Source organism: Colossoma macropomum, unplaced genomic scaffold, assembly GCF_904425465.1.
Source record: "Colossoma macropomum unplaced genomic scaffold, Colossoma_macropomum, whole genome shotgun sequence".
NCBI lineage: Eukaryota > Metazoa > Chordata > Actinopteri > Characiformes > Serrasalmidae > Colossoma > Colossoma macropomum.
This window is the reverse complement of record NW_023494808.1, coordinates 13,124,984-13,197,072: the sequence shown is the minus strand read 5'-3', so window position 1 is coordinate 13,197,072 and position 72,089 is coordinate 13,124,984. Positions and strand designations below refer to the sequence as shown.

The 72,089-nt window shown below is 38.2% G+C and overlaps 4 protein-coding genes across 4 annotated transcripts in view; all 4 read right to left on the bottom strand.

Annotated features, from left to right (window-relative positions):
* LOC118797989 (interferon-induced protein 44-like) overlaps nt 1-10,000 on the bottom strand; it is a 13,899-nt gene extending 3,899 nt beyond the window's left edge. The window contains exons 1-5 of the mRNA XM_036557284.1: nt 9,942-10,000; nt 8,616-8,754; nt 6,668-6,780; nt 4,906-5,110; nt 4,269-4,421 (exon numbers count right to left, since the gene is read on the bottom strand). Of these exons, the coding sequence (XP_036413177.1) occupies nt 4,269-4,421; nt 4,906-5,110; nt 6,668-6,780; nt 8,616-8,754; nt 9,942-10,000 (669 nt within the window). The remainder of the gene's footprint in view (nt 1-4,268; nt 4,422-4,905; nt 5,111-6,667; nt 6,781-8,615; nt 8,755-9,941) is intronic.
* A 2,629-nt stretch (nt 10,001-12,629) lies between these two features.
* On the bottom strand, nt 12,630-33,883 carry LOC118797988 (interferon-induced protein 44-like). The gene is made up of 9 exons (XM_036557283.1): nt 33,852-33,883; nt 29,194-29,255; nt 28,781-28,892; nt 25,324-25,451; nt 23,709-23,821; nt 20,111-20,263; nt 19,418-19,589; nt 19,231-19,331; nt 12,630-12,809 (listed from the first exon to the last, which is right to left on the bottom strand). The coding sequence occupies exons 1-9, from the start codon at nt 33,881-33,883 to the stop codon at nt 12,630-12,632; spliced, it is 1,053 nt and encodes a 350-aa protein (XP_036413176.1).
* A 6,654-nt stretch (nt 33,884-40,537) lies between these two features.
* On the bottom strand, nt 40,538-50,282 carry LOC118797987 (interferon-induced protein 44-like). The gene is made up of 8 exons (XM_036557282.1): nt 50,154-50,282; nt 46,979-47,102; nt 46,567-46,600; nt 46,238-46,442; nt 44,216-44,368; nt 42,502-42,673; nt 42,308-42,408; nt 40,538-40,717 (listed from the first exon to the last, which is right to left on the bottom strand). The coding sequence occupies exons 2-8, from the start codon at nt 47,094-47,096 to the stop codon at nt 40,538-40,540; spliced, it is 963 nt and encodes a 320-aa protein (XP_036413175.1). The 5' UTR covers nt 47,097-47,102; nt 50,154-50,282.
* A 20,808-nt stretch (nt 50,283-71,090) lies between these two features.
* LOC118797985 (interferon-induced protein 44-like) overlaps nt 71,091-72,089 on the bottom strand; it is a 3,974-nt gene continuing 2,975 nt past the window's right edge. The window contains exons 5-6 of the mRNA XM_036557281.1: nt 71,980-72,080; nt 71,091-71,264 (exon numbers count right to left, since the gene is read on the bottom strand). Coding sequence (XP_036413174.1) covers nt 71,091-71,264; nt 71,980-72,080 — 275 coding nt within the window. The remainder of the gene's footprint in view (nt 71,265-71,979; nt 72,081-72,089) is intronic.

Sequence of the window (72,089 nt, the reverse complement as noted above, 5' to 3'; positions counted from 1 at the left end):
AAGCCTTATTTAAGCTATAACCAAACAGGGTTGCAGACTGCAGCCATGTGAACCAGGTTCTAAAGGAATATATAGTTTCACAAAGTGAAATACATTACACGAACATTCAAAAATGGATATTATTAATTTTGTGCAAACAACTGAGTTGACTGAAATAAAATAAATGGACTGAGTGTAAGTCAAATTTGTACATTTTCCCAACAAATGAATTTATTTTATTATCTTATATACATGGGAAATATGACTACTACAGCACCACCCTGCTTTATCTCCCTCGAATATTGAGCAATTACTACTTTCAAAATGAGCTATATATATATATATATATAGGATGAAAATGTATTCATTTTGATTCAACTAATACTAAGTGTGACAATAAGCACAGAGTCTGTGAGACAATAATCACAGAGTCCTGAGACCCCGCCTATTCATTTGTGTCCTTTGTAGTGGACACTTTGTTTCTGCCGCTATCATTTTACTCGTTTGAGTTACCCTAATAAGTCTTGCTGTATCTTAAAGAGGACATCCTGGGCTTCCCAGTGATACCACATGTGTTGGGGTAGGATGCTGAAAAATTCCACTTCCTGTTTAAACAAAATGGCCTCCATATCAACAAGCACATTTTATGGAATGAGAAAAGGTAAGCCAAATATTCTTTATTTATTGCTTTTTTTACTACAACATTCATATATTTTATTGCTTTTGAGGTTGTTAGGAACTGTTTAATGAGGCCTGAGAGCAGTTTATTTATTTTCAAAATTAAATAATAACCATTTTATAAGTGTCCACTATAGTGGACACTAAGATGATCTTCATGTCTTTTGCGGGCACTAAAGGTTTTAACATATTGTTTTAGGAGACAGAACAGAGGCAGAGAAGATTTTGTACAAAATAATTGAGGGAGATTCAGACTTAGATTTATCAGATGAGGAAAATGCTGAGGACGAGTTTAAGCCTGATGAAGAAGAGGTAGAGAGTTCTAATGAAGAGGCAGGTAGCTCATCAGATCAGATCACAGACACAGACCAACAGGAGAGCCGTCGTCCTTTGTGGGCCAGGACTAGCACGTATGTTTTATTTCATTTTAGGATTACCATAAATAATGTTTATAACCAGTAAAAATATATATATAAATACTGCATTGTTGAACTAATGGCAGCACAAAATACACTTGGCAACAGAAAGTACAGTAAATGAAATAACTATTAACTACATTACATTGTGATCAGATTGGTTGGAGTTTTAAAGTGAATAAAAATAATTACATTTCAGATGTATCAGATCAAAGTGTTTGGAGGTTAAATTAATAATAATGGTATTAATGAAATTTCATTAAACTGTTTATTCTGCTTTTCCACCAACACAGATTCACACCTGTGCTACCTAGGCCTCCTGATTATCAAGATGACCCTACACTTCGTGCAGATTGGAGTCCAATTCAGTACTTTTCCCAATACATTGACAGCAAGGTTTTTGAAGACTTGGCAACTTTCACAAATCAAAGGGAGCTACAGACTAGAGGAGTTTCTCTGAACACCACTCCACAGGAAATGAAAGTCTTCTTTGGCATATCAGTTCACATGGCCTGCCTTGGTTATCCCAGAATCAAGATGTTTTGGGCCAAAAAAACAAAAGTGCCAATTATAAGTAACAAAATGACAAGAGATAGGTTCTTCAAGCTGAGAAACTCACTGAAAATTGTAAATGACCTTGATGTGAATGAGGAAACAAAGAATACAGACATTCTTTGGAAAGCCAGGCCACTCCTTGACAGAGTGAAGCAAAGCTGCCTTAGGCTTTCAAAACCAGGAAAGCTCTGCATTGATGAGTAAATCATTCCTTTCACAGGCCGCTGTCCAATCAGGCAGTTTGTTCCAGGCAAGCCATACCTGACGGGCTTGAAGGTATTTGTCCTCGCCTCTCCAGATGGTCTGGTGCTGGACTTTGAAGTATACCAAGGAAAGAATACATTTAATGACAAAAGATTGGGCATTGGGGCAGCAGCAGTCCTACGTATGGTTGAATCTGTTCCCACAGGAAGTCAGCTGTTCTTTGACCAGTACTTCACATCAGTCAGTCTCATGGATGCTTTGCTGGAAAAGGGCTTTCCAGCAACTGGAACCATAATGAAGAACAGAGTGCCAAAGCCATGTCTGCTTACTGGTGACAAACAATTGCAACAAGAAGGGAGAGAAGCATCAGTGATGGTGGTCAGAAATAGTCCTGAGCTGGCTATCACAAAGTGGTATGACAACAAGCCAGTGCTAATGGCCTCTACCATACTTGGGAAAGATCCTGAAGATGTCTGTACAAGATGGTCCAACAAAGACAAAGCACACATCCAAGTGAGAAGATCAGCAGTTATCAGAGAGTACAATGACAACATGGGCGGGGTGGATTTATGTGACCGAATGTTGAGCTTTTACAGAATGTCAAGCAGGACCAAAAAATGGACTACACGAGTGATAGGTCACTTTTTTGATGTTGCCATCACAAACTCCTGGATCCAGTACAAGTCAGACAGCAAAGTCCTGAATCGACCTGCAAAGGAAACTGAACAGTACTTGGACTTTAAATTGCACCTGGCTGAAGAGCTGTTGGATCTTCCAGAACTTGACAACAGTGCAAGTGAAGGGAGTGAAGAAGAGTATGAGCCACCAATGAAAATGAGGATTCCACATCCAGAGCCATCTGTGCGTAAATATGGAGCCATGCACATGCCAGAGATGGTGGATTGCAAAGATGCAGAAAGATGCAGAAATAAGGGCTGCAGAAACAAGACATACATGAGATGCACCAAGTGCAAGATGTTTCTCTGCATTACCAAAAGAAGAAATTGCTTCCTGGACTATCATTGTTGAAAAAAAAAATCCTCAAGATATAACACGCAAACAAACGAAAAACTAACCAAGTTTTTAGTTCTGAAGAAGTTCAGTATTTCTGTAGATGAAATTAACAAAAATGTTCAAAAAGAATTCAAAAGCAGTGAAAGATTTTAGGTCAGCTGTTCTATACTTGAGAGTGCAAAAGACATGAGAAAGCAAGTCACAACATATGCAAAAGAAATAAAAGAGAATAAAAAAAAAACTTTAAGTTAATAAGAACATCTACTTTACCAACCTGAAAATCAACAAACAAAATGAATTCAGAATAAAAGTCAAATATGTCCTTGTTTTATTGTTATTGCTTAACTTGTTATATTTCACTGTTCTGAAGATTAAAACCGTCCTGCCGTCCACTATAGTGGACATGCTATAAAAAAAAAAAAATAATAATTTTTAAAAAGTCTAAATGGTAATATGTTTTATTTATGCCAAAAGATAGGAAATCACAAAAAATCTAAATTGCAACACACTTTTTTTCATTGGTTCTCAGGAGGATATATATATATATATATATATATATATATATAAATATATATATATATATATATATATATAAATATATATATATATATATATATATATAGGATGAAAATGTATTCATTTTGATTCAACTAATACTAAGTGTGACAATAAGCAGCCAATTAATTACATTAGCAGTTTCGTCAACTGCAAATGATTTCAAAATCCAGGACAGGAAGCAGGATTAAAGATGGAATTTGAAGACTTCTGGTCTAAGCCTGGTCATTGAATCACAGAGCCACTCTTGATTAGATATCTTTGGGTGGTGGACAACCCTTAACCTAACAGTGACAATATGTAAAACCCTAACAACACACTGACACACTCATACTACCCTCCAACACACTGAACTCTTAAAAATAAAGGTGTGGAACAATAACATAGAAGAGCCACTTTTGGCCACTTAAAGATCCTTTTTATGGAGTTCTTTTTGAAACCATTTTTGTAAATGCGTGTGCATGAAGAACATTTGTAGAGTGTAAATAACCATCAAGTAACATAAAGTTAGAACCTAGGATACCTGTGAGGATGGGAACTGGTGGGGTAGAAGATAGATTGTGTAGAATTCCAGTGGGTCTGTAATTGTATGCCTATAGAGTAGAACTAGAAAAATGGAGGCAATTCTTTTTGTATTAGGTGTACAATTACTAGTAAGGTAGGTTAACCACACAAAATGGCCAGTGAGTGAATGTACAATGTATTTATTGAAGTGGACAGGGAGCGTGAATGACTACTATAAACTGTAAGCATTTCATATGGTACACTCTACTCTATTTCATACAGTATGTTTCATATGTATTTTATATATCTCTATGCTGACAATACTCAGAATATAATTTAAAAATGGTATGTTCATCAACTTACTGTGTAACCATTTCTCACATGGCCCTCTAATATGTTGATAATATCATTTGTGTGGACCCCCTCTGAAGTCCCTGGTTCAAGACCCATGATGTCAGAGAAGACAAATGGATAGTAAGCTCCAGGTCCACCTTTCTTCAGCCTGTGGGTTTTGAACTGGACACAAAATAATAGAAGCAAATTTTATGAAAAGTAAACAATTGTTGAGATATTTTAATTACAGGGTAATATATATTGTCACTATTAGAACAAAACCTTTATTCTCCAAAAAAGTAACTTTTGGATCTATTTCTATTGGTCCATTTAACATGATATTTTGACACGTTGTTAATGGACCTTTCAATTTATGTAATAAAAATGAAAAATGACAAATATGGAGACATGGTTTGTTCAGACTGTGACCATATACCGTAATAGTCTCCTCTGAAAGTACTGGAACAGCAAGTACAGTTCTTTTGTTTTTGCTATATACTGAATACATTTGGGTTTGACATCAAGAACTGGGACCACACACCAGTTCAGTTAAATGGAGTATTACACTCTTTGTTTTGTGCTATTGACCTTCAGAATGCCTTGAAGGGGGGAAAAGCTATTAAAAGTCTCAGAGTGTGAACTAAATATTTAGCAGCCTTGTTTCTACCTTGATAGTGAAGCTTTTTCCAGCAGCAGAATCCGCCAAAGCAGCTATTGTGATGTGGCCTTGAAGGACGGTGTTGACAGAGTTGATAAAGCTGGACTTTCCTGCTCCAATAGGTCCATGAAGCAGAATCCTCAGCTGACTGACTTCTTCAATTCTAAGCTGGAATTCCTTCAGTTTTCTCAACATCTGTTCTTTGTTGGCTTCACTAATTAGGAAGCATATAAGAAAATTAGCTGATGCACTGATATAATTGGATAATTAATTATCTATTTTGAAAAAAGTAATGTCTGGTCAGTCAGTGGTCATACCTCCATGTTACTGGCCTCCATGGATTATCAAATTCTGTGAAAATTAAACTTATTTTTAATAGTGTGTATGTGCATAAATGCAATACCAAAAATTTCCAAAAAAGCCTGTGCAAAATGTAAATAAAAACAGAATGCAATTATGTGTAAATAGTACAAAAAAAACATATCAGATGTTGAAACTGAGAATTTTATTGTTTTGCTTTTCTTCCAAAAATATATGCCCATTTTTACTTGCTGTGCATTTTGTTTGATAATTGGTCATACAGCCTTCTGACTCCATACAGGTAAAAGGTACAACTATCTATCATTTCAGTTGGAAACTTTGGAAACCAGTTTGTGCACTTTAAAAGCCAAACATTCTTGATGAGATGCACTGGTGATTCACCTTAAGTGCCTTGGAAGAAATAGCTTTAGATCAAAATGAGGCAAGAGGTGGATAAAGGAGAAACGAGACAGTTGCAGATAAACATGAGTGTTATTATCAGCAAATCGGAGCATGATGGTCCTTATTCATCACAACAACATAACATAGAGCATTGATCTGACCACCTAACGTAAGAAGTACTCTGCATCTGAGTCATGAAACTTTTGTACAACATGGAAACAAGCAGAGATTGGAGTGCAAATGATGAATCAAGAGCATGAAATCAAGCATACTGCACTTACTGACAATATATATGATACAAACTTATGTATCAAACTTACAAACTTATGTATATAAACTGTTATATTTATGATGACTGGAAAGAATAGTATGTGAAATAAACAAAATGTCTGTTTTTTAAGATGGTAGAAGGATGTTATTGTGTAGTGTGATTATTTTCAGAAAATATCTTATTTAAATGCTTTATTATTGCAGTGATGCTTCTGCAATAGCTGTGTTTTGTATTGTTATTTTGTGGGTGGAGTCAGCAGTATAAAACAAAACACAGTGTAATATGTCTCTAAATGGAATGTGGAATAGTTGTGTATTTGTATTGCCATGAGCAAAAATATTACTATTGTTGCTGTTCACAAATCAACCACAAATCAAGCATTTTTTCAGGCTCTTAAATTTACACTCACTCCTGCCCAAAGTGAGTTTGATCGTACAGACACCCCAAAGATGAAACTGAAACTGAAAAAGGGCCGGTGTGTGACATTCTTGAGATCTCTACTAAACATCAAGATAAAACACATGAGGTTACTAGAATCTTTTTCTCAAGAGAAATGTCTGAGCAGCAGGAGACTTAAACTAAAGTCTCCTTCGTCTTTCCTTCTGATGGTTGTCTTGGAGAAACTACAAATGCATTAGAGCTCTTTTTTATTTTTCTCTCTTATGGCTTTAAGATTGATATTAGCACGTGTTTGTTAGTGTTATCATTAAACTTCAAATTCATAACTTTTTAACACCTCTTTTTTTCAAAAAATGTGTAGTGGTGATCGATCCATATGAACTGCCTTCAGCAACTTACCTGGGAGTGCAGGGGGAGGTGCAGGTGCTGGGGGAGCCTGGGGAGCTTGGAGAGCCTGGCGGGCCTGGAGAGCCTGGCGAAGCTGGAGACCCAGGCGACGCATTCGTAATGCCCTTGAATGGAAGGGGAATAAATAATAGGTATAAAGCAACGTTTGATAAAAAGGGGATTATTTACATTTGATTTACATAGACATTCAAAGTCTAGTGTCAAGTTTGTAACAATAGAAGAGCTCTTTTTGGTGCTCTATAGAACCATTTTCAAAAAGGTTCTGTAAAAACCTATGTACAACACATTTTCCATCAATCTGAAGAACCATTTCATCATGCTAAGAACCATTTAAGCATAAAATGACTATATATATATAGAACTCATGTTTCTAAACAGAACCATTTCTTTTTCCAAAGAACACTTAAAGAACCATCTTTTTTAAGAGTGTACTTTTACATCTACTAGAGTTAATATTAGTTGAAAGGAATGATACTTGTACTTGAGAAAAAAACACCACCCACTTCTCCACACATCTGTTTGGGCAAGTTGTGAACATATGGTGGAACCTGTATAAACTGCAGTTTTCAGACATTGTCCTCCTGTTTTAAAAACAATACAAACAAAACATTTGACATGTTATTATCTTGAAGCTGTACTGTTGATACATTACTTACATTAAGTAGATGTATTGTTAATATGTTACTTCCATTATGCAAAACATAACCTCACCCAACCTTACCCTAAACCTAACCCAAATCATGGCCCTAAACCTAATTTTAACCTCAATCCAAAACCTAATCCTAACCCTCACATGTTTTTGACATGAAGTCCTGAAGTCCAGGACAGACAATGGGCCTGGCAGCATCTTTTAGCAGAGGAACTGAAGTTTGTTAGGTGTTTTTCTTTTGTATTGAGGATTACTGGTCTAAATTAAAAGCTTGAAAATGACAGCTGAGCAACAGTAAAGCATTCTAGGTGCAAAACCAAAAGAACATTATGAAATTAAACCCCAAAAAGTAACTAACAACTCCATGGCTTTTCAATGGGTAAACTAAGTAAAAGGTAGATACTCACAAATACACTTTACAAGTAAAAGTATTATAATTTGAAAAAATGCCTTCAAACACACTAAAAACCATTGTTAAAGATCAGTGCACATGAGCAATCATTTTTGACTGCCAGTGTACAACTTACAGATCTCCCTTCTTGATTTTTTTCCACACAACCATGAAACAGTACCTCTGTAAATGACTAAATTCAGTTATTTAAATAACTGACACTCTCTGTATTTTTATTCCTTCTGACTCTGATACTTAGAAACATTTAAACTGTAGAAACTGATGCTAAACTTTAGCTTATAACCTTTACTTACCTTTTAGAATGCTGAGAAATGCAGCCTCTCAGTGGGGAGAAGTGTGGGTAATGTGAGATGTTGCTTCACCTCTGTAAGAATGCATGAAACTTGAGAGTCAAGATATTTGTATATCGCTCAGGCTCTCATGTTTTTCTTTTTTCTTTCACTTACAAAAACACAGACCAGAAGAAGCACATGTATGAGAGTAGTGATAAAAACTTGCTCACTAGAAGAGCCACAAATTAGAAGCTAAAAGATACAGTAAAATATGGGCAGTTTAAATAGCAATAACAGTAACGTAACCTATTTTACATCCAAACCACAAACACAACTTGGTTTGATGTCATATCTAGCTAAGAAATTGGGGCGGGGGTGGGTGGGGGGGGGGTTACCCAAGTTCAGTGATTATTCAGAGAGACAATATTAGTTAACATGTGCACTGTTAACTGTTACCTTGTTTATTAAGTGATAGAAATGAACAGAATAACAAGAAATAAGTCAGGCAATGGTAAGTCAAATCACAAGGTTGGCATATATGGATAAAATACCTGAAATTAGTCACAGAATATTCTAGGTTTAGGACTAATCTTTGGCAGAGGTGACCTGGGCCTCAGACATGCATGTGCTGGTGCATGATAGGTTGGTGTCATTCCGCTTATACGGGGTGTAGGTGTGGTCATTTGGTTTTAGAGGGGGCTTCTCATCAAGTTTCTCCGAGCGAGAGAATTGGTCATACAGCCTTCTGACTCCATACAGGTAAAAGGTACAACAACTATCTATCATTTCAGTTGGAAACTTTGGAAACCAGTTTGTGCACTTTAAAAGCCAAACATTCTTGATGAGATGCACTGGTGATTCACCTTAAGTGCCTTGGAAGAAATAGCTTTAGATCAAAATGAGGCAAGAGGTGGATAAAGGAGAAACGAGACAGTTGCAGATAAACATGAGTGTTATTATCAGCAAATCGGAGCATGATGGTCCTTATTCATCACAACAACATAACATAGAGCATTGATCTGACCACCTAACGTAAGAAGTACTCTGCATCTGAGTCATGAAACTTTTGTACAACATGGAAACAAGCAGAGATTGGAGTGCAAATGATGAATCAAGAGCATGAAATCAAGCATACTGCACTTACTGGCAATATATATGATACAAACTTATGTATCAAACTTACAAACTTATGTATATAAACTGTTATATTTATGATGACTGGAAAGAATAGTATGTGAAATAAACAAAATGTCTGTTTTTTAAGATGGTAGAAGGATGTTATTGTGTAGTGTGATTATTTTCAGAAAATATCTTATTTAAATGCTTTATTATTGCAGTGATGCTTCTGCAATAGCTGTGTTTTGTATTGTTATTTTGTGGGTGGAGTCAGCAGTATAAAACAAAACACAGTGTAATATGTCTCTAAATGGAATGTGGAATAGTTGTGTATTTGTATTGCCATGAGCAAAAATATTACTATTGTTGCTGTTCACAAATCAACCACAAATCAAGCATTTTTTCAGGCTCTTAAATTTACACTCACTCCTGCCCAAAGTGAGTTTGATCGTACAGACACCCCAAAGATGAAACTGAAACTGAAAAAGGGCCGGTGTGTGACATTCTTGAGATCTCTACTAAACATCAAGATAAAACACATGAGGTTACTAGAATCTTTTTCTCAAGAGAAATGTCTGAGCAGCAGGAGACTTAAACTAAAGTCTCCTTCGTCTTTCCTTCTGATGGTTGTCTTGGAGAAACTACAAATGCATTAGAGCTCTTTTTTATTTTTCTCTCTTATGGCTTTAAGATTGATATTAGCACGTGTTTGTTAGTGTTATCATTAAACTTCAAATTCATAACTTTTTAACACCTCTTTTTTTCAAAAAATGTGTAGTGGTGATCGATCCATATGAACTGCCTTCAGCAACTTACCTGGGAGTGCAGGGGGAGGTGCAGGTGCTGGGGGAGCCTGGGGAGCTTGGAGAGCTCATGTTATTGCTTTAACACAGACATAACATTTTGGGTTACACTTTATTTGGAGTTGTCCTTTGTAGATGAGTAATAACAGATTACCAGTAACACATCAACAACATATCAGTGAAGTAGCAGTAGTGAAGCATCTGAATACATTGAAGTAAATATCTTGTAGATGTACTGTTTATACATAACAGTACATCTACTTAAAGTAAGTAAATATGTTAATTCCATTATGCAAAACATAACCTTACCCAACCTTACCCAAAACCTAACATGGTGATAAGACTTGCTCACTAAAAGAGCAACAAGTGAACCAACAAATTAAAAGCTAAAAGATGTAGCAAAATATGGGCAGTTTAAGTATCAATAACAGTAATTTAACCTATTTTTTACTCCTGCACCACAAACACAACTTGGTGATTAGCACCTTTTGTCGGACCCGGAGAGGCCGCTGCATGTGTTACCATGCCGCCATTTTGGCCTATTCCTCCAGTTTCTGGTACAATGTATTATTTAGCCATAGTACTGTATTTAACCCAGGGAACTGACTTCTCTGCTCTTCATATGCTTTCCTTCAACCTGCTTTTTGTGGCACATGTATTTTGTCATGGTCTTGGAATGAAATTCGTAGAGCTAACCTTACATCAATTTCATTTGTATTCTGACTTAGTTACTGGTATTGTTAAAGTTTGAGTTTATCTAAAGTTATATGCAGATGGAATAACTTTTATTGTGGGTAATTTTTGTTTGTGTTCTGTAGGCTCCCCTGTCAAATCGTGCATCAATTGTCATGTAGGTTTTACAGAATGAATAATTTGCAGGACAAATCATTTCTAGTTATCACATTAAAGCAAAAATTGAAATCGAAATCCTCTATCAGAAGTCAGTTTATCATAATAATTTGGCTTTATTTAAATGATCTATGACAAAAAAACAGTCAAGACAAAGTTTATTTATATAGCACTTTTTACAACAGGTGTTATCACAAAGCAGCTTCACAGAGAATATGGATCCAGACCCAAATGTGCAAGCAAAGGGCAACAGTGACAAGGAAAAACTCTCTAATAGCAAAAAGGAAGAAACCTTAAGGGGAGTCAAATCGGAATCCATATCACATAATCCGTATCACAGTGAAACCATGAGCAGTAATGACTACTGTGAGTATGAATACGAGATGAGCGTATTATAACGAATATAATTAACCTAACGAGTATTATTAGGCAGGTGTTACAATGTCTATGATTAAGAGTCTGTGCAGGCAGCAGTAGCATTAGGAGGGTAGGTAGCATGCAGGTGAGACTTTCTGCACCGCACTGGACAGCAGGAAGCTGCCCATGGTGGTCAAGCTGGTCTAGAAGGCAGACAAGCAGGGGCACTTGAGCAAGGCAGATGAAGCAACAGCATCAGACCACAGAGAACGGACAGTTGTTCAACTCAGCAAAGAAGTACAGAGACAATTCTGTTAGGAGGGACTGAGAACAGTATATATTATTAACAGAGTACAAGCAGCAGTGACTCTGAGCTATTACAGCCTACAACTACAAAGACATGAGGGCTCCCTAAGATGTCAGCGTCCCTCCACTCCATCATCGACTAACTTTAGTGAACACATGAGAGCAGTGGGATGGTAGCATCGACATTCTCTGTTTACCATAATACTCTACATCAATGAAACCCCCAGATTTGCACCTTTTATCTGACAGGAATAAATAATTACCAAAGGCTTGACTAAACAAATAGTTTTTTGGCCAAGACTTAAAAACTGAGTCTGAATCCTGGACACTGGAAGGTTATTCCACAGCTCGGTAGCTTTGTACATCAGGCCCTCACGCAATTTTATAAATTCTATGTACTAATAGTAAGCCAGCACCTTGTGATCTAAGTAGGTGTGATGGTTCGTAATTAAAAAAATAATTGTTCATAATAAGAGATAAATTCACTCATTAACTAAGGGACAAGGCCGTTTAAAACTCTTTATGTCAATAAAAGAATTCTATACTCAATGTGGAATTTAACTGGCAACCAGTGTAGGGTTGATAAAACGGGGCTGACATGGTCAAACTTTCTGGCGCAGCGTTCCTTTTTGTGACATATTTACTGATGACAGTACCCAGTAGTAGCATATATAATGTAGTAGCATATATATAATTCAAATAATAGAGGTCGTAAAACAGAACCTTGTGGAACACCATACTTTACTACAAATAGATGATTCATTGTTTATATTTACAAACGGATAACAGTCAGGTAAGATCTGAATCACGAAAGATCTATACCTGTTACTTAGGTTGTCCAGTAGGATAGGCCGTAAGAGACCACTGAACCACAAGCTCATTATCAGTAAACATGCCAATGGTCATCTCCGTGGCATGTCATAGATTTTTTTTGTCTGCTTGAAATTTAGACTGAAATTTCATTCCAGATTTTGTCTGTTCTTGTATATCCTAAAGTTTTAAACATTATTCTTACATTTTCAAGATTAAATTCCAGAAAAAGCCTCATGCACCATAAAGACTATAAACTGAGAGAATAAACAAAAATAAAAGAAAATGATATGCGACTTCTGGTGCTTTCTGGCACACTTTTGTACATGTTATTGCTGAAACTGGTTTCATTGTGCCATTGCACTTGAACTTGTTATCCTTATTCATTGTCTGCAAAAATCTGCTCCTCTACATAGTCATTGGCAAACATAATGATGTTTGTCAAAGCCATCAGAATCAAAACATCCAGATGCAGGTCATTTGTAACTTCCTCATTGTAATTCTTCACAGGGAAGATGCAGTTCATTGGGACCCCCAGTCTGTTACTGCACTCCTGCATCTGTAGGACAAACATGACAGAAATCTGTTCTGTACACTTGTTTCATTATGCAATTAAGAACCACATTCTAATTTCTGCTGTTTCTCTACAGTTTATGGAGTTAATTTTGTTAATAATTGAGTTAATAATGTTTAAATAACATTAAGATCCACAATATTCCAAAAATTACATTTCAAAAGAAAAAAAATCAAATAGTAATGTTTTTTGCTTCTGAAATGATGCTTTTGCTTCTGGATCTTTCTTTTGCTTCTAACTTTTGGAACATGTTTACAGGAATTAGATCTTGGAAGAAAATGTTCACCTTTAATGTCTAGTGATCAACTGAATTGGAGTGACAGGTCTTTGCCACACCCCCTTTACAAACTGTGAACCCTATAATGCCAGGTGTAGTCAATCTGTTGTGTTGCACTGGCATATCAGACATTTTAAACATTCCATTTTTCATTTAAATTAATCAGACGGTCCAGGAATTCAAGTGAATTCATGCAAATTCAACCAATACAAACACAATATATGCCAGAACCCTTTTTAACTAAGTGTGGGCTGCGAGCACCTGAATTCTATCTGATCCTGACAGAATACTTCGCCATCATGCAAATCGCAGACCTCAATGTTGTCCAGATGGCTGTTAACACTCAGAGCCAGCTTCTACGATTTCACTCAGTCTATTGGTGAGTTAAAATCACAACAGGGAGAGCAACAGTCTCAATTGGCTCAACTTATCACCGGGGTTAAGGATCTGTCTACCCAGATTCAATGTATGTCTGGTAGTGCTCCCCAGTCTCCTAGTTCCCATGATGGTCTGAGCTCTTTTCCACTTTTCCAGTGAGTAAGCCTGATGAATTTGATAGAAACCCCGAGAAATGTAGTGGATTTTTGCTACAATGCTCAATGTTCTTTAGCATATCAACCCCTAGCTCTGTTCAGGCTAAAATAGCATTTTTGGTTTCACGTCTTTGCAATAAAGCTTTGGAGTGGGCTACAGACTCTTGCACTGTTTTTGATCACCCTTGTGAGGGCTGCTCTAGTGGTAAACTCCTATTCCAGCTTTGTCAAGGTAATCAGTCAGTATGCCTTGGAGTTCTGTACCCTATCAGCTAGTAGTGGTTTTAGCCGGCTTTGCTGAATGCTTTTCGTTATGGACTGAATTTTGATGTGTTAACAGAATTAGCATGTAGAGATGATGAACTGACCTTAGATCAACTAATTGCTATGTCAATCAGTCTGGAGAAACGTCCGGCGCTAAGAGAAGTTCCACCACCTAGCAGTCTACCCATCTCCAGTTCCGGCTTCAGCTCCAACTCAAGCTCCAGTTCCAGTCCCAGTTCAAGCAAATCTCCTGAACCTATGCAAAGCAAAATCTCAAGGCTGTCAAAAGAGGAGAGATGTCTCCATGGGGGTTTGCGTCTCTACTGCAGTGCTACGGGTCATGTGTTACGTGACTGTCGGCTTGCACACACAAGCATAAGGCGCCAACCCCGGGAAAGCATGTGGAGAATGCTAATGGGGTTGGTTTCGAAATCTTTTATCTATTTACTGCCAAGATTCTTTTCTTGTTTTACCAGCCTTTATCAACTCAGGAGCCGAAGGCAACTTTATCCAGGTGGTATCCCAGCTCAAGATCCCTGTTGAACCTCTACAGACCCCTCTTCATGTGTCAGTGCTGGATGGGGACCCGATCACCCAAGTCACTCACCGTGTCGACCTGCAAACTAGCTCCATGCACCTCGATCCACCTTTTTAGTTTGAAAATCATCCAAGTTTTCCATAGTGCTAGGTCTCTCTGGCTAGAGAAACATGATCCACAAATTTCCTGGTCCAAGAAAGAAAGCACTGACTGGTCCGACTACTGTAAAGAGAACTGTTTAGCTCTTCCTGCCATTTCTTTTACCTCTACTTCTATAGAAAGTCCAAATATAGCATGTGACACTCAGATCCCAGATGTTTACTCAGATCCCAGATGTCTACTCAGACCTGTCAAAAGTTTTTAGCAAGGTCAATGCTACTGAACTGCCACCACACCGCACCTATGACTGGTGCCATTGATCTGATTGAGTCTGCTACTCCTCCCAAATCCAGAGTTTACCCCCTTACATTAGAGGAAGAGAAGGCCATGGAAGAGTATGTTAATGAAGCATTAGCTCAGGGCTTCATCAATCCTTCTATGCCCCCCTCAGCTTCAGGCTTTATCTTTGTTAAAAAGAAGGACGGTGGACTAAGACCCTGTATAGATTATAGAGCACTCAACGATGTCACAAAGAAATTTACATATCCGCTTCTGCTAATTCCTGTCGCCCTTGACAGGGGAGCCAAATTCTTTACTAGCTAGACCTCCGCAGTGCTTATAATCTAATTCGAGTAAGAGACAGAAATGAGTGGAAAACCACTTTTGTGACCTCTAGAGCTCTCCAATGCCCCATCTGTGTTCCAATAGTTAATTAATGACGTCATGCGGGACATGAATGAGAACTTCGACATTGCATACATAGACGATATCCTAGTTTATTCCCCTAATTTGGAAACCCACATTAAGCACGTTCATCAGGTACTTCACAGGCTGTTGGATAATTAACTATTTGTGAAAGGATCAGAAATGTGAATTCCACCTGCAAACTGCCTCTGGGGTTGTCATGGATGACCACAAGGTAGAGGCTGTGGTTGACTGGCCCATTCCTGCATCAGTGAGAGAACTGCAGAGATTTTTAGGATTTGCCAATTTTTATTGTAGGTTTATTTGAAACTTCAGTTTTATCGCCGCTCCACTTACTGCTCTTCTTAAAGGAGTCCCAAAGAGGTTAGTTTGGGGCAGAAAGTCCTTTTCAGAACTCAAAAGAGCTTTCACCACTGTTCCCATACTTAAACACCCAGAGCCATCTTTGCCATTTGTAGTAGCAGTAGATGCATCAGAATCTGGATTCGGTGCCGTTCTGTCCCAGCATAGTGAGGATTCCCCAAAACTTCATCCCATCTTCTGAAAGCAACATTACTATTGTAACCATAGTTTACAGATTTTCTTGCAGTGTTCAGTTTGTTTCATTTCCTTCGATCCTCAATGCATTTCAGACTGCTCAGGCTATTTACCAACACATATTCAACAATTATGGTATTCCTGAGGATATTCTGTCGTGGCCCCACCTACTCCTTTGGAGGTGGATGGCTCCCCGGTCTGCGCCGTTCATGAGGTGCTGGACTCCAGGAGACATGGAGGTAAACTGCAATACCTCATAGTTTAGGAGGGATACAGTTCCGAGGAGTGATGTTGGGTGGCAGCCAAGGACGTGCTAGATCCGGCCTTGGTGGCTGATTTCCACAGTCACCATCCTTGAGCTGGGTGATATGGCCAAAAATGTTATCATGATAAACAAAATTTATATTGTTCGATATCGATACATATTGCGATAAAAGTCAAATCATTGTTTCTTTCAAATTTGAAGGCTGATTTTTGTTCCTGGGTGGTTAATTGCTGTTTTAAACCAGAACATGACAAACACTTGCCAAACAGTGGAACATTTCACAAATCTGTCATGGGAGAGTGGGAGAAAGTGTCTAGTGAGCTGTTTTTATCAGCTGGAAAAGCACGGCCGCAGTTTTTGTAATAGTCAAAATTTAAGAAAAAAACAGAGTCTTCCTTTAAGTGTGTTTAAACTGAAAGCAGTGTTTTTGATCTACAGTATCATCAATTCTCTTCACAACAATTGTTGTGCGAGCAACGGAGCGCTGCTTCAAGTTAGCCAGCTGCTAAAAACAACTAGCCTGGAAAGATAGCGCTCTCCTGCTTTCCAATGCCTCACAGCTTCCTCAGTTTACTTTCGTTTAAATCAGGGCTGTAAATTGCATAAACCCACTTCTTTCTTTCACTTTCGTTGCTTGGGAATGCACTAATACTTAAATATGACTTTTTGGGCACTGTAACAGCGCTTTAGTTGTGAAGGGCAGATGTGATTTAACGCTGCTAAAGCTTGTCCACTTTAGGACAGTACAGTACAGACAGTCTCGTCACTCACACTTGGTCACAGGAGAGCAGATCGCCGGTCGCTCCACTCAAACAGGGAATGTATAACTTCACGTTTCAGCCGTTGCTAAAGACTCATTTTACTCATCGCCCCCTCGCTCTCTAATCATGTCTAAAAACTTGGAAGTGCGCCCTCTCCTGGCAACAGCAGAGTAGTGTCGCTTTCCTTGCAGTAGAAAACACGACCAGGGCTTTCGCTATAACGTGGAAGTGTGAGAATGGTGTATTATATCCAAAATTTATCAAACATTTCTTATAGTTCTATCGAGAAAAGTTAAATCACTAATAATTATTGTTAGCATTTTATCGCCCAGCCCTACGAAATCCCGATAAGGCAGCGCCACGTCCCAGATGCCGTCCTAGGAAGTCGCTCTCCAGAAGACAGCTCCGGGGTTCCCCAATCCGGTACCTTTGGTCGCATGGGTGGTGGTTGTCGCGGGCGCCCTCATTCCAGAACCATGCCCGACTCCTCGTTCCCACTGTCTCTGCCTCTCAGACTCCATTTCCCAGAACTCCACTCCCGATCACACATCACTACCAACCTCCCTCACATGACTCTTCAAAGTTCTGCTTCACCTGACTACTGATCACTCTAAACTTGTTATGGTTACCCATTAGTTTAGTATATAAGCCCATGCTTTAGGTTAGTTGTGAAGTATTGCTTTTGTTATCAGAGCCTTACCAAGCTTTCCATTTTGTCTATTTGCCATTTCGTGTATGAACATTGCTTTGTTTTTCTTCGACCTTGCCTTTTTGCCTTGCCCTCTCAGTATTGTTGTGATTTCCGGTTTCCATTTTTTAGACATTGCTCTTTGGACTCTCCTCATGGTTACTCTTTCAGTGTATTGGTTTTAGACATTGGACTGGCTTTTGACTTTGCTTACGTTTACTCCCTTTGTTGATAAACCCTTTTTACCTAAGTGCGGCCTGCGAGCGTGTGAACTCTGTCCGAGTCTGACATAACCAAGTGACAGTCTCCTTTGCAGTATGTTACATATCATTGTCCTGCTGGATGGCTCACCCACATCTCATCATGTGCTGTGGATGGCAACAGACTGGTGCATGGTTAAATTTATCTTCCAATTATTAATTTGGTTTCAGCTGGTACTGTGAGAAAAAAAAAAAAACAGCCACATACCATGTACCAGGAACTTCATAGTATATATGCTATTTTTAGGATCATATGCAGAGCCATTTCTCCTTCAAACATGCCTCATCATATCATTGCCAAAAAGTTTGATTTGCACATTACATTCTCCCAGTAATCTACAAGCTTCTCCCAGTGTTCTGTAGCAAACTTCAAACAAGCTTCAACATGTGTTTTGTTCAGAAATAGAGTTATCACAAATGGACACTGGTGGTAAAGTATATTGCCTATTCTTTTCTCTGTGAAGACTGTACTCACTCGTTCAAAGCCATTCTGCTAGGGACCTGCAGACATTAGTTAGGTCTTGGGGTCAGAATGTCTCCCAAACTACAATCAGATACCACCTACATAACCACAAGTTGTTTAAGAGGGCTGTGAGAAGAAAGCCTCTGCTATCAAGGACCAACATCTCCTGCACCTACAGTTATTTTTGTATTGGTTGTTTTTGGAACATTTTGTAAAATAAACATACTTCTAATTGTGGATTTTATCATTTTATCGAAAATTGTTAGAACAAAATTAACTCCATCGTATTTCACCTTGCACACCAAACTTTCTACAAAGTTGATAATTCAGAAAACTTTGTGTTGCAGCATCTCAAAATGACAGCATTCATTACTTCTACAAACAGCCAGAGTTGGGATGTTATGGAATGCAAGAATTTGAAATACATATTCGAAATACAGACATTATGAATCTGTATTCAGTGAAAGTTAGATTTTGTAGATTGTGTGCTCTTTACATTTTAAACAGAATGTGTTCAGAATACTTAAATAACCCATTCAATGAAAAATAAACAATCTTTAAAAGAAACACAATAAATGCTCATAGCAAACATGCTAATCAGAAAAAAAAACTTAATTACCAGTTTCTTTACAAACACTGAAGTTCCTTCTTAGGCCTGAGTAGACTGATAAATGAATTTGATCGCCAGTTTTGAGCCTGTTATTTATCTCAGCATTGCTGACCTCTTTTTAGGGATGATTAAACTAATCTCCACAGTAGTAAACATGTTTACGAGTGATAATTCAATAACAGTTACAGCACAGTTTTCCTCAAGTGCCACATCAATATATATTCTAAATATATTCTTAATATGTTACTTATGTTTTTTATGTAAATTGTATACTAAAATAGTGTATTCAGTATTCAAGCCATCATTACTTTTTCAAAGGAGCCCAACTCTGCTCTTGTAGCTATTGTTAGAGCTAGAGGGGCTTGAGTTACAAAAAGGAAAAAAACAATACGGTTACTTCACTCACCTTCTCCTTGATTTTCTTGCTGGTGTAGATCTTTTTCAGGTCCTCATGGACTAGTGGACATGCTGTATCCACCATGGGCATTATGACCACTTGGGGTATGTCTGTTAAAGAGAAGACTAACTGTTTGTGTATTTCAAAGATGAATTCTCATTTTTATTCTTCACCACACAGAAACATGAAGACTCACCCAAGTTACGAGCTCTTTCCCGAACAGTTTTCATCTTCACGATCACTTCATCAGAGATGATGGAGATTTTGTCTGCTGGTAGGACGCTCACCAGACAGTGAACTTTGTCCTTCAGGCCGGGGTTGCTGTTGTAATATTGTTTTTTTTTGTCAAGTGGACAAACAGGATTGAACTGAAAGAACAAAAAGTGTCTTCATATAACATCATGTTCAGTACTACACTGACTACATTTAAACACTTTTGAATTTATTAACTTTATTACGTTCAGCAAAGCAGACAGCAGGCTTTTCTAAACGCTATGTACTACTGTACTTGTGATGTCTGTTCTGCTATAATGTGTCTGCCTATATGTTTGTGAAGCCTTACTAAAACTATAACCAAACAGGGTTGCAGACTGCAGCCATGTGAACCAGGTTCTAAAGGAATAGTTTCACAAAGTGAACTGCACCACACAGAGTACACAGAATAGACATTCAATAATGAAATATAATCATAAATTGGTTATGTGGTTAAATTCTGCTAAACACAAACCTTTAGTATTGCTGTTTTTTGTGTTTGAGCATTGTTCAACAGACTCAATAACTAGTTTGGGTTTTGGTCAAAAACAATTAACTGTTTATAATTAATTGATTATATCTCTATGCTGTAATTTCTGAGAATATGGTAAATAATTTGGAATGTTTAACAACTCACTGTGTAACCATTTCTCACATGGCCCTCTAATATGCTGATTATATCATCTGTGTGGACCCCTTCTGAAGTGCCTGGTTCCAGACCCATAATGTCAGAAAAGACAAATGGATAATAAGATCCTGGTCCATCTTTCTTCAGCCTGTGGATTTTGAACTGGACACAAAACATAGAAGCAAATTCTATGAAAAAAAGGAAACTATTTTTAAAAAAGAGTAACATATAGGCTAATATGAATCACTAGATGCCACTAATATACACATTTGTGCAAATGCAGAATTGTGGTCTCTTATTCTTAACTTATTTTCACTTAGAAAATCATTAATAAATGTATTGGTTATTTGTCCAAGATACCTAAATTAAAATTAATCAATAGAGTCATGAATTCTTTAATAAAAGAGGTCATTACAAAAAGAAAAAAAGAATTTAATCTCAGAGTTTTTAGACAGTGGCACATGACCTCTAGAATACCTTGTGAGTCTGACAGGAATAAATTGCACACTTTCGTGTGCATGAAGAATATCTAGCAGGCTTTTTACTACCTTGGTCGTGAAGCTTTTGCCAGTTGCTGCATCTACCAGTGCACCTGATGTGTTGTACCCTTGGAGGACGGTGTTTGCTGAGTTGATAAAGCTGGACTTTCCTGCTCCAATAGGTCCATGAAGCAGAATCCTCAGCTGACTGATTTCTTGAGTTTGAAGATGGAATTCCTTCAGCTTTTTCAGCATCTGCTCTTTCTGGGCTTCACTAAGTAGGAAGGATACCAGAAAATTAGCAGATGGACTGGCATATCAGATAATTAGTTGATCTACTTTGAAAAAATAAATTTCTGCTAAGTCACTGGTCATACCTCCATATCACTGGCCTCCATGGTTTGTCAAATTCTGTGAAAATTAAAATGATTTTGAAAGTTTATTTGTGCATAAATACACATTGTGTCTTTTGTCTGATTTATCATTCCAGCTGATTTTTTGAAAAATATTTTGTGAATTTTAGATGCCCATCATTCATGGATAAAATGTAAAAAATTTTATTGCTCAATTTTATAGCTGTTTGATGATGAGACATAATGATAAAAAAAAATCAGTGTGCTTTAGTCTGACCATGTTGGTTTTTAAGTTTGCTGTTGTTGTTTTTTTTTTATCTTTGTTCTGTATATTTTCACTGTGTGATTTTAATTTATGTTGTGTTAAACATTGTGCTTGTCAAAAGTGGATCGATACCTTATATTGTTGCTTGGGTTGTTGGGTTTATGTTAACATCTGCTCTTGTTAATTTGTGCCTAATCTTGCTATTGCGATGCTAAACAGAATCCACTGACTGCAATGTCTTCAGTCTGGGGTCCATGTGCAGTATTAAAGTGGTCCAGCTGTGAAGCTCAGTGTGAGTGTGGGACACAGGGCACAAGTCCACTGTAAATACTTTCTTTGAGCCATGTCATTCCATTCACTCAGTTTCAAGAGGGATAAAGATAGCTTAATTCATGGAACTAAAATTAACTGTCACACGTCCACCAGCTAGTGAACTCCAACTCCCAGAACTCCCTTGGAGATCATGTGACTGACGACTCACCATCCACAACCAATCATCGGTCTTCCTTCACCAGAATACTGATATGCTGCACCTGTCTTGTTTTTCCATGCGAGGTATTGCTTCTTTCTTCTGAGCTACCAAGCATTTTTCTTGTATTGCCTTTTGTGTATTGGACTGTGTTTTTTAGATTTTTGTATCTGACTTTTGCCTCTGCCCTTTTTGATCTTGTGGAGCCACTTAAGTCTACAACTTAGAGGGGCCCACTACTTCACGAAATTACCTATAATTAAGTACCTGTAAGTTAGTATGCATCAGAAAGGGTGACAAATGGAAAACTGTTTTTGTCACCACTAGGGGGCACTATGAATACTTAGTAATGCAGTTTGGCCTATCTAATGCTCTGTCCGTGTTTCAGGCCTTCATAAATGATGTACAGTGTGATATGATAGGCAATTTTGTAATTGCTTACAACAACGACATTCTCATCTACTCCCCTTACATTATCACTCATGTAAACCATGTCCGCTCTGTTTTTTGGAAAATAATTTGTATATTAAGGGTGAGAAGTGCAAATTTCACTTACAGTCAGTTGCATTCTTAGGTTACATCATTAGTTCTAACAGGGTTCCAATGGATAACCAGAAAGTAGAAGCAATGGTGAATTGGACCAAACCCAAGTCCATTAAAGATTTGCAATGTTTTCTGGGGTTTGCTAACTTCTATTGCCATTTTATTCGTAATTTTAGTACTGTAGCTGCACCATTGACTGCCCTTTTGAAGGGCAATCCTTGTCGTTTGTCTTAGTCCCAACAAGCAGAGTATGCATTTAACAAACTCAAGGAGTTGCTTACTTCTACCCCTATTCTTAAACACCCCGATCCCTCAGAGCCGTTCGTAGTTGACGTTGACACTTCTGAGACTGGTGTAGGAGCAGTCCTGTGTCAGAGATCTGGCAATCCCCCAAAATTGTACCCTATAGCATTCTATTTTCAACTCTTTCCTGCACAACGTAAGTGTTAATTATGAAATTGGAGACTGTGAGCTCCTTGCAGTTAAACTTGCACTGGAGGAATGGAGACATTGGTTGGAGGGAGCTAATCATCTCTTTACTGTTCTTACCGATCATAAGAACCTTAAATACCTTTGCACTGGAAAACGTCTGAACACTATTCTTTTCTAGGTTTAGATTTAACATATTGCCCCGGATCACGTAATACCGAAGCAGATGCACTCTCAAGAATCCACCAAGAGACAGACGAAGGAGAGAAAAACCAGAGCCCTAAAAATTATCCTGCTGCCTCATATCCAGATTTCATCGATTCGCTGGGCCTTAGATGAGGAGATAGAGAGGTCACTAGAGAACATTTCCGTCCCTGAACAATGTCCTGCAGAAAAAAATTGTGTTCCTGCTGAGTTTAAAGACAGACTCATAACTGGGGCCCATTCATCCCTCGCTGCTGGTCATCCATGTGAAACGCACACACAACAACTCCTCTCAAATGGATATTGGAGGGAATCAATGAATAAAGATATACATAAATCCATGTCTTCCTGCTCTACATGCTCACAATGTAAAACCCCAAAGACGTTACCAGCGGGTACCATGGTCTCACTTAGCACTAGACTAGACTTAGTTAGAGACCAAACTCTCAAGGCTTTACCAGCATACTTACAATTATAGATACATTTTCCCGAAGCGTGTGTTTTATCCCATTTACATCATTGCCCACAGCTTTTCAGACTGCCGAGACATTGGTTGATCAAGTTTTCTGCTATTTTGGCATATCTGAGGACATTTATATCATATATTTCTGATAGAGGACCCCAATTCATATGACAGGTTTGGTCAGCCTTCTTTGACCACTTAGGGGTATCAATTAGTTTAACCTCAGGATATCACCCGTAGTCCAGTGGACAATCTGGATGGGTGATCCAAGAGTTAGGAAAATTTCTGAGGCTTAATAATCATACTAACTGGGCAAGATACTTAATATGGGCAGAGATGGAACAGAACTCATTAATAAGCTCTGCTACGGGACTTACACCATATCAGTGTGTTCTGGGTTACCAGCCTCCAGTAACCCCGTGGACAGGTGTCTCCTTTAATGTTCTGGCTGTAGATGAGTGGATGCAGCGCAGTGAATGAGTCTGGGAGGAGACCACCAAAGAATTGAAACTGCTCTTCAGCGACACAAGAACCAGGGGTGAGACGCACTCTTATGAGGGACTTCAGGTTTGCAGAAGAGTGTAAGAAATTAAATTCTAAATACATTGGCCTGTTTAAAATTCTAGAGAAAGTTAATGATGTCACATACAAACTTGATTTGCCACCTTGTTGTCATGTGTCTCGTTCTTTTCATGTCTCCCTTCTCAAACCAGTTCAGTTCGATGAGGTGTTGCCCGATGACATCCCTCCCCCACAAGAGGTGGTGGATGGAGCCCCAGTCTACACTGTTCAGCAGTTCCTGAACTCCCGGAGACGTCAATATCTTCAATATCTGGTGGACTGGGAGGAGTATGGACCTGAGGAATAGTGTTGGGTATCAGCACGTGATATTCTGGGCCCAGGATTGATCGTGGATTTCGACGCCCAACATCCTAACAAACCTGCCCTTTGCCCTAGGGGTCATCTTAGGAGGGTTGTCCCCAGTTCATGTCCTGTTCCTCATCGTGGTGGAGTTCCTTCCAGCCAGCACTGCGACAGCTCTGGGTCTGCTCCTGTTTCTACATCTGGCTGTGCTGGTGGTGGTCGACACTGCCTTTTGTCTCTTCCCCTGTTTGATCTTGTTTGTCGGCTTTGTTATGTTTGTCTTTTGGTATTTTTGGATTGTTTTGGATCTGACCCATTTCCTGGCAATAAGTTTGGACAATGCTTTAACCAGTAAAGCCTCTTTTTCTAATTCTATTCACAAACATCTGGTCAGTTCTGTTGTGTTACATTAACAAAAATTAGCTGGGCTTCTTGAAGTAAGTCTGGCTTATTGAGTTAGCTCACTTCATGGAATCTGATTTGAGCATAAACATTTAACAACCTGGAAAAAACTCTTTTTACTATTTTCTGTAAACTACTTTTGATGTCTGCTGTCTATCCTTGACATTTAAGAGTAGTTCACACATGTTAAACTTTCTTGCGCATTCTTTTGCTCATGTAGGTCAGTTAAAAAGCATAATCTGTTCAGACTGATGTCACATAGAAGCCACATTAAAAAGATAAAGGCACTTATTTATTAACCAAAAAAAACACATTTGACTGTGTTCAATGACACTCTTATTCATGAAAGCTCTGTGCGATGTGAAAATGAGTGGAGATTTGAATGCAAATGATAAATCCGCTTCAGTGCAGGAAATCAAGTGCCAGCCTGCTAGTAACTCATTTACATGATCATCATTTATGCCCTAATTTATGCATATGTTTCAGTAGGAAGACAATAAAATGACAACTTTTTAGCAGCTCATGAGCCAATATCTGTGTTTAAGGGGTGTGAAAAATATGGAAAATTAAAATTAAATTAAATTAAAATGAAAATGAAAATTACAATGACTTGAAAGAAAAAAGATCTGCAATAAAAAAACGCTTTCTTTTTCTTTTTGAGATGGTAGAATGATTGAGTGATTGTGTAGTGTGATTATGTTCCTAAAGTAACATATTTCACCACTGTATTACTGTAGTGTGAGATGCTTACCTGGGAGTGCAGGGGGAGGTGCGGGCACCGGGGGTGCTGGAGGTGCTACGGGTGCGTGGGAAGCCTGGGGAGCCTGGGGAGCCTGGCGAGCCTGGCGAACCCGGCTAACCCAGAGAGACCTGGAAGGCCTGGAAGACCAGGAAGACTCTTAGAAATTACTTAAGTAGTTAAAAGTATAATAGAAAGTGTGATTATATTCATTTGCTTCACTTACACATCCAGACGTAGGTAGTAACATTTACTCTGTTACGGTTACTTACATTCGTCTACATTTTTCCCCAGAAGAGTATAGATGAATGTTATCTGTTAGGCTACATTCACACTACAGGTAAACATGGCCTAATTCCAATTTTTTTTCTTCATATGTGACACAGATTTGTTTTTTTGAGTTGCAGTGTGAATAGCAGGAAACACATTGAATCTGATGTTTTCAATTCTGATTTGTGCCAGTTACACAAACTGAAATCTGCTGCGTATTTGATATGCATCAATGCAACAGCCAGATAGGAATTCATGCAGCTTTTATGTCAGTCCATTTCAATCTTCATCATAAAGCACAGGAACAGACTCTATGGTAACATCACCAAAACACTTATTACTAAAATTATGTTTCACATTTTTTTGCTTTGGAGGATGAGCCAGACATGTGTGAGCTGTGTAAACAAGTAATCACAGAGCCTTCTTACATAGGAACTCAAACTAACAGCTATTCAAAATCGTATTTACTTTAAGCACTCTTAGAAAAAAGGAGAGAAGCAAAGGAAGTAAAGGGGTCTTCTTCATGGCAGGTAAACAAAAGAAACTGAACTTCCTTTCTCTGTTTGATCAGATTAAAATAAGCACAGAAATTCACTATTTTGACTGATTCCTGTAAGAGCTTGTTTCCATGTCTGCTGTTTGTCCTTCATGTTTAACAGCAAGTTTTCACATGGTTTAAAGTTTTGTGAAAAGAATGAAGCGTTTATTCATCTTATGTCTTAAAATGGAACATGGAATAGTTGAAGCATTTGTGTATACAAATGTGATATAAGTACATGCACTTTTGTACTCAACTACCATGTGCACAAATTATTAGTATTACCGTTCTATTTTTATTCTTACTATTTGTATTATAGACGACATTGTTAATAGTTTTGGTTAGTTAACCTCGAATCAAGCTCTTGCACTTAAATTTACACATACTGAGTTTGATCTTACTTATAAAGATGATGAAAATGATGAAAGATGAAATGGATGAATAACACGAATAATCATTTGCAATCAGATTTGACTGTACAAAACTGTGATGAATAATGGCCAACATGAATAACCACAGAACACGATTAGATTTGGGGTAGCAAATTGGATATGGGCCACTTTTACCTGCTGTCTGACTATAACCTCTGTTTCATCAATCAAACGCAGCCAGTCACATACATACAGTGAACTAGCGTTTAGAGTGAACTCGCTTTGTGAAAGTGAAGTGTTGATTTTGCCTTAAAACAGGATTACCACAATGGCTGAAACAGGGGACAGTGCTGTGGATAGAAATGACCCCTGCATGGCTGTATATTCAAGACATATTTTCCATACAAGCTTCCAAAAGCAGTGACATCAGTGTCTAAATTACAGGGAGCCAGGAAGAGTATAGCCTTCCCAAAAGAGATCGAGCTCCTTTGAGAACAATAAAATCTAATGTTTGAGGGGTTACTGATATTGAAAATGAAATGTTATTATATTTATAAAGGTAAATTCCTGCTCTGGATCTTCTACAACAAGGCACAAGTGTTGCTTGTGGAATGTAGAAGAAAGGCATGTGATTGTAAAATTAAAGTGTGCATAATTTTAAGTTCTTCCAAATGAGCTTGGCACTTTTTCATACTCAAATAACTGTTTAAATGTCTAATTTTACTTCTACTAGAGTAAATAGTATTGTAAAGAAAAATACTTATAAAAAAAATATTCTACTCACATCGGATTACATCCATAACAGCAACGTCCATTCCTGTCCAAAATATGACCCCATTGACAGTATTTCCGTGGTTTAAACATTGTCTTCCCGGTGGAGAAATGCAAAATCTGTGATTATTGCTATAGCACAGGCATAACTTTTAGTTTTATTTCACTAGAATGACATCTCTATAATAACTTTGTGATATTTACTCAGTAACATCAAACATTATAGTGAATACCCTACATGTCCAATAGTATCCAGATGCTCCTTCTAAATAGTGAATTCAGCTACTTTAAGGTGCACTAATTACTGATGTAAGCATTCTAATGCACAAAGAGCTCCATAGAAAAACACTGCAAAAAGAATGGGATGCTCTGAAGGTCACTTTGCCCAATGCCAAGCATGTATGTCATTCATTCATATTCAAAGATTGTATTTTCTGCCAGAAAATAAAAGTTTAAAAAGGTGTCAGGTCAAAAAAGCAAGTATTGCAAGTACTGGAGTTCCCCATAACCATAAAACAGTAACTCTGTAAGTGAGTAAATTTAGTTATTTAAATAACTGACAATCTCTGTATTTTGATTTCTTCTGACACTGATACAAACATTTACAAATTCAGAAATTGATGCTACACTATGTAATTCTTAGTCTTACACATGAAGAACTTTACATTTACTTACCTTTTAGAATAATGAGAAATGGAGCCTCTCAGTGTGGAGAAGTGTTAGTAATTTGAGATGTTGCTTCTCTTCTGTAAGAATGCTTGAAACCTGAGAGTCAACATATTTTATATCACTCAGGCGCTGGTGTGTTTTTCTTTTCCTTTCACTTACAAGAACACGGAAACATTTCAACGATAAACAACACAAACAGATGTATCAGCATGGTGATAAAACTTGCTCAAAAGATCTTATAAAAGTATTAAGTACTAGAACTGCAACAAATGATCTATAGAATTTTACGTATTTTAAGTAATTTTAAGTATTTTGTCTGCAGTGGTTTCCTGAAGACATTTCAATCAGACATTTACCCTTGATGTAAATATTTTATTTTAATTGGAACTAAGAACTAAGATCCACAGCATTTTCCTGAAGATATCTGTATCAGGCCTTTACGCTGGTTTTACATAATGCTACTACATAATGATTCTACAATTCTTTTTTCAGCACTTGTTGTGTTTGTTCACGGTACCTATTTTATCCAGAATAATAATATATTGGACGCCATAGACCCACTATACAATAGCCGCTGCAGTTCAACACTGTAGGGTAGAACGATCTGTCACATTGTGCTGCTATCAGTGTGTTCTGGAAAATCAATGTCTTTTGATACAGTTTCACAGTAGTAAGAGTAAACAGGTTCAGTGCCATCAGTGGATCATCAGACCCTGCATTGACCTCCTCCAAAGCGAAGTTTATACATGCTGCAGTGAATATTGGTGGTGTGTTCTGAGCTGCTGTGTTCTCGAGGGCGTCTGGCTGAACTTTTAGTGAGCGGGTGGCAGGCAGATTGAGAGTTACTCACGAGCTTTTTCCAGCATTTTCAGCAAAACATCGAGCCTGCTCCAGCTCACAGTTGTTACCAGTATATGATGAGTTGGTCTGGCTGTCGGTACCCTCACCCTCCTGAGACTGTGCTAAGAGCACATTGCATGTTGTTTAAGGTGTCATCTGTTTGCCTTGGGCTTCCTGAGCAACTCATCTAAGCGCCAGAACAAAGTTTTTTGTCTGGACAATTTTGAATGAACATGACTGCTAGTTTCATACTTTGGTTAACTACCCTTCACTCCTAACACTTTGCTCGGCTACTTCTGCTGCTTGAGTTAGCCTAACCCAAAGCTCACCGACATGTTGTCTTAGTACATTTGTATCAGTGACGGTTATTGTGCATCCAGACCTTTTAATGTCTCTCACACAACCCTTGAGCCCATTCAGTACCTCTGCCACCAACTCTCATAAACTCCTCCAACTCAAATATGGTACACCTGAGCCTCTCTGTGCTGAGAAAAAAAACAAAAACATTGTGCCTGTTCAGAAATTCCTCAGATGTAGGCTGTTTGTACAACCAAAATGTTCTTCGTTCTGCAAGGTTTAAATCAGATCTTTAGAAGAAGACTAGTGGATAAGGATTCCTCATCTGCAGAGCTTGGGCCTTTCCTGCAATGCAGTCATCACTTAGCAGCATGCACGGTAGTTTACTGTCTGCTGACCATTCACTTGGGTCATGGCACTAATTTGTAATGGGTTTATTTCTATGTTGTGTAGAGTTGCACGTTGATTGAAGTGATGACCCCAGCACATCAGCTTAGCAGTATACACTGCTCAAAACACTTTGAAAACACATCAGATCTCAATGGGAAAAAACCCTTGGTCCAGGTACCGCACCATGGTACTAGTAGTGACGCTGACCTAAGCCAACTGCAAAACTAGTGAAAAATCAGTCTGAAAAGATGAGGAGGGACAAAATGTCAATGGCCTCCACCTATTAAACCATTCCTGTTTTGGGGGTCATCTCATTGTTGCTCCTCTAGTTCACCTGTTGTTAATTTCATTAACACCAAAGCAGCTGAAACTGATTAACAACCCCCCCTGTTACTTAACTGACCAGATGAATATCCCAGAAGTTGAATTGAGTTGATGCTATACTCTGATTAAAAAGTGTTTTTTTTTTTGTTTTTTTTTTTGAGCAGTATATTTATTGTCTCAGCCTGCATAAAGAGCAGAATGGATAGACAGGAAATCCAGATAAAAAAACAATTATATATTATAAGTCTGCCCCCTCAATGACTTGCTTGTTTGTCTTTAAAGTGGAAGAGAATAGCTTAGTTCAGGGGTACAGCTTCAGTTGAACTCCAGTTTCTACTGAAGTTTCTGATATTTACACTGCCATTTCACACTTGTTACTGTATCTTCCAATATATTACTTTAGCCATAGTGCTGCATTTGACCCAGGGGTTTGACATGCTTTGCTTTAACCTGATTTGTCTTTATGTGGCACACACATATTTTGTCCTGGTCCTTGGACGATATTTGTAAAGCTTTACATCAAGTTCATTTGCATTCTGACTTAATTAATTGTATTTTTAAAGTTTGAGTTTTATACAAAGATGGAATAACCTTTGTTTTTGGGTAATTTTTTAGACATTTTTTTATAACTTTTTTAAGCAGTAAGCAGAGTCAATGCAGCTAATGCATAACTGCATTAGAATATAGTACCATTTTGCCTCGTCACATTACTGAAGATGTACCCTTTAATGTACCACCCCAGTGACAGTGCCTGTACTCTCAGAGGTATATTTTTTTTTGTTTTAATATAGGGGATGTGTATTTTTCATGTGGGGGCCTTTGAGGTGACAGGTTGAAATGATGACGGACAAAAGAATGGGGTTAGAAACCCTCCATTTATTTAAAGCTAAGCCATATCTCCATTTATGCATGGGTTTCCATGTACAGGGTTATGTATGTTTAGGGGAAATAAACTGGAACAGCACTGTTTTGTTATTTTTAACACAAAAAAGAAAGTTCCCTAGATGTCCCTCTACCCGTGCTAAGAAACTCCACTTGCAAATCTTTCTTCAATGGTCAGTTTTCCATAATGTCTAATTTGTATGCCAAATCATTTCTAGTTATGACTTTACGGATGTCATTACCCCAACTATATCAACTGTATCTTATATATTTAATTGAAATTGAGGCCTCTATCAATTTATCTTAACAACCTGCATGAACTGACCCTCCTGATGCTGCGGCTACGCAAACTATTTAATAATAGCCATTGCTTCACCTGTTTTTCCCCTTTTCTGTATTTTAATATTTTATAATAAAATCAAAACCTTATCCTCGGTTCAATTTTCTCTTGGCTTGCTCATTGGGGCTCGGACCCAGATTCTTCTGTAAAGCTGCTTTGTGACAATGCCTGTTGTAAAAAGCGCTATATAAATAAACTTTGACTTGATTTCACCTCATTTTAATAAACTATAACAAAATAATGACAGTAAGACAGAAACAGTAAAAAGGTCATTGGTTTATTGCATGCTTACTGTGATTTTAATATGTGGCGACCCCCGTTATTGTAAACCAGACTACGCCACCCCTTGGTTTATACCTAGAGCAAAGGGGAGCGCTGACCGTAGTAACTTCACAAATGCAGGTTCAGGAAAATACAAAAAGACAATCTTTATTAAAGGAAGCTGAGGTCATACACTGACTGTCCAATGTCTACCATTCTAGTGAACACAGCAATCCATCCCCAAACATTCCTCAGTCCCAAACTCCCTGGATTAAACTTAACCCCATATAGACTGGAATATAACTAAAAAAATCATAATAATAAAAAATAACTAAAAGAATTTGCAATCCCTCTAGCCAGTGGCTCACAATACACCAAACACCCGTTTGCACACACAATATGGCCACAGGCTAGAGGGCAGCTTAGGCAATAAAATACTTTCCTTTAAAGTTAGAGCAGCATCACAACTGAAACTCAATAATGAAACAAAGAATAAAAGTGGTAAGAGAACAGCAACTGGCACAGGACACGCTGTAATCAATCTGGGGTACTAGGGCCAATGATGTAAACTGGACGCTACAGTTGGTGCTGGCTTTGCTCCAAATTCACCATGCTATCACACTAAATGAACTAAAACCTGCAGTTTTCAAGTGGCTAAAGCTAACAGGACCCAAGCTTCAGCAGCGCCCGTCCACCAGCGCCTCGACACTTGACGTAATGAAAACTGAACCCGCGGTTCTAACAAGGAATGCTGACACCAACACGCCCGCCAACTTAGCCTAGCAGCAATGAACCAAAAACTGCTACCAGGGCCCCAAGGTGTTTGTATATATGCCTGCCCCAAAAACCCCAGGTGGCTCTGTTCACGCCTGCTCTCATCCTAATTACTGACGTAGCACACAAAGAAAAACAAACAGAAGGTGTTCCACTACACAGGCTACACGTAATTTGTATATTAGGATTATTACAAGATCAACAAAAAGAGCAGTGGCATTCAACATTTAATTGGTAAATTAAAATGATTAGTGCACATGACCAATCCAATTAAGTGTGAACATAACCAAGCATGTAGTGGTAAACACAATTCAACACCATTTGCATATTAAATATGACACAGTTTACTTACCTTTTTTTAAATCATTCACACACTTATTTTTAGAGGTCACTCACTTTTAGAATTAAGCAAGGAGCTAGCATCGGAGCCTAATCTAAAAAAAAAAAAAAAATCACATGGTCTCAACACAAGCTGATTTAACAGGTGGGCTCTGTAAATGGTTCCATTTTCAGTTTATTAAGGCATTCAATATACCACAAATTGATTGGTTGTGTGGACTAGTCATTTTTTATTTACCAATTAAATGTTGGTATATTTAAATTATCATTACTGTTGCTGATGTAATAAATACATGAGTCATTAAATAATAAAATGTCACAAGTATTTAATTAACAAGCAAAACTTTTCATTTTTTCTATTTTACTGTCATTGGCCTTTTGTCATAGTTTAATAAAATAAAGTGAAATCATTAACATAAATTGATAGAGGCCTCCATGTAATTTAAATATATACTTTGCTTCGATTAATAACTTCAAAAAGCTATAACTAGAAATGACTTGAAATACAACGTAAACATTCTGTAAAATTTAGATGACAATGAAGGATTTATATAGGGGAGCTTCTTACCCCTGATTTTTAGTTAGTGCAGCAAAAACAAAACTAAGTGTTGTTCCGAGCGAATGGTTCCAAGTGCTGCAGGGCATAACGTGTAGAATCTTTTGTTGCATCACTCACTACAGTGTACCAAACTGTCTTCATGAGCAACATTAATGGGTTTCCATGACTAAGCAGCTGCACACAAGCCTATGTTCACATTAACAGGCTAAAGAGGCACAAATCAGATTTTTACTCTAATGCGACACAGATTTGACGTTTTCAGAGCTGTATGGACACACAAATCTGATCTTTCCGATTCCTACCTGAGCCACTTATGTGGTCCTAGATCAGATACATATCTGATTGGTTTAGGATGTGTGCAGTGCTGTAAACGATGAGCAGATGAACGACTCACAGATTAGACGGCTTACTCCTAGAACACTGGCGCCATCTACTGAGCTCTCATTTATGATGTTCCTGCTTTCTAGCTGCTTTCCAGAAAAGGCACTCTAAGAAAAAGTAATAAATAGAGTAAACTCCAGAATTATTGGCACCCTTGGTTTAAATGGTTAAAAATCTCACACAGAAAATATTTTTAAAATTTAACCTTTAATTGAAGTAAATGTAGTTTACGAAAACAAAACCCCCTATAAAAAATGAACAAAACTGCATGTGTTATAATTATTGGCACCATCTGCATTCAATACTTTGTGCAACCTCCCTTTGCCAACAGAACATCAAGGAGTCCTACAATGTGTGTTGAGATTTAAAAATAGAGACCCTTGCTAATTGAGGAATCTCTTCAGATCCTCCAGAGTCCAAGTTCCTCTCATTTAGATTCTCCTTTTCAACTTACCGCACATGTTTTCAGTGGGGTTTATATCAGGGGACTGGGCCTCTCCTATTGGATCCAACCAAGATCCAGTTTTAGCTCACATGGTGACCACAGGACTGGGCTTGAGAGCCATTGCTCTAGATAACCTGACATATCCAATCTCACATACTTACACACTTTAATTAAGATCTTAAAATACACACACAGGGGAGTGCAGGAGCCTACCTCAGTGGTCATTGGGCGAAAGGCAGGAAACACCCTGGACAGGTCGCCAGTCCATCACAGGCGCATTATTCAGGCGAAGTATTCAACCTTGTTTTAAATCAACCGTGACCATGTGTGAATTTTTCATCACCTACATTCTAAAAGGAACGGCTTATTTTTGTGCAATATTATTTCTTCAAGTGACACTTGGATGATGTTATCCGGTGCCTCCTGATTTGTCAAGTCTTGACTGTACTTAGGGCAAAAACTGTTTTGGTTTCATACTTTCATATCGTCTTCATTTGGGTCTGCCAGCTGTGGCAGTAACCTGTATTTTTGGCTTCTTATTGGTTGCTATTGTTTTGTATTGGTGGTTAGTGTTGGAATATGCAGGGTGATGCCTGTAAGGCTGTTAGGAATAGCCTAACAAGTCCCACTCTGGCCCTGGCCTTACTTAAAGGAATCATTTGATCTGGTGTTTAGTATTGACTAAAATAAAAATCTATTTGTTTTGTATTAGTAGAGATTCCAACAATGTCCCTTTCGAATTCTTGTAAAGAAGATCAAACATGTAAGATGCATGTAAGGGGCAGATGCATGCCACAATGAGCATGTACTTTTAAACTTCTATTCAATAAAAAAGCCAAAATACAGTGAGTATAGTCTATTGCATATGTTATTGTGTTTTTCTGCTGTTTTTCACAAACAACAAACTTTTATAAAATAATTCCCTAGCCTCACTCATTCAGGAGTGATGATGTTATTTTTTTTTTTATTAGACTTCATGTTTAGAACATGTTTTAACACATTCGAAACCCTGATCAGGACGTGTACTTCTTTATGGCTTAAATACAAATGTACAATTTAACATTTTCATAGTACGTTCACTGACATAATGTCAAAGTATTGGTGGTTTTATACCACTGAGGTTGATTGTTCATCTTTATAATTGTATAGGTTGGAAACTGGGACCTTCCCAGAGAGCTACTTGCACAACCAAATAAGACAAAGACCCAGGTGTTCTCGCAGAGGTAGAAGCCCAGGACCTTGATTTTTGTGTTTGGGTCCAGCCTAACCACAAACATCTCAAATGCCACACTCCTGAAGACTTCCCACCTCATATTAGTTCATGTACAGTACAAGAGTATTGGTCATGTACTGGAGTATGGGCTAAACATTGAGCTATATGATGCTTTATAAAATAAACCATTAAATGGGTGTACTTTAACATGCTTAACAACTCCAGCAGACTATGAAGAAATTTGTTGTTCTGTTTTTTTTTTTCTTTTCAGGAAAACCATACAGACGATGAGAAGAAACCTCGAGGAGCTGGGCCCAGATCTGACTTTAAAAATGCACAACTTTGGCCCAGTTGCAACGGATCTTTGCCTGTCTTTTGTTGAGGATCTACTAAAGTAGTTGCTTCCTACAATAATGTAATGTTTTATTCAGTTGATTAATATATATTTTTTATGTTGATTTTAATAAATGTTACTTTCTTTACATAAACAGAAAAACAACCTACAGCAGATTTATTGACAAGTTTAAATAAGACATACAATAGCATTGTTGTTTATTAAATAGCGACCATGTGAAGATGATGAAGGAGACTCCGCTGACACCGTCTTCCTTGTATAAGATGTTTATTACAAAGTAAAACAGTATCATATCAAGCACTGTGTAGCACTGTCTGTCCCCCCCAGACCACTATAGCCAACGGCTTATATATGGTACTTGTTTTCGAAAAAGGAGACAGAACATATGGTCCTTATTAAAAGGATCTCATCTGTTTGGAATTTGGAGAAGAAGGGAGAAAGTGAGAGGCCCACTCCCTATGGGGGTCTTTGGACCAGGGACCCCCTTAACTTAAACATTCCCAACCTGCAAAAACAGGACACATGGTACTTCAGACACTACAGTATCAACTTATACTAAACGTTAAGAGTGTTTTTACCTTATTTTACAAAGCCACTCTTTTTCAATATACCTCATATGTCCCCCTTCGAGGCTTCCGCAAAGTCTCGAAAAAACAAAAAGTAACACATACATGTATGCAGTTGTAACAAAATGACAGTTCCACCTACACATGCTTCCTACTGCATGAATTTAGCAATACAACAACTTTCTGGAGAGCGAAAAAACCTGTCCATCAAACAATCTAGACAGGAAATATTCTCTCACGGCTCCTCTGCCTTAGGCGACCACATAGAGTACTCCAGACCACTTTAAAAAGGAGGAATTTTGACAAATTGTATATGGATATGACTTAAGCAAATACATATGGAAACCTCAGAAAATAAAATCAAAACAATGTCCACATTCAGGCTGGTCGACCCATCGGACCTTTCAATGGACCTTTCCGAAAAAGCACCCGAAAAAAGAAAAAAAAAACATCTGAGGTCCCAATGTACTTACCTCATAACAGAAAACATCAGTCTTCAAACAATTAAACAAAGAAAGTGTTATAAATTTAAGTACTACTCATACAGTAAACAACTCAAACACTCAATCCAACTAGTATGTCTTACTAAGATTATCACTTCCTTATAAATGTCCTCTATCAATATCACAAATTACAATATAATAGAACAAAATCCAATACTATGGAAATATATATAAGAAGACATAAAAATGTATCACACTGCAGCTCCTTAGCAGAGTCGACTCTCAGTGTCGATGATGTGTTGACTCCTGGGCATTGTATCACAGTGTCCTTATTCAAAGTCCTTCAGTCCATTCTTATTGTCCATGCACATTGGGATCCCTAAAGATCAAACCACCCTTACAGTGGTCTTCCCCCAACATAATTCTTGAAGGAAAGAAAAGAAAACCACCAACCAGTATCTTTTGCAAAAACAACAGATGCAAACTGAAACATCAAATACAGATTAACACCTTATAAGTAAATGTGAAATTCACAGTATCATATTTTCACCTTATTCCAAGTTATAAACCACATTTTCTATTTCCCCCTGTTATCATCCCACTCTATAGTAAGAGACTACTAAATACCCAAAATAGTAACAGAAATAAATGTTAAGACTATAATAAGAGTAGATATTCAAAATTGATATTTCTCCATCAGTTCGCCTTCTGTCACCACTTCTTCGTCATCGTCTGCGTCAGTCCTATGAAGGTATAAAACTTATGAGCCTTTCTTTGGGGGACATTTTCAGATCTAATAAGACGTATGAGCCTCAGAAAAGAGGACTTTATGAATTTACATAAAACTTATGAGCCTCTTTCGAGGGGACTTTTGTAGGGGTAAATTGTATGAGCCCCCAGGAAGAACGTTTATGATTGTGGAGAGAAGTGGAGAGGCTAGTGGGGATGTTTGTGTGCATGGGTAAGGAAAAATTTAATAAGTATTTAAGGTGTTATTAGAGTGACATACACTGATATTTCTTTATTGATGATAACTTGGTGTTTAAAGGAGGAGAACATTTGTTGTAGATAAAAATGACCTAAATGTTGGCAGATAACGTGCATGAATCATATTGAATTGCTTATTGTGTTGTTAAAAATACCTAGTGGGTTCATTTGATACTTAATTCTGATCTGTTTCTTCCTTTATCCACCTATGATGTGTGAGAATTGGAGGGGAGAAAGAGAAAGACAGAGAAAATGATGAGCGAAGGAGAAAGATAGAAAGAGAGAAAAAGAGAGAAAAGTGTATGTAGAGAGAGAGAGAGAGAGAGACAAAGAGAGCAGGCAGCAGGTCAGTGCTGACATGGAGTGAGGTCTGATGATTTAGGAGGCACAGGGGTTAGCTCATGTTGCAAGGGGGGAAGTTGGGAGAAAGATTACAAAGGAGAAAGAATATGTACGTACATTTTTGACAGGCAAAGAAAAGAGGAAGTTCAGGAGAGGCTCGATGAGCAAAAGAGGAGCACAGTGCAACCTGGAGACAAGGTGTTCGTGAAGGTATTTAGAAGGAAGTGGTATAATGAACGCCGTGAAGGACCATTTGAAGTTGTTCGCAGTACTGAAACTGCGGTCCAGGTTAAAGGGTCTCCAACGTAGTATCATTTATTGCATTGTGTCAAAGCGCCAAGGGAAGAGGCGCCACGCTTACAGAGTCGAGATGCTGAAGGCTCAAGAGAGCCAGAAGAAAATGTGGAAGAACATGCAGAAGAAGAAGAAGAGAAGCGCCAAAGGTTTCAAAGGGCTGTGATTCCGCTGCAGGAGAATTCAGAGATTCAGTTAGACGAAGAGGTCCAAGACCAGTTTGGAAAAGGGTCAGACCAAAACGTTACGAGGACTAGGGTTGAAGTGACCTCAGGGAATTCTACTCTTTTAGCATTGAAGATTACTGAAGGTATAAAAGTGTCGCGTTTAATTACGTTGGCGCCTCAGATGATTTCGACGACGTCAACTCCTTTGAAGGCGGCCATCAGAGCTAAGTTAGGAAGAGCGGTTCATCTCCCCTGTCGATGTGGAAGGTTTAATGTTGGTGGTAATAATCCTCCTAAGTGGAAAAATAGTTGTGGTGAAGATGTGTTGTTAACAGGACCTGAAGTTGATACTGTGCCTCGTGATCAGAGGAATGATCTGTTGTTTAATGACTGGAGGTGGTTAAAGTTAGGGATGATTGTTCACTTTTTGTGTGTAATGTTACATGGGAAGACCAAGGGGAACACATGCACTTAATTTGAGCCAGAGTTTAAATTTGTTCCATTTGAAAATGTGTGGAGAGAGGGTTATATAACTCGTAAGGTTGTAGTTGTGATAAAAGATTTGAGTGCTACTGGAGTTTTCATGGTTGCTACAAGGGTTCAGGAACGATTCACCACAGCAACCACTCCAAGGGTGAATATTGCATCGATGAAGCTTACTACTTTAGCTCCAGAAACAACTAAGAGCGTTAATACATCAATTCAGGCTATTACTTTAGCCACGACTTTGAAGGGGATGAATGCTACTATAGGTAAGACGACAATTTCTAATTTTGTTACTTCTGGAAATATTACAAGTGAGGTTGGGCCAAGGGCAGTCTTTGCCAATAAAACAGTGACGACATTTTTGTCACCTACGAAATTTGTAAATGTGACACAGACACCTGATATGACATCTTTGAACTTTAAAGAAGTGGTAAATATAACACAGAAAACTATGTTAAAAATAGAGCTTAGTGTGAATAGTAGTAAGGAGATTTTTGAACCTAGAGAACAGAAGGTGGAAGAGCATGATGCAGATAACTGTCTGCCCCTATGAAGCCATCAAGGCTGATCCTGTGTTGGAAACAGACTCACCAATGGAGACTGCATGGCTATGTGCTTGATTTTAGCATTTTGTTAGCAATGAGTGTGACTGAAACACATGAACTGAATAATTAGGAGGAGTGTCCACAAACTTTTGTCCATATGGTGTACTTCAATGTGTTACATTGAAATGCAGCACTTATGCAAATCTCACTGTAATACTGCATGAGGCTGTGATGTAGCTTGTTCATACCTGAGCTCTGTTAGTGATAAACTGTGTTAAGGAGTGGGGATTGACAAAAGTGTCTTTTTATGTCTTAGTTGCTGTTGTTCTAAAGATTGAGCAAGTCTTTGTTTTTCAAAAGTATTTTTGTTGTGCAGCAGAGAAAAACACCTGCAGTGGCTGAGGGTCACTTAATCAGACTGAGCATAAACACAGATTTAAAAAGATATTCTCTGCTTTTATGTTCTTTTTGATTATGAAGTCTTTCTGTTATTTTTTAGGTCAGATTCAGAAAAAAAAGAAAAAGAAAAGATGAACTGTGTGAAAAATAAATAATGAATCATGACTGTTGAATTAGATTGATGTGAACTGAAACTGAATCTACTGTTTTAACACAGGTTCTTTTCAGTGAACTGAACCATTGGATTATTGACTTAATAATAGTGCCAAATCATTCATAACTGTCAACGTAGAAAGATCTCAGGTTTGTTGTTCACACAAATTAGCAAACAACTAGAACAGAGATGTTTATTGGCAAACGTAAGTGTACACCATGTAAAACGGGACAGGTATAAAAGTATTGGAATAGGTTCATTCATTAGCGTATTGTCACATTTTTATGTGATATTGCAGCATCATTATGCATTGTTACTCCCCTAGTAAACTGATTTTGTTATTTTCTCATCTTCACCTTAGCATTTAATAAACTTTTTCCTCATCATAATTAATGAAGTATGTTCTTTTTCACGCTTGTGCACCACTTAGAACCCCTAAAGAAACAGCCCTTTCACCGATCCTGAAATTAGCCTCAATGCAGAGTGTTTTCTCTTCCTTTTAGTGTGATTGTGCAAGATTACATTCATTGACCTACAAGCCATCAGACAATAAAGATGCCAATGGTTGCCTCCCCCTCATATCATAGATATATTTTGTCTACTTTTGGATGAAAATTTTGTTCAGTATTTTGTCTGTTCTTATATATCATAAAGACTCAATCTCTGAAAAGGCCTTATAGTTTAAAAAGACTATGAAGACGATTTACTGAGAGAATAAACAAAATAAAAGAAAATGAAATGACACTTCTTTATATGTTCATTGCTGAAACTAGTGTCACTACATAGGATATTCTTTCACATTGTTGTGCGCAAACGTGTCTTCTTTATTCAATATCTATGCAAATCTGCTCCTCTACAAAGTCATTGGCAAACATAATGATATTCGTCATTGCCATCAGAATCAAGACATCCAATTGTAAGTCATTGGTAACCTCCTCGTGGTAGTTCTTCACAGGGAAGATACAGTTCATTGGGACCCCCAGTTTGTCACTGCACTCCTGCATCTGTATGACAAATACAACAGAATTTTGTTCAGTGCGGTTATGACTCACATTCTTATTCTTGTGACTGTATCTATCTTTCAAGATGTATTGCATACCAAAAAAGACAAAACAGACTTCTTGCTACAAAGTTGATAATTCACAATTCAAAATGATCATTTTTTACCTTCACGCTTGACAGTTCACCTTACCACACTATGTAGCCATTCAGCAGGATATTTTAAATTTTTCATCAATATAATCAGAGAAAATAGTTTCCCCCCCCTAACTCTGCTATCATGTTAACTAGGATACTCTGTGTATAATATGTTGTCACTCTATGTTGAGCTGCTAGGAAGCAATGAGGGGTGAAAGAGGAGGGGTGTGCTGTGAAATTAATTCACACTTCTCCATACAAATGGTGCACTGAGATAAAAACATCCAGCACAACTGCAGCTTTCTTGACATAAAAAATCAAGTACAGCTTCCACAATAATAAAAAAAACATTTAGTCACAATAAAACATTTATAAATGTTAGTATGCTCACCTATGAAAATTAAAATCCAGAATTTTATGAGTACCGTGAAATGTAGTAAAACTCTAAACACCGCCCCCCAATATTCTGCACACTGTCTCTATGTTTGAACAGACTGTGCAGATGAGATGGAGCAGAAAGCTCCCACTGTAATTTTAATAATCAGAAAGATTCTGCCTTTATGCTACCCGCAGAACCTGTCATTCCATTTGACTCACTCACATTTTCACTTCATCCTCTAAACCTGCACTCAGTGCAGCATCAGTGAGCCCAAATTACTGGTGGATTAGCCTTCTCGCAAAGCTAACATTAGCCTCTGGTGCTAACAAGGTTATGAATTAAAAGTAGGTTAATCTAACAGCTTTAAACTGAAAAACACAGTTTTACAAAATCAGATTTGAGTCTTTATTCTTTAAACTTACATAGAGGTTTTATTGAACCAGAACGTGCCCGCATGGTTGTGTGTAAAGCTGTATAGGCCATGCTGCTAAACTAAATCTAACGAGGATATGAATTAAAAGTAGCTTAAGTTAACAGCTCCACACATAAATAAAAAGACTTACCTGCTCAGATTTAAATCTTGTACCCACTGAAGCTTCAGTGAGCTGGAATGATGTGGTGTGAAACTGTAGCATGCAAGTTACAGTGCAAGGGTGAGTGCTACTAGAAAAACTCTACACCATATTTGACGGTTAATTTAATAGACGTGAAATATAAAATGATATAATTTGTCGTGATCTTAAATAATTTATACATTTTAGCTAACAACTTAATGCACAGTCCAAACATTTCAAACAATTGAGTTAGCACAGGCATGTTCTGCAGCTGTGGGTGAGTTTCCTGTTTCCACCAGGTTGTAATTGTCTCATTAGCATGATTTGGTATGTTGGATGTTGTGGTAGGTTCAAACTCATTCTTGGCTTACAAAAATAAGCTACTATGTAGTACCTCACAAATCACCTTTTGCAGATGTACTGAGAAAGCCTGTGCTTTCAAAGCAAAAAAGTAACTTTGTGCTACGGTAACACACCACACAAATATCAGCCCATGGTGTACACAACATGGCTACTGTACTCACCTTCTCTTTGATTTTCTTGCTGGTGTAGATCTTTTTCAGGTCCTCTTGAACTAGTGGACATGCTTTATCCACCATGGACATGATGACCACTTGAGGTATGTCTGTTAAAAAGTATAAAAACTGCTTGTATATTTCTTACACATAGTTTAATTTCTCATTTTTACCGTTCACCACATGGAAAATGAAAGACTCACCCAAGTTACGAGCTTTTTCCCGAACAGTTCTCATCTTCTGGATCACTTCATCAGAGGCGAGGGAGATTTTGTCTGCTGGTACAACACTCACCAGACAGTGAACTCTGTGTTTCAGGCTGGGGTTGCTGTTGTAGTTTGGGTTGTCTTTAGCAAGTGGACAAACAGGATTGAACTGGAAGAACAAAAATGTGATATGTCCTAAAAAAGGTGAGGAAAACTAACTATGCCAAATGTAATCTCATGACTAATGATTATATTTAACCATTAACATTTTGATTTTATTTACTTCATCAAAACATCAAAAGTAGCCAATCACATCTCATGTTTTCTTACGCTTTTTTCTTTATTCCTATATGCATTCAAAAATTGCTTGACTGATATTGAACTGGTTTACGTTAAATAATGCATCTTGTGCACTGCCATTTTGTGGGTTTGGCAGAGCCAAAATCAATGGGTTTTGGTCAACTTAACTCATATCCACTAGATCAGATGAGATGCCTTAAACCATCTTCTGTCCACAGAGATTAATATATCATGCAATACCCTCTAGAAAACATTTGAATTAATTCTACAAGAACAGAACAACAACAAGCAAACTACTGAGTAGATCAAGATGTACTTATCAAACAAAGAAGATGTTGGCATTCTCAGAACAATGGATTGGCTGTTTCAGAACCCAGACCTCAACATCATTCAATGTGTTTGGGACTACTGCAACCAACTCTAAGACTGAATGGAGGTTTGTACAAGAAGCATACAAAAATCTCATTGCATATTCTTTAAAAAACTGAAAGCAAGTCTCATGAGAGGAATTATATTTACTTGTTGAGACTTCTGTGTAATTCTCTGACAAATATACGTTATCTACGATTTACCTGGTGGCTCTTAACTCCAGCAGTGACACAGATGTGTGTTAATCCCCAGCAACACCACTTTGGCTGGTACACTTATACCATGGCACTACCATGTCACTGCAGTGCTGAGAATGGTCCACTACCCAAATAAAATTTGGTCACATTTCTGTTTAGAAACTGACCAATGAGGAATGGGGTAGAGGGAGAATGACAAGCTGTTTTTGACAACAGGTGGGCTACAGTCTGTAGCTGTGCACCTACAATATTTAGTGGAGCTAACGAAGAAGAGACATTCAGACAACAGAGGGAATGCTTTGATAGCTATGTAGGTGTACAGTTACTAATAATCAATAATTGGGCCTCATAAAAAGACCAGTGAGCTGAAGTGTTTAAGATTGCTATAAAAAGTAAGTATTTCATTATTACTTTATGTTTCATTACTACTTTATGTTTCATGCACCAATCAGGCATAACAATAATAATAAATATGACCACCTCCTTGTTTCTTGTTTAGTGGTCAGGACCCCCATGGACCCTCAAAGAGCAGGTACTATTTGGGTGGTGGATCATTCTCAGCACTGCAGTAACACTGATGTGGTGGTGGTGTGTTAGTGTGTGTTGCGCTGGGGGTCCTGACCACTGAAGAACAGGGTAAAGGGGGGCTAACAAAGTATGCAGAGAAACAGATGGACTACAGTCTGTAACTGTAGAACTACAAAGTGCACCTATATAGTAAGATAACAAGGAGGTGGTCATAATGTTATGCCTGATCGGTGTATGTGTTTTATTATTTGTATGCAGACATGCCTTAGAATGCTAATTTGATGTGTAATGATAATGATGAGTGTTTATTAACTTACTATGTAACCATTTCTCACATGACCCTCTAATATGCTGATTATATCATCTGTGTGGACCCCTTCTGAATGGCCTTGTTCCAGACCCATAATGTCAGAGAAGACAAATGGATAGTAAGATCCTGGTCCATCTTTCTTCAGCCTATGGATTTTGAACTGGACACAAAACATATAAGCACATTCCATGAAAGTTGTATTTTTAAAAACAGGGCAATATATAAGTTGGAAGATTCAATCATGGCCCAGTTTTAGCTCCGGGCAAGTGTGCTCACTGCCCCTAGTGTGTGCATGAAACATAAAGTAGTAATGAAACATAAATTAGTAATGAAATGCTTACTTTTTATAGCAATCTTATACACTTCAGCTCACTGGTCTTTTTATGAGGTCCAATTATTGATTATTAGTAACTGTAGACCTACATAGCTATCAAAGCATTCCCTCTGTGGATAGGGTGGGCGGCCCTATCCATAGTGCCTGGGGAGCAGCTGGGGGTTAGATACAAATCTTAACAAGGTTCTCAAGGTCTCTGGAGGACAAATAGCCCAAAAATATATATCATAGATCATAGATCCTCAACCATGATTAACAGTGAGAATGAGGTTCTTTCTGTATAACGGTTTCACCTTTAGGCTACATTCACATTACCAGGTTGAAGTGGCACAAATCCGATTTTTTGCCCTAATGTGACTCTGATGTTTTCAGGGCTGTGTGGACATGCAACTCTGACCTTTTCAAATCCGACCTGAGCCACTTTAATATGTGGTCCTGGATCGGATACATATCCGATTCGTGGCCGTGCTGCCTTAATGTGAATGCTCAGATGCGCCATCATTCAGCATTACTCTGACAGCATTACTCTGACATCATTCACGTGACGTTACTGATTAGGATGTGTGCATGCGGGTCATTTCAGGACGTCGGTACTTTCACATTAATGACAGATTTGAATCACTTACCTAAACGAGTGTGAACCATCGAGTCAGAGTGAGGATTTAAGCAAAAAATCTGATTTCAGCAATGAGGCTTGTAATGTGAACGTAGTTCCTTGTTGGCAGAAAGCTCTAGTTTCATCTAATTTCAGGGGGCGGTCATGGGCTGGAGGTTAGGGAACCAGCCTTATGACCAGAAGGTTGACGGTTCGATCCCCTGAGCCGACAGTACGTGGCTGAAGAGCCCTTGAGCAAGGCTCCTAACCCCCAGCTGCTTCACCGGGCGTTGTGGATAAGGCTGCCCACCGCCTTGGGCAAGTATGCTCACTGCCCCTAGTGTGTATGTGACGGGTTAAATGCAGAGGTGAAATTTCCCTGTTGTGGGACTAATAAGGGTCACTTAATCTCATCTGACCAAACACCAGGCACTTATGTTTGGGGCTAGATGAACAAAAGGCTTACTTTTGGCATGCTTTCCAAATAGTTTGTTAGGCATGTAGGTATCAGCAATGTAACTATTTTTATAATCATTGCCTGATTTATGAAGGTAACACACTTTATTTCATTCCGTTAGTGTATTCTCTAATCTTCCCCATGTTGATGAATGATTAGGGAAATCTGGCCTCTGTGTCACCTTATATTTACAACACAATGAATCATGAAGTAATGAATGAACACTTCAGGACACATAGGACTTAAAAAAAGGGAAATATAGATAGGAACATGTGACTTGATATGAAACAAGATGACAGGAACAAGAATCGGGGTGCAAATTATTGTGACACATTGTTCACTATTTTTAGGGTGTTTGTTTACTTTGACAAAGTGTGCTTCAATAAAATATTTCTTTTTCATATTTTCAGTGTAAGATTGAGCTTTTTTTTTACCCATCTTTTTATAGGTGCCAATAATTATGGATCTTACTGTAACTAGTTCAGTTCAATGTAGGAATGAATTCTTTGTGGAAAAAGAGCACATAATCTCATCTCCCTGTGTATTTAGGGAGTGACAAATAGCCTTCAGAATACCTTCTGAAGGTTGCAAGTCCCAAAGGGAAAAAGTGTTTAAATTAAGAAAGCAGTAGCTTTGTTACTACCTTGGTAGTGAAGCTTTTACCAGTTGCTGCATCTACCAGTGCACCAGCTGTGTTATAGCCTTGGAGGACGGTGTTGACAGAGTTGATAAAGCTGGACTTTCCTGCTCCAACTGGGCCATGAAGCAGAATTCTGAGATAATTGACTTCTGGAGTTCTTAACTGGAATTCCTTCAGTTTTTTCAACATCTTTTCTTTGTTGGCTTCACTAAGGAGGAAACAAAGAAATTAGCCAATTTACTGGCATATCAGATCTCAGGCAGGTTGATCTACAGGGAAAATGTAGGCTATAATATACACAAAAGAAATGTCTGGTCAGCCACTGGTCATACCTCCAAGTCACTGCCCTCCATGTTGTATCAAATTCTGGGAAAATAAATGACTTGAATCACTATGTATGTGCATAAATACACATTATGTATTTTATTTGATATGAGGCATATGACCACCTGTCTCCACATAGGTTTAAGAGTAACAATACTATATTTATTGTTTCAACTGATCTTTAGAAAGTAGTTTATGGACATTGAATGCCAAGATAACAAGCACCCTTGGACTGAGAAACGTCCACATCATTTTAGACTTAACAAAAATGCAATTTTGCATGTGTCAGTGCAAACATGTCACTTTAGGAAAACTACATTTCAATGACTGTGTAACATCAGTTTTTTTCCAAGATTTGAAGTGGTAAGAATTGATTTCTATGATTTGGATTATTCATATGAATTATGTTCAGCAACTTACCTGGGAGGACAGGAGGTGTTGGAGGAGACATGTCTTCCGAATGACTCATGAAACCAAACCATGGCCGATGAGAAAATTTCTCACTACAACATCTGCAGTGTCTATTACATCGGTTCATTGTCTACTGGATATAAATGAGATGCAAAATTATTCATTCTAGTGCATTCTAGTGCTAAAACGCCTGCAAAACATTTAGCTTAATTTTACTAGAATGACATGTCTGTATTATGGAAAGGCCAAGAAACAAAGAAAAAACTCAAAACTGGGAGCTAAACAAGAAAAAAACCATGAAAACTGCAGAACAATAAACACACAAGACCTGTCAAAGGAACACTGAAACAGGACTACATATACACACACACACAAACACATCTTCAAAGCCGCTTATCCTTCTGAGTCTCGGGGGGTGCCAGAGCCTATCCCAGCTGCCATCAGGCAGAAGGCAAGATACATCCTGGACAGGTCAGCAGTCGCAGACTGGCAACATACACATTCACACCTAGGGGCAATTTAGCATGTCCAATTTGCCTGGCTGCATGGACTTTGGAAGGAAACCCGTGCTGACACAGGGAGAACATGCAAACTCCACCCTTCTTGCTGTGAGGCGACAGCGCCACCCAAACATTAAGCCTTTAATATTCTTAACAGCAAATCATTAATCAGTAAATTAGCATGAATTAAACAAATACACTTCCAAGACCTTCTGTGCCATCATTTGCTAGTTTATTTTTGTTGCAGTGAATTATATGGTAACTTGATTTATACACTGACATGCCAAAAGTCATGGGACAGGAACTAGTATCGTGTTGGACCCCCTCTAGTGTGGCGAAGCGCAGCAACTTAACATGGTATCAGTTCCACAAGTGGACAGAAGACGTCTAAAGGGATGTTGACCCATGCCGTCTGGTCAGCCACCCACAGCACTGTGGTGTTTGTAGGTGCAGAACCTCTGGTGTGAATAGACCTCTCCACCACATCCCGATGGCATGGTGCATACTGCTTGAATATATCATCATTATGGGGAATACATGAGGCCAATGAAGGGCTACCAATGGTCACCAAGCAGTGAAACGATCAATGACGTGTTCAGGTGTACCAGTGGACCCAACTTATGCCATGAGAACACACCCCACACCAGCATTGAACCACCACCAGCCTGCACAGTGTCTTGTTAACAACAGAGGTCCATGGCTTCATGGGGTCTGCACCACACACAAACCCTAACATCAGCACGAAACAATTGGTACCATGACTCATCAGACCACACCACATGTTCCTGGTCCTCTAGGGTCCAGTTAGTAACCTCAGGTTAGGTGAGTCCAGGTGAGGGGCTGTGTCCGGTGTTGTGGTGTTAAAAGAGGCACTCTGGTGGGTCTTCTGCTCCCATATGCCATGAAAACTATAGAATGCTGCACTGACCTCCGGGACAATGCATGTGGGGCCTCCTGCCAATATGTTATTTTAACAATTACACCTTCTTGAGTCATCAATTTAGCAATATTGGTGTTATAGAAATCTGAGCACAGAAGTGCTCACCCCAGCAGTCATGTGTAAAGGGCTAGGGGTGCCCAAACTTTTGCATACATTTATATACTTTAGTGACACATCAACCTGTAGTTTATATACTTTAGTGACACATCAACCTCAGCCAGATTGTATGCTGAGGAAGTCCTACGGTTATCTATTATGATAGGTTTATGATTAACCTCAAATGATTCAATAAAGAAAGGAAACAACAAGGATGACAATGGACATCCTTGCCTTCTATAATAGAAAGGAAAAGGACTGGTACAAAAGCTTGTTAGTACAAAAGTTTATCATACAAAGTTTGAATGTCAGTGATTTTTTTTCTCCAAATCCAAATTGTTATAGAACAACCCACAAATATCCCAACTTTCACATATTGAGGGCTTTCTCAGCATCAATTGAGAGAACTACTCATGACTCTGTGATTGTATCAACCAAGTCTATGATATGGTGCAAACACTGCATATTATCAGCAGTGAGATGTCTCTTTATGAAACCAGTCTAAACTTTACTTATTATAGAAAACAACACACTGTCCAATTGGATACATCTACATTGGCTGCATCTTCCATTTCAGACAAATTCAGAGTGCTTAAAAAATTAGCAAGGGTCTGCATCTGTTGGACTGATGTAACTTTTGATGAAAATATTTAAATGCATCATAGATTTAGGAATTGTAAGACAGTTTTTCTGTGCAACCAAAAGCTACATTCAACAACCTTCGTGTAACCCTGGATGCTGGTTTGTCATTTGAGTCCCATACTTGTAATATCTCTAAGACCTTAATTGTACAAGAACTCTAAAATAAGACACATGCTAACAGTACCAGTAGCTGAGAAATAAGTTTACTATATCATAAATTCTAGAAAATACAACTGTAATTAATGTTAATGACAGGATTCTCTGCTGTATTTCTAAACAGGCTCCAAAACTCAGAATGCACCTGCCTTTGTGCTCACCATGAAAAGAAAATCTGAGCATGTTACTCCGGTCTAATAAAATTTACACTGGCTCAATGTGAAACATAACAGCTCTTAATGTCCTAACTCATTACTTATCTGTTAAAAAGTTAGTCTGTCCAGACCAATTCATTCAGCCAAAGCAGGCTTACTCCAAACTCCTAGGATCACTCAGATCTCATTTGGTGGAGGATCATTTTACTTATATAGCTCATAAACTCTTGAATAGCAACTTTGGGAATACAAGCCTAAGTGGTGTTTTAAATGTAGTTTAAAAACACATTTGTTTAGGCTAGTATATGTGTAGAGTATTGGGTGTCATTCTTGTCCTGTTGTTTGTAATTGTACTATGTATTATTGCGTTTAGACTGTGGTATTTTATCTTTTCAGTGTTTTAATTATATTCCTGTGTGAAACACTGAGATTTTGTAACTAAAAGGGAAAGTGCTATACAAATAAAGATTCTGATTTGAAGAACTACCAAGTACAGTTTAAGTTGAAAGTGAATATTTTTTGAATGATTTTGATGACTTTATATCATGCACAGAGATAAAATAACTGCCACACTTTCTGTATCTAAATACCTCTGATTTTGACATGTACAAACATTTACAAATTCAAAGATTGATGTCAAACTATTTACTCTATGTTTAGTCCTACACATCAATAACCTCAATACTTTCACTTACCTTTTGAGTTATGAGTAGTCAAATGAGCTGTTGTGAGTAATGTGAGCTGTTGGTTAACCTCTGTAAGAATGCATAAAACCTCTGTGTCACAAGTTCTTATAATGCATTTCCCAACAGAGATTTTTATAACAACATAAAAACAGTAGTTCTCAGTTACACTGGGGATAATATTTGCTCATAAAGGCTGACCAAAGTACAAAGTACTAGGAGAATAGCAAGTAAACAACAATTTGATTCACATTATTGAGGTATACATATAATATACATAATATAAATGTTTCATCAAAACACCCACACAAAGCTAGAAAGTCTAAGATTACTCCAAACCATAAAAACAAATCTGCATTTTCCTTACTGGTTCACAAATGCTTACTTGTCATTGTATCTTTCATTTGGGAACTTCTGAAATGTGAATTCTGTTTTTGTTATATTGAAAAAATAAGGTATGAGACTATTGCGATTTTCTTCCAATTTCCACCCCACACCCCTCTACTTGAATAACCACACCCACCTACCCAGCCTTCATAATGTCACCGCAACCTCTGCCGTTTCTGATATGATTTCGCAGTACAGACCTGAACAGGAATAAATATGTGGTTGCTGGAGGCCAGGTTTCTAGTGGGTCATGTTATTACATGCTCCCAAGGTGCCAGGACACCAAAAAAGAATAGATAAAGTTTATTTTTTTATAATGAAACGCCAAGGTAAACGGTAATGTTGCTGTCTGCTTGCAACATATAAGACTCATTCATCAATTTGGCTAATACCATGCAGGATAATATCAATCTTCTTCTTAAAAGTGTTTCCATACTAACTATACATAATGTAAAATCTTTAAGTATTACCATTTTGTGATATTAACTTTATTGTGTAACTTTGCCCAATTCATTTTAGTCAGTAACGCTAGCATTGTGTCAGGTGGCAATCCTGGTGGGTCAAAGCATTACAAGCTGATTCCTCATTCCACTTATTAGCCAAGTTAAAGGACCAATAAATTTATGACCAAAAAAAAAAAGAAACACTATGTATAAAAGTGATTTGTCACTTATCTTCCTATGCAATCTCTTGATGTGTTCTTAAAAAAGGTTCTGCGTCAGATTCATTACGTTTTCTTAAAGGTGAATTGTTTGCACCTTTGTGCTCTTGATTGTGTAGAATCTGTTTGTACCTAAGAACAAATCCCAAATAAGAAAACATAGGTAAAAAAAAAATCTTCATGAAAACTGCATAAGTGAGTTTTAAGAAAAAATGTAATCTTTAGAACAGTTGTTTTTTTTCATATTGTAGACTCACCTGAGACAAAAACGCAAATCACTTCATTAGATTTTTACTAACACACTTTTAAATCAATATATCTATATATAGAGGATAACTGCTGCACTTAATTCACCACTTTGTGAATGAGCCACAATGGACATTTATTTTGAAAGAATGGTCATGTAAGCTGGGCATTCAGAGGCTAAAATAACAGTGAAGCATCAGTCTCACTCTTTTATTCTTTTGCACGCTGTAGCTTCTTTTTGGTTGCCCCTTTCATTTCTTCTTAATAAAGTTCATATTGACATATGTAAGAAAAAAACCTATAGTCTAGACTTTATATAAGTCAGCAACAAATCTGAACAGTGATTCCAAACCATATGTTTATCCAATATTTGTGATATTCTGATACAGCACTGCACGCTGCTAGCAACAGAAAGCCATGTTAACTAGGCAATAAATGTGCCCTATGGTCATTTCATGTATATTGTTCAAAATGTTATTTTGCAACCTTTGTGCATACTGTAGGTTCAAATATACTGTAACCAGAGCATATAGAGTGAAAAGCATATTGGTTTTAATCAGCAGGTAGATCTGCGGGGCGACTGCCACTGGTCTCAAGCTTTTCTCTTGTGCAGGTATCCACTCCTAAAACTCATAATATGCCTCCACTTGAGTTGGATGTAGTAAATACTACTGTAACATTGAACAGTGATCAAGATAAACAAATTAGCAATGATATCAGTGAAGCTGTTAAAAGAAATCTGATGAGTAATGGATTTCAGTAGCTTCAGTTGTTGTAACTCCTGAACACGATTGCTAGCATTGCTATCATTCTAGCCAGTGCGGTGTTATGGCCATAGATAAGATAAGATAAGATAATTCTTTATTAGTTCCACAACAGGGAAATTCTCAGTGTTACAGCAGCAAAGACAGCAAGGCACTCAAGAAAAGAAAAGAAGTAACAAGAAGAGAATCAACAAGCAAAAAAAAATATTCTTTATTTTTACTAAAAGATAAAAAAATAAACTCTACACTTCACAAAAAAATGAACAATATAAAGAATTATAAATAAATAAAAGCTAAAATATTTACACTGTAAGGATATTTTGCCTGAAATTTACATGGAGCATTGCACATGAGGTACTGGTTTATTTTACTCCAAATTGATGCCTCCAAACTGAGCCTTGTCTTGAAAGCTGAGAGGGTGGATCCTTCCTTCTTTCATGGAGACACTTACAGTAAATACTCAATCTTTGAATGAGAAGAACTAATGAGGGTTTACCTTAAAAATCGAACGCAAAGGCCAAGAACTGACTATCGACTTAGTTAACAAATTTATGGGCCACACCAGAGACATAGTCAAAGTATGGCTGCGTTATTACACCAGTGTTTCTGATGCTGGTGACATAGGTATGCAGTATTTTACATTCTAAGACAACATTTTTGTTCTGTTGCTTCTTCTGGGATGCCCCTAACTGATTTTTACTCTTCAAAGCCACATGCTACTGAGGACCCTTGATTACTGGATATGGTTAAATAAATCAGCTGAGGTGGCTGAGAAGCATTTCAAAAGTGATGGCAGCACAATGTCAAACCAGAGTATGGAGTTAGCTGTTATGTTTATCAAAAACTGCTCTGATAAAGGTCCTTCTTTATCATTCATGAGCAAAACTCAGCATGAGTGGACAGCACGTGAAGTACAGGGCTGTCTGGGTGAGATTATGTGAGACCGAGCAGCATGTGAGGGTCCATTGTATCATCATGAAGTTACTACTGCTATTCCAAAAATGGCCAGCACTGCATCCTCTGCAGTATCTGAAGGTGGGTGTCAGGCAGATTCTGTGTGACCTAAAGGGAATACTCTGGATAACCTACTGAACATACTGGAGAGGGCCTTGGTGTGTTACACTTACTTCTAACAAGTGGAAACAGAACACAAGACGTGCTTGTATTTGGAAAGTCTGCCAGAGCACTGATCACAGCACAAATGCCCACTGTAGATTACATAAACGGAGCAGAGAGCCTATCCCCGGGCTAAGTAGAGGGCCCCCGCTTAGGGGAGGGCAATGGAGGGCATCTCAAGGTTTCCTCCAATGATAATGATGATGTTGAATCTGTTTATTCATTCCTCTGTGAGACACTGCCAAACACTAGCACAGTAATGATTCAGAACACAATGGACCTATGGAACATTAAGCTAGAGATATATAGATTCAAGTTTGTGGTCCCTGTGAGGGACAGAGTGATCCATTGATTCTAGGAACAAATGTCCTGAAGCCCCTAATCAAACATACAAGTCCAATGATGGTTACTGGCTGGCAGCAAATCGAGCTTATTTGGCATATAATGAAGATAGCAGCCAGTGCAACATAGAGAGATTGGAAAGAAGTGCTAACCCTGACAAGGTTGGTACTTTATGCTTAAAAGTGCAATTACTCCTCTACCCATGACTAAACATTTGGTATGGGGCTATCTACCACCAAAAACTGAAATCTCAACTGCACTGTCCTGTGTCCTGGTGGGGCCATGCACTTCTCAACGTGTGAACAGAAGTGTCCTAGTTGGGTGGGTGGTGACACCTCTGTGGAGTGATGGGTGGCTCCTGGTGAAACTTGTCAATCCAACCACTACTGACATAACGATATGCCAGAATACTAAGATAGCTGACATATATCCATGTGTGATCCTGGAGGATTTTGATGATTACCTTTTACAGAGAACAGAAAACTTACCAAAATGTGTGGAGAGTTAGAAGCACGACTTCTAAATCTAAATGAAAAATATGAGTGTGTCTTTTCACGGAATAATTTAGACTTTAGTGAAGCACGGGGTTTTTGCCATGAGATAATGTTGACTGATGAACATCAGACTTTTTATGTTGTTATACAAGGTCAAGCAGTGTGTGCTTCTGGCCACATTACCACATTTCCTAGCCATGGTCTCCCTTGAAAATTCAGAGCAATTCATCAGCGTTTTGAAGAGATCTGTGCCAAAGAGTGTTTTCAGACCATGTAAGTAATTTTTTTTGGTTACTGAGCTGTTTGTGTAAATCACAAAATCCAACCTTATATTACTTTAATCACCATCTTTTTGCGTATAATGTAGCACAGTTTTGAAGCATGTGACAAGCTTACAGCAAGTGCAAGCTAGGTTTAAGTACAGCCTCTGTACTGCGAGGTTAGATGTTACGTGGTGTTACAACGAAGCCACCTTTAGTAAACAAAGACAAATAAAGTAAATTTAGTCTTTTTGTTCCATATGTTTATACATACAGATTTTACAGATTTTAAAATGAAAAGAGAGAAAAATCTGAAAACAGGGATTTTTTCTACTTTATTAGTATCTTGCAGATTTTAGTATGCTCATTTTCAGTAAGTACATTAGTGAAATTGACATTAACAGTTGGTAAAGCTGTAATTATTCAGACACAGTGTTCCATATTTTACTGACGTGTTATGTTTTTATTTGCTGTCCTACACTGCACAACAAATTAATGTCATTGTTTGACACATAGTCTCCTGTCAGTTTTCGTATATAATTTGATGTGTGTGTGTGTGTATGTGTATGTGTGTGCATCTATCATTTGAGCTGTCTGTCTGTCTTATAGATAGATAATATATAATGCAGCATAGTTGGAAAATGAATTTGTCTTACAATGTAAAATTATTGAACTTTGCATTTTCTCTGTATGTGGAATGTTCCTATCTGGTTTGTATAGCCATAAGCTCTTTATAAGCTTCCATTCAGAGAACTGTATTCCATCAAAGACTATCTATATGCAGAACAGTCACAAACCATGGTTCTCTAATGAGTTAAGGAAAATGCGCACAACCACAGAAGAGGCTTATAGAATTGGGGAATGTGATCAAAGGGCAAAGTATGCACTTAACAAAAGAGTCAAAACTGCCAAACACAAATACTAACCCTAACCCTAAATTACAGTTCTTCCATCTGGAAAGGACTCCAAACCATAACAAGCCCAAAGCTTCAAACGTAGCGCTCAATAACATTTATTCAAGATTTGAATTACAAAGGACATCTCAAACATTCCCTAACCATGTCACCAAGTGCCAGCATAAGACCCTTGTCATCATACCAGTTCCTAAAAGCCAGAAGACCTCCTGCCTAAATAACTGCAGACCTGTTACCCTAACATCTGTAGTCATGAAATGTTTTGAGATACTTATAATTCAGCACCTCAAAGTCATGACTGATGCCCTCCAGGACCCCCTGCAGTTTGCATATAGATCCTACAGGTCTGTAGATGATGCCATTTATTTGGATCTTTCCAAAATCCTCGAACACCTTGATGGCCCCAACAGTTATGCCTGCTTGTTCTTTGTAGACTTTAGCTCTGCTTTCAACACCATCATTCCTGACCTTCTACTAGGTAAACTGTGGCAGCTCAATGTCCTCCCATTTGTCTGCTACTGGATCCACAGCTTCTTGTCTAACAGGAAACAGTATGTCAGGGTGGGTGACTATGACCCAGGTAGGTCTCATCAACAATGAGTCCACTTACTGGGAGAAGGTAACACAGTAGTCATGGGGCAGAGCTAACAACCTGGAGCTAAACACACAAAAACTGTGGAGATGACCACTGACTTAAGAAAAAAACTGCCCCTCTAAATACATGGCTCCATAGTCAGCAGAGCAGAGTCTTACAAATTCCTTGGCACCACCATTCAGTAGGATCTCAAATAGCAAAGCACTGTAGTTATGAAGAAGGCCCAGCAAAGAAAGCACAGTTTAAGAAATTTGGGCTGGTCCACAATCCAGGCACTGCTGGTCCAAAATCCATCATCACATGTACCTTCACACCCAAGCATATCCTAAGTATCCAAATCAGAGTCCAAAGATCAAAGCCCTAAATCCAGAGAAAAAAAGGTTAAAAAGGAACCTTGCAAAAGATGCAAAGAACAGCTCAGAAAAGTGTTAACAAAGCAACAATTCTTCGCAGTGAAGGAGGGCCTGATGAGGAACAGGTAACTGTCAGTTTGTTGCTTTGCCAAAGACTAAAATTCAGAAGAGTAGGACCTCTGGTGGCCAGGATGGGATTTGCCTGTTACATTTAAACATGAAGGTGCCACAAAAGGTTCACTGAGTGATGCCATTGAATAACCACGTTTTATTCTGTCAAGAACCATATTTGGAAAAGAGATTTATGAGTGTGAAGATCCTAGATTTCATAGGTTTTCTAGATCCTCTACACTACGTGGAGGTTTTTTAAACTTTAAAAATGTTTTTCACACTCTCTTTTACAAAAGTTTCTCTTTTATTACATATTTATTACAAATTTCATCAGAACCAGTAAAAAATACATATATATACACAACTGATTACTTACTAGAAATCATTGCTGTGATTGGGATGTAAAAGGACATCTAATGTTATTAGGAATATAAAAAAGTTGAAACAAATATTGAGAATCCAGTTTGCAGTATGATTTGTTGCATATATTGATGGATCTGTACATATTATATTCTGAAATATTGATATTTCAGTCAGTGATTAGGAATAATCTAACATTTACAGTCTACATCTTGCACTGTTTAATCTAGTTTAGCGTTCATTTTTTTTTAGACCTACAGCATTCAGTAGTCTTCTCACAGCGGAAGGATGGAAAGAAACACTGCTTTTCAGATCTAAAGCAGAAGTGGAGCTCTCTCTCAAAGATGAAATCCTTAATGCTGTTTATCTGATGGTGATTGGTTTGGTGGTCTACTTATATATTTTATTTATTTATTTGTTTGTTTATTTAATAACTTTTTGAAGTCTGGAAATCCCAGATTTTTCACTTATTTTTCTGTTTTTTCACATTTTATCTTATAATAATAACTGAAACCAAAACTATCTGTGAAGATGACACTTCATCCTTTTCCCACAGCCCTGCACGTGTTGCTAAAACTACCTTTATTAAACAGGATTCTATCTTGTCTGGCCCGCTACATAGTCATCTGCCTTTGCAATGATATAAGTCATTGCCTTCACAATTAAAACATCCAGATCCAAGACAGTGTCGATCTCCTCACTGTAGTTCTTCACAGGAAAGACAGACTGTATCGGGAGACCTAATTTTTCACTGCACTCTTGCATCTGTAGGACAAACATAACAGAATTCTGTTCAGTGCATTGATTTCATTATGAGGTTAGACATTCTTACTCTTGATGCTGTATCCATATTTCACAAAGAAAGGTTAGCAGTGTTTTTTACTAGGTAACTAGTACTTAATAGGTAACTGTGTAGCATTTACAAGTAATTTTCTGGTACATATTTTGCTGGTACATAGTACATGCCAGGCATGTACAGCAGGACATCCTTAGAATTTAATGGTAAATATGTAGTATTCACAAGTAATGAATACTTGGTGCATAGATTGCAAGCTTAATATTTAACTAACACAACTAATGTGAGAAACACAGTTATAGTTCAGCTTTTAATGCTGAGAATTTACATGACACTGGCACATACTTGTACTACCAAACTGCTTTAGGAAATACATGCCTATGTGATTGAGTAGAGCAGATTACAGATACAGATGACAGCAGTGTAAACATTTCAGGGTACCTACTACTGTGTAGCAAGAACCTTTTTTCCAGTAATTAATTCCATATTAAATGGTTCATTTACCTGTAAATTAACCCAGCAAGAAACAACAGAGCAACAGCAATGAATATGGCTGACAGAAATGTACTCTTCCAGGCTGTGAAGGGGATGTTGGCACTGATCATACCCTTCCCAAAGAACCAAACTGTCCACGAGCATGGATGATGTTCATCTTTACGCGAAGCTGAAGTTGGGTTTCTATTCGCCAGCTTCTGAATTAAATGCTCCGTTCCACCTTAAATGCTACAGCTTGTACAGGTGCCAGAAGGTAACCTCAGCACCATTTAAGGTGGAACAGAAAACAGAAAGCTGGTGAATAGAAAGTGAACTTCATTTCCCACATCTTTAACAGGATCACGGACAACTTTAGTTCAAAGTTGTTAGTTTGCTCTGCACATTTCACTCTGGACGGTTTATCTCCTCAGAATTATAGATCTATCTGACATTTTTGTCAGAATTAAGTTATCCACATATTCTTATTCCGACAACAGGTGTTTTTTCAAGTTGTGTGCATTTTTGGACTTTTTTATCTAGAAAGCAAAAAGGTTCTCCAAAGTCAAACTGCTGGGAGAGAAAGTGTCTCTGGTGACAGTTTCTCAGTTTTGTATGTAGCAAAACATTCAAGCTTAGGAGCTGAGGTGAGCAAACCAGGACCAAACCATTTCACTTTGTCAACCACTTCATCTGTTCGGGTGTCAAATTTTGTTTTCCACTCAGGCGCTTGTTGAAACAGAACATATATTCCCTTGGAGTGAGCTGACAGCGTCCTTTTGTCTTCGTGACAGAGGGCAGCTAGGCATTTAAATAGATGAACACTTGTTCCAATTACTACAGGAACATTATCAGGGCTTTTTGGTTCTGGACATATCAAATCAAGAACAGATATGGAGTCTCATTCCCAGATAGTCGAATCAGAGAGTGGGTGGACAGGAATGTGGGGCAGCTGTTAAGAGTACCATTCCTCAAATATCATTATCACTGGCTATTCACTATGCAGCAAATCTGTACAGGAGTGTCCATCAACCTTTACTTCTGTAATAGAGGTGGGACCCACTAGCCCATCTGGCAGAGCTGACTTCACAGTTTTTACTGTACTTTTTGTTACAAAACAGTTATTGTCCAATGTGTCTTTTGGTGTCTCATTCCCTTTCTCTTTTAAGATATGTACAGTGTGCAATAATTTCTGTATTCCTTGGGTATAACTTTCAGGAGCTTTGCAGCCCTTAGCAATTTGGCTGTTTTCACCATAGTAGTAACAAAAATAGTCTTCAGCTCTCAGGGCTGGATTCACTGTGTCTCTGGTGAGGCGTTGCTTCTAATTGAGATCTTTCCTGAAACATTGAGAATGCTTCATTTTTCAGTTTTCCCATCTTGGTTGACATTTGCAAAGTGAGCTCTATAAAGACATGGTTTTGTGTGTGGAAACTCAAGTGACCTCCACAGAGCCCTGACCTCAACTCCACTGAACACCTTTGAGATGAACTGGAACTCTGATTGCGAGCCAGGCCTTCTCATCCCTCTCATCAGTGATTGACCTCACAAATGCTCTTTTGACTGAATGGTCACAAATTCCCCCAGACACATTCCAAAATCATGTGGAAAGCCTTCCCTGAACATGGTTTTAGAATGAGATGTCCAACAAGCTCATATAGGTTTCTTCATACTTTAGTCAGTGCTGACCAAATGAGAGTGTCTATTGGGCCATATTAACAAAAAGCAGCATGCATCATTCGTACTTTGGATGTCGTGCGGCTCACGAAGAAGCCGTGATTGTTCTCCAGATGGGATGCAAAGATGGGAGCAAAACGAAATGTCTGCTAAACTCACCTTTTCTTTAATCTTCCTGCTGGTGTAGACCTTTCTCAGGTCACTGGCCACTAAAGGACATGCTTTATCCACTTTGGACATGATGATGACTTCGGGAATTCCTGTTGAATTCCATATAAAACATTTACGTATCTTACGTACAGTGTAAGTTCAATCCTCATCTTTAAAATAAAACAAAACAGAAAACAGAAGTGAAGTAAAGTGAAAACTCACTCAAATCACGTGCCATGTTATGAACATGCTTCAACTTCTGGATAACATCAGCAGAGATGAGTGAGATGTTGTCTGTTGGCAGAACGCTCACAAGGCAGTGGATTTGGTCTTTCAGCCTGGGGTTGTGGTTGAAGCTTGAGCTAGATTTATCAATTGGACAAATAGGATTGAACTGAAAGAACAAAAAAAGTTGATTGTAGTGATACGTTCTGTGGTGTGGTAGAATAAACTACTTAAAACTTAAAAACTTTTAAAATATTACATGCTACAGAATGACAATTTAAGGGATATAAATGTGTAGTCTGTTTTTCTGTTTATCTCTCTTGTAGACAAAACTAGCTTGTGAATCAAATCAAAGGAGAATGAAGAGAACAGTCCTAGCAAACAGACACACCACAACCATTCATATAAGAATTTCTAATCAAATGCAATCTCAGAATACACTGCTTTTAAGGAATTGTTTTAAATGGGCTAAAACAGCCAAACATCATCGACTGTTAAGGAGTAGAAAAAAGTCGCCTATATCATGCAGTCCATGGAGTCATCCTGCTTGATATAGTACAGGCTGATGGAGCCATAAGATGAGCATAATCAATTTAATTCATAATAACAAGCCATGTATAATCACCAAATTCCAAGAACACAAAAATGAGTTTCCAGATTCTGTCTCCTACACAGTCCCCAGATCTCAATCCTATTGAGAACCTTAGGAATGAGGTGGCTAGGGCTGTTTGCAGCAACCATCCAGTTTGAAGCAACGTAAGAACCTATGAACATTTCCATAAGGAAGTACAACCCTCCAAATCGATGGTCTTGGAGAATGTACACTGTAAAAGTAAAATAAAGTTTATTGCAACTACCTGGTTCTCATTAGTTCAAACTGGCAACAAAGGTATCCAGGCAGTTAGAACAAAATCCTGGGTAGGAGTTTTACTCTATGGACTTTAATTTGCCACCTCTGATCAGAAGGCTTAAAGATTAGATTAGACACACCCCACATTGCGTGATAATTTGGAAAGAAAATCGTTTAAGATTTGGCTGCAAATCAACCTCAAAATACCCACTTATCCTGTAGTGTGGCATTAGAGGCATTAGATTGCTATAAACTGTAAGGATTCCTTACATTACATTATGTTTTCCATGTGTTTTGTTTCCTTGCTAACATTCCTGAGAATATCAAAAACAATTTAGGATGTTTATCAACTTCAAGTGAGAAAAAAAAAGTCATTTTTCACTTGACCACGTAATATCCTATATATATCATCTGTATGTACCCCGTTTGACTTTCCAGGTTCCAGACCCATGGTGTCAATGAAGACAAATGGATAGAAAGAGCCATCTTTCCTCACCCTGTATATTTTTAACTGGACACAAAACATAAAAGCAAATTCTGTAAACAAATCCTGCAAAGAGTTACTTTTAATACCTAAAAATGCTTTAAAAACATATGTGCTAGCAATATTATCAGTCAAAAGTTTAGACACACTCATGGAACTTTTTGCTTTCTTTTCTTTCTTTTAACACTATTTTTCACAATTTACAATAAAGACTCTATATATTCATTCATATGGAATTACTTCAGACAGAAATATTGGCCTTCTACCAAACAGGACTATTTAGACCCCGTCCTGCTTCATCAATGAGAACCAGCACTCCACTCTGCCCTGCTAGATCTGGAGCACTGGAAACGTGTGACGAACCATGCTTCACTATTTGGCAGTCAGAAGAGTGGAAGCTGTTATAGTGGCAAAGAAGGGCCAACTCCATATCAAAGTCCATGGTTGTGGAATGTGATTTCTAACAAGCTCATATAGATGTGATGGTCAGGAGTCCACATATTTTTGGCCCTATAGTTTATATTCTTTGCATTTTATTGTTTGCATTTTATTTTTGATGAGTGTAAATTTAGTCATCAATTTGAATATTTATGTTTGTCTTAGAAACTATCTTTAAGCATAAGGCTTTGGATCAAATTTAAAACATTGCGAGAAACATAAAATCAGTGTTCAACTGGTAATGTAAGTATTTAAGTTGAAGGGAGTAGTGAATTATTTGTTTAATAAAATCATTACAGCATACAAGGTGCACATAATTTCACCTCCCTGAATAGTTATATAGTTAGCAAATGCCTGAGGTGAAAGGGGACAATTTTGTAGGCTTGTGGTCATTTAAAAGTTTAAGAATTGCAACTGAATATTCAGAAGTTGTGTTACTACCTTGGTAGTGAAACTTTTACCAGCAGTTGCATCTGCCAGTGCAATAGTTGTGATGCGACCTTGGAAGACAGAGTTGACAGAGTTGATGAAGCTGGACTTTCCTGCTCCAACTGGGCCATGAAGTAGAATCCTGAGCTCATTGACCTCTGGTGTTCTAATCTGGAATTTCTTCATTTTTGTCAACCTTGATTCTTTGTAAGGAGTACTGTTGAGGAAGTATACCAGGAAACTAGCTGATTTACTGTTAATATACCAGTCTGTTAGTCGAAATTGGAACATAAAACGTTAATATTTTAATATAATAATTTGTAGTCATACCTCCAATTCACTGGCCTCCATGGTATCTCATATTCTGTAAAAAAATTAACATAGAAGTATGCATCACTGTGCCTATTTTTGATAACACTGGTTTAATAACACTGGGCTAGAGATATGCAGACACAGCAACATGTACAACACATGTATTTTACAAAAGTAGTTTGTGGACACGGCAAAAACCCAAAACATATTTGGTAATATTAGTGGAAATTTGTTTAAATGCATTTAGCAGATTAAGAAAGTGGTTCATTTCAATGACATAATTGCATAAAAGCACTATTTTCAAATGGTGTGATGTGAGTTATTTCTATGAATTTGCTTAATCTTTGTGAATTGTTTACAGCAACTTACCTGGCTCAACACTTTTTCTATACTGAGACATTTCCAATATGTTGCTATCCACGTGCTGTGAAAAAATGTTATATTATCAAGGTGCAAAATACAGGAGGTTGAAATTGAGGAGTTCCACAAGTCTAAATGCACTATTCACACCCTTCCCCTTGTTTTTGTTTGTATTCTCTTTTTTAACCTTCACTCATGTCTGTGATCACGCTCTATTGTTTGGTTTTCCTGCTCCTCCCTTGCTCCATCATTTGGTCATGGCCCTCACCTGTGCATAATCTGTAGCCCCATCCTGTAATTTTTCCCATGCGTTACTTGTTTGTTTCTGCCAGTACTCAAATCCCTTGTGTTTATGCTGTGCGTGTGCATGTTCTTCTTTGATTCTTAGCAGTAGTTTCCTGTTTATTTGTCTTTTGGGTTTATGTTCTGTTTGTTTTTTGTTCAGCGCCAGGTCCCACAGCACAGTGCTTCAGAGAGCAGTAGAGAGCCAGTGTCAGGTACCACAGTGCCACCTAGTGCTAAGGAGAGCAACAGTTTGCCATCAGCGTCCAACTCCGCTTCAGTGCCTGCCCCTTTTGCAGCTCTAGTGACAGCTCCCTGCGCGACTCCAGCACCGCCTCTCTGTGCAGCTTCTCGTAAGGCCAATGCCCAGCCTAACCTTCAGGACCTGGGAGGCTGGCCAAGTTCCAGATGTAGTTCCCTGTTCATTTTTCTGTTTTGTTAGTTACTTTTATGTTTCCTGAGAGTTTCATTTTGTAGTGTAGTTTAGATCCTGTAGATTCTCTGTATACTACTGCCCAAAAATTGTCTGCAGTTTCAACCTGTTGAATCTTTTAAAGCATTAAATAATGCTATATTGGAAAAATGAAACTGATTGTTTGGGAACAGCTCTGTAATCTGGTTTATTTGCCTTATTCATAAAGATGAATTGCTGAAAAATGAAAAGCTGTTTTTAGATCATTTCTATAGGCTAGTTTCAAGGCATTCCAACAGCATTAGCCTTAAATAACTTTTCAGAAAACATAACTGGTTGTGTCTTGTTCAAGTGCAGGGATAATGATGTGGCATTTTTGGAAATTTTAAAGCTGCACTATATAAGATTTGGGAATTTGGACCTCCCTGATGGAAATGGTTTGGAAGAAACAAAGGGATCAGTTGTGCTCTGGATCCCTTCCCTGAGCAATGTTCGCGAACACTTTAAAAGAGTGTTAAAAAAGAGCTCAGTGAAAACTTAGTTAACGACATGTCTCCTGATGTTGTAAGTGAATTATCTACCGTTGTCATTATATCTTCACCTATATAATGAATGTTACATTTCAAACCTAAACATTGAGCAAGACTGAGCCTGTGCATGTGATGTTAATACATAAACAACAAAGTGTGAAAAACTCCCAAAAAAACAACTTGGTGTCTCAAGTAATGCTGCTTACATATCCTACATACTTACATAGTGGTGCTTTAAATTATGCGTACAGCTATTTCCTTATAAATGAGCATCGGGCTTTGTTTGCCAAGTATGTTTGCACATACAAGGATTTTTATGTTTGGTTACATGGTAGGCACCAATACCATATAGTGACACATTACAGACCAATTGGATGCTGATTTTGGGATCATAATGCATCAACACATTGTGTGACACAAGCTGTTCTGTTGCCCTTATGCACATTCACATTCTGCAGACATGTCCTCTCTAGATTCTTAGTAGATGCTTATCTTGCATTTACCCAGATACCTATTAGGTTCATTTTCTCAAAACCTGAACATGGATCTAACCCTACCCCAACAAAAAACCTAAACCTAACCCCTTACCCTAGTCTTTAACCTAACCTCTAATGCTAACCCAAACCGAACACTATTCAGAATCAACTGACTTTCACCAGATAATTTGCCCATAACTTTAACCATCTACTGTTGTCATCATACTTTCATCAGTACAATCACTCTATTTGGAAAGCCCCCGATTGATGATCTACTGGGGGCTTTCCAAATAGAGTGTGACCTTTAACTTTCTTTTGCATTCTGAATATGTTAATGAAAGACACTTCTACTTATCCCCAATACATACATTCCATATGTTTTAGTTCTTTTAAAGATGGAGCACAAATCTTTGTTCTAGTGCCAGTGAGCTGGTCACTAAATTGAATTAAGCAAAAACCCACCTAAGGTATTGTCTTGACATGCTCAATTGGCCAAAACAGCACCAATGTCAGCCGACAACAGCCAGCTGTGTGGAACATTGCTATTGCCGAAGGTTAGTCAGCTTGGTGTGTGCTACACATTCTATATCATTGTTTTCATGAATCTATGATGCACCTCGTCTAGCTGTTGCATTTTAGCATATGTTTGACAATATTGTTTCTTCAAGTGGCATTTTTTGATGCAGTCTGTTACCCATAGATGTTCACCTGACAAACCCTGGCTGCTACATGAGGATAACAAGTATCTTCAAACACTGTACTTTAGAAGTGTTGCCTCTCAGAAAATAGGTGAGATTAAATTCATAACTAATCTAGTATTTAAATTGATCTAGTTATTTTCTACTTACCAGACTCTTATGACGTGTCCTGGTTTCTCCAGTCTGTCTCTTTCCTTTTTTGTTTCTGCCCCGGTCTTTATCACTCTAACTCCAGCTATGTGCTTTCATTATAGTTTTGGTTTCGGAATCTTTTCATGTCTTGCCTCCTCAATATGCATGCTGGTGTTTAGTTTGTAACCACACCTTATACCTTTACAGTAGTTAGGAGTGTGAGAAACTTAATATAGTATATTGAAGGCCAAAATAAAGCTAATGTAATTATTTTACACAAAACTCGTTTGCTGGGCTGGAATGTAATGGTTGGTGTTACTGTCATTGCCAACATTTCATGAACTCAAATGTTGTGCTTTGATCTGTTCACTTATTTCCTAAACTACTAAATTACTACTACACATATTAGCTTCTAGCTAGCTATCATTATATTCCTATTTTTAGTGACCATGAGCCATGACATCAGGAGAGAGAATAGACAAAAAGATTGAAAAGCATAAAGACGCTGAAATTTTATGATTGTGACAGACCTACTACCAAGTATAATGGCCATACAAACACAAGCTTGAGAAAATCATCTTACATTTACACAGATAAAGATAGTTTAGCATTCCTTAGCCTCTTAGCATTGCTAGGTGAGATATCTTCTAAACATTCCTGTCTCCTCCATCACAACAATATCAGCCAATCTGGCAGGTCACACAAAGGCAGACAGTAATCATGAGTGCAAAAGCACACACATATTCATTCAATGGAATGCACTGACAGATAATGTAAACTGGTGGAGTAAGTTTATTTTTGTGCCATTAAAGTTACTAAAAGGCCAGCACCCACTGGCTCTAGCCTTAAAGCCTTTGGCCCCCAATATCTTCTTGAAAAGAGCTTCTCCACCGGTCAAAGTCAGTCTCAGTCAGTGCTATTATCCCTACCAATTTACATGCCAAATACAAAGTCCCAGCAGCCAACACATCATACAATATTTTTGACAATTTAATAATTCAAAAAAGAGCTCAGAATAAGGATATTACATACTCAACAACGCGTGTATGACACATGACACACAACCCCCCACTAAATCAGTGGCTGTCCTGGCCACTGCTCCTTATACCTTGCAGGCTGTCTGTTTGAGCGAGGCTCTTCTCCCCCACCCCCTTTATTGTCCCCACCCCTGGCTGTTGGTGTCCTTGCAAAAGAGAAAAACCCCAACTGTGGCCCTACAGTACCCTGCCCCATAGTTTGCTCATCTGCCAACTTTCCTGGATCTCTGTGTGCTCCTGGAGGCACATGAAGGTGATTGTGGTGAATGGTGCGGATGGGTCCATCTCTTCCTTCTGGCCACACAGTATACATAGGCTGATCTGGGGAGTGCTGGGCAAGGATTACATAGGACTATGGATTCCATTGTGGACCCAATTTACCCAGGGATCAGTGGAGGAAGTTTCTCACAAGAACTATCTTTCCTGACAGCAGAGGCACCTGACAAGCCTTCCAGTTCCACCTGACCTGATTCTGTTGCTTTCATCACAGACTCTCTTCCACAGCTTAGTGATAGGCCATCCTTAGCCCATCGATTATGTACTACCACTCCAAGGGTCCAATTCTGTCATCCTAGTGATGTACTCCTACATCCTAATCTACTGGCAGATGAGCATGGTGTCCAAACAGCAAATAAAAAGGTACAAAACCAGTGCAGCTATGTGGTGTGTTGTATCAACTCCTTTAAGTTTTTACTGCACCTTGCCTTCTCCCTTGGGTTTAGTGTGTTTAGCAATCTCAGGATAGTCTGGTTCATGAGTTCACAAGCACCATATCCCTATGGATGGTAAAGAGTAGTCATTAATGCTGATTCAAAGGCTGGACTTTAATCACTTTAAATTTTCTCAGGGAATCCGAATGTCTGAAACACTTGGCTTCACAGGTGTCTGGCTGTGGTAGCTGCTGTCTGGCCAAAAGTAAGCATGTCAAAGACAAACCTGGAAAAGAAGGTCCACTATTACCGGAATGTACTGGTAGTAATCCCCACGTTGTCCCAAGAATAGATAACCTATGGCCAATGTCTCCCAGGGATAACTGCTGTTGATGGAACATGCCGAGGCTGGTACACTTCCTCTGCCATCACACATTGCACAGGTGATACATTCCCATTGCCCATACTGTATTATCCCTGTTAATACCAGTCCAAAACAGCCTCCCTCAGAACGCTTGCAACAAGCATCTCCCCTTGGCATGTCCTTATGCATCATGGTACTTAGTCCACAGGTCTTGCCTCTCTAATATAGGCAGCACCTCAGCTGTGCCTTTGGTCGTCTCCTTACCAGCACTCCTTGAAGGAACTCTGGCTGCTCCCACTCATGGAGCAGCTGTCGACCAGATCTACCAGGGACAGTGGTGGTCTCACTCCATGGTCTTTTCACTGTCACACCAGAGCCATTTCTTGATCCTGGTTCTGCTGCTCTGCCCATCTTTCACCCTCTTGTCCCTCTCAACAGCCTATGGAAAGGCAGGAATGAATCTTATATGGTACCCCACAAAGCCCAAAAATGATTGGACCTCTCTTACCATGGTTAGGGATGCCATGTTTGAACACTGTCTTGTTAGGGTCAGTTGCTACCACATAGACCCTAGAGACTACACTGACCATTGAAAAAGGCAATACTTCTAAGACTGAAGCTTCAGTCCATGGTCCCACAACCACCCAAAGGCCTGTGCTAGGTGCTGCAGATGGCTGGAAAAATCTGATGAATTTACAATTACATTGTTAAGACAGATCAGAAGGAAATCATACACCTGACATCCCAGACATCTCTGCATCAACCAAAGGGCATCCATTCAAACTAGTAAAAGCATATAGGTGTGGGGAAAGTGTTTTTTTTTCCTTATCAGGCATGCTTATGGATCACTGCATTCAGCTTCTGATAATCTATGCCGAACCTCCATGTCCCATCCTTTTTCTTCACCAATACTACTGGTGCAGCCCAAGGGCTTGATCCTATCCTGGTGTTGCTTCCCTCCAACATACTCTGAAGGAGTGCCCTCAACCCAGGGTAGAGACTATGGGGCACTGGCCAATAGCCCTCCCCAGTGGGGATGGTATGAAAAACTGTGGCTATGCAGTCATGGTCTTTCTCATCACAAGCAAAAATCCCTTGCCACTGGTGCAATAGGTCCTGCAGCTTCCCCTGCTGTGCAGACATCAATCCTTCAGCCCCTTGGGAGGGGGCTTCTAACTAGCTGGGGAAAGCATGCAACATAATTTACCTTTCTACTTTACCTACCTCTGCATTATCTCCCTGTTAATGCAGAACCAGCTGGTTTGGAGCCTGTACCTCCCAATGGCTAAGCTAATTTTGCCAGGGGGTGACTGCTTCAACTGCTGGCGGACAGTAAACACTTGACCCCTTGCGGTTGCTCCTATCCTGGGCAGTAGATTCAAAGACAGTTAGATAATGTTCCCACTTCTGGCAGAGACCTCCCCAACAGCACTGAACCACATTCATGCCTAACACGCTTAAAGTGGGGAAAGATACTAAGATTTCACTACTTCTTTGCTAGGCACATGTACACCTCCACTTCCAAGTCCAACAAGACATAGCCTACATACAGAATAGACAGTCCATTTGCAGTCTTGAGTGTGAGTCAGTTCCTACTTCTGGAAGAGACTCTGACTGAATAAAGTAAGTTCTGAGCCAGTATTAACACAAGCTTACCTTCTTCTTTCATATCCACTTCTGGACATCCATCTACTTTTGCTGACCTGATGGGGGCATCTACTTCTACCTAAGTGAGCAGCAGCTGATGCCATGGTGAAATTGTTTGCTGCAGCCTCATGTCTAGGACAATTCCATTACATATGGCCTGCTTCTCCACGTTGCAAACAAATTGGGTGGCCCTTTTGCCACTGGTGTTGGTTCTCTCCTCCTTCTCTCACAAGGTCTCCCATCACCACCGCCCCAGTGGATGGGCCTGATTATGACTTGGTTAATTTTGAGCATCTCCACTGTACACACATTTTTTTCCACATTGCCTCTCTGAGTCCCAACATCTGGTCCCATACCTCTGGAATTAATTTAGTTCTTACTGTCTCCTTCATCTTCTCCCACTCCTGTCATGTGTCTGGCTGTGTTGTGATCAAAGAAGCACTGCTAAATGTTCACTTTGTTTCCAATTCCACTCTTGGTTTCTCTTTGTCTCTTGCTCAGTGGCCTTTGCCTCTGCACACACCTCATGGAAGGTCAGGGTTAGCTCTCTTCGCACCCTCCTCTGGAGCTCCATTTGTACTGGACCAGGCCACAGCCCTAACACCAACTAACTGTGGAGCACCTCCTGCTGGATCCTGGTTCTGCCACTTAGCATGGGACTCACAGAGATGCAAGATAAATGGCCCCACCCCTCACCAACCTGTTGCTGACATTTAAAAACTTTGACCTTACTTGAGCTAGGCTAATGTTTTCCCAATATACTCTTTAAAAAACATTAAATATGTTAAAGGTAATGTTTCTCTCTGTCTGTAACACTTTGTCTATCTTTAGAGCAGGGGCTAACCACAGTCATTTGATTTTTCTATTACATCCTCCTTTTTATTATAGCAAGTTAAACAAGTTAGAATGAGATTTTACATTTAGAAAATATTAAGTAATAAAAATATGAATATTTTCAACAACAAATAATAATAATACATACAATCTATTGGTTAAAATGAGTTTATTAACACTTTTACAGTAAGAGTTAATAATGAGTTACATTTGAGATCAGATAATTGCTAGTTGCCTTCTAGAAAGAACAATAAAAAAAATACAATTGGGAATTCTACCATTTGGACATCTAACATCATGAAATCATTTAAAAAGGAATGCAAAAGACTTAAGGAAGAAGGAGTAATTACAACAGGTGCTTTGAAAAAAAGCAAGGTGACACTTAATTTAAGGTCTGCATCTTATGTATGAGTACACTTGCAAATGTAATGTGACCATTTACTACCACATTTCTTCATTTAGAATTCAGATAAATATTGCTTGTACATATTCCTTTATTCAGATGTCACAATATTTAACCCAATAGTCAACAAACAGTTCATCAGTAATTCACAGAAGACATTACTGACACATCTTTTGAATACATTTATAACATGTTATAAAGCTTACTTTAAATTGTATGTTTTTATTTACTAGGGTATTAATAACTGCTTGCTTATAGTTTAAAAATCATTTAGAAGCAGACCTTAAAGTGTCACCAAATGCACTAACAGATAGTGATAGGTTAATGATCATTACTGCAGCCTCATTCACTCATTCAGTTTGAAGTATACCCGATTAGTTCTTTAAATATCAGTAAGCCAGTGATAGTTATTAACGTCAGGACTTTCATCAACTGACATGCTGCAGAATCCCAAAGAGACAAATGTCACTAATAGATATGATATATCCATTTCTGTTACACTTTTACTTATTTCCTGAAGACTCCATAAAATAAATGAAAAATACCTTTTCCCCATGCAACATTTCCCATTTACCTCACAGCATATATAATGACTTAAATGTCTTGACAGTATCTGATACAACATTGGATAATAATTATGCACAATAAGCTATTTTTCCCCTCACTGACTGATACAAAATTAGGGAAACTTATTTTGCATAAAACTCTTGCTCTACATAGTCGTTGGCAAACATGATGATATTTGTTGCTGCCATCAGAATCAAAATATCCATTTCCATGTCATTGGTAACCTCCTCGCTGTAGTTCTTCACAGGGAAGATGCAGTTCATTGGGACCCCCAGCCTGTTACTGCACTCCTGCATCTATAGGACAAATAGTCTCTGTATACTTGTTTCAAACATTTTATGTTGTGTTCATTAACAAATATTTAGTAATGCATTGACTACACATTAAGTACATTGTTAAAAATGGTTAACTAATATTAAGTGAACAAGTAACTCATAATTCATAAAACTTTTATTCAGCTTGTTTTTTATATACTGCATACATAAGGACTGAATAAGCAATGTTACCCAAAGACTTTATTATCTATAATATATATAACAAACCTTTTTAAAGTCCACATAATATAAAGCTTCTACACCAGTTTAAGGTTTTTCCTTACATCCATGCCAAGAACCAAGTAGGTTCCTTTACTTTTAAGAGTGTACCTTCCTAACTGGATCACATCATCTCTTATGCACCTGTTTTGATCGTGTAATTTTATTTAATTTAATTCTATTACTATTTTACGGTACTATGCTTATGTTTAAGTTAGTATATCTTAAATGCATTTGCATTTTATTCTGGCAATAAGGTAGTTATTCTTGATTCCACAGGAAGGTAGATCTTTAGGACCAGGGTTGGTGACCACTATGTTAGAGCATACATATGAGGTGGTTTAAGGTGGTCTGTAGCTCTTGAAGAAGGAGTGATCATTTCACATGCTAAACATTATAGCCCATTGGTAGATTAGTGACATAAGAGAGAGACCAATAGGGGTGGATGGAATAATACAAGAGAAATGGGTGTTCTTACCTTCTCTTTGATTTTCTTACTGGTGTAGATTTTTTTCAGGTTTGCTTTAGTTAGTGGACATGCTTTGTCCACCATGGTCATGATGACAACTTGGGGAATTCCTGTTAAAT

Bases quoted from the DNA above. Each gene is read 5' to 3' on its own strand.
- LOC118797987 (XM_036557282.1), bottom strand. From the start codon at position 47,096: ATGAACCGATGTAATAGACACTGCAGATGTTGTAGTGAGAAATTTTCT. The intron at 46,443-46,566 runs GTATGACCAGTG...TTTCCTCCTTAG, and splicing joins TGGAGGGCAGTGACTTGGAG to TGAAGCCAACAAAGAAAAGA. The intron at 44,369-46,237 runs GTAGTAACAAAG...TTTTGTGTCCAG, and splicing joins GTAAAAGCTTCACTACCAAG to TTCAAAATCCATAGGCTGAA.
- LOC118797988 (XM_036557283.1), bottom strand. From the start codon at position 33,883: ATGGCTCTCAAGCCCAGTCCTGTGGTCACCAT. The intron at 29,256-33,851 runs GTGAGCTAAAAC...TTTTTTTCTCAG, and splicing joins CCCAGTCCTGTGGTCACCAT to CACAGAGAGGCTCAGGTGTA. The intron at 23,822-25,323 runs GTAAGCATCTCA...GTGTCGCTGAAG, and splicing joins ACCTCCCCCTGCACTCCCAG to AGCAGTTTCAATTCTTTGGT.